The 72,089-nt window shown below is 32.2% G+C and overlaps 2 protein-coding genes across 6 annotated transcripts; both read right to left on the bottom strand.

The window, feature by feature from the left end:
• Positions 1-16,015: 16,015 nt before the first annotated feature.
• On the bottom strand, positions 16,016-29,267 carry LOC124354682 (adhesion G protein-coupled receptor E1-like). 4 transcript variants are annotated; one of them, XM_046805315.1, is made up of 7 exons: positions 29,116-29,267; positions 26,248-26,445; positions 25,566-25,742; positions 23,753-23,938; positions 20,411-20,454; positions 17,120-17,228; positions 16,016-16,406 (listed from the first exon to the last, which is right to left on the bottom strand). In XM_046805315.1, exons 1-7 carry the CDS (start codon positions 29,222-29,224, stop codon positions 16,183-16,185), a joined length of 1,047 nt encoding a protein of 348 aa, XP_046661271.1. In that variant the 5' UTR covers positions 29,225-29,267; the 3' UTR covers positions 16,016-16,182. The 4 variants fall into 4 exon arrangements, with proteins under 4 accessions (XP_046661271.1, XP_046661272.1, XP_046661275.1 ...); XM_046805316.1 differs by having other exon boundaries at positions 29,131-29,250; XM_046805319.1 differs by lacking the exon at positions 29,116-29,267 and adding an exon at positions 27,652-27,914.
• Positions 29,268-46,081: 16,814 nt separating this feature from the next.
• On the bottom strand, positions 46,082-59,912 carry LOC124354679 (protein kinase C-binding protein NELL1-like). 2 transcript variants are annotated; one of them, XM_046805312.1, is made up of 8 exons: positions 59,781-59,912; positions 56,347-56,544; positions 55,667-55,843; positions 53,932-54,117; positions 51,403-51,588; positions 50,719-50,762; positions 47,364-47,472; positions 46,082-46,659 (listed from the first exon to the last, which is right to left on the bottom strand). In XM_046805312.1, the coding sequence occupies exons 1-8, from the start codon at positions 59,887-59,889 to the stop codon at positions 46,406-46,408; spliced, it is 1,263 nt and encodes a 420-aa protein (XP_046661268.1). In that variant the 5' UTR covers positions 59,890-59,912; the 3' UTR covers positions 46,082-46,405. The 2 variants fall into 2 exon arrangements, with proteins under 2 accessions (XP_046661268.1, XP_046661269.1); XM_046805313.1 differs by lacking the exon at positions 51,403-51,588.
• Positions 59,913-72,089: the final 12,177 nt, after the last annotated feature.

The raw sequence follows: 72,089 nt of genomic DNA, 5'->3' as shown, positions 1-72,089 counted from the left end.
CATGTATTAATAATTTATTTTCTTTAGGCATCCACAGTCCAGTATTGGGAAGCGATAGGAATGGGTATAAGGGGGAGGGGATGCCGGCTTTACCTTTCTGTGGACACCAGATATCACTCATTGGATATTGATCATAATATTAATTTATGAAAAATTCTCCCTTACCAGCCTCCAATGAAACCCTACGACTACTCGTTACAAATTAATAATACAACGTTAAACTTTTACAATGTTACAAAAGTTATACTATGACGAAACATGGCAAGATCTTGTTACTTACTAACTAAACCCCTGTAAATGGTCCCAATATTAGAAAACTTCGATTTTCCTGTTCAAGGCCTATGATAAGTGCACCATGGGTCGACCCTTGTAAGTTCACACGGAGACACGTCAATCTCGAAACACTGTCGAAAGTTCCTCATTCAGATTGAGCTCAACACAATATTAGAATTCACTTACGTCCGTAGGATCGTCATACGTCTGGCACATACGTAACGGCTAGTACACACCAAGCTTGGATTTCGGTTATGCGATAATACCAGATCCTCCTGGCACACACTCTCGTTCTGGTTGGTTACTCTCTCTAACGGTCTGCTCATCTGGGACAATCGACTTCCCAAGGTCTCTGAGTTCCGCATCGGTCCGGGTAGATTCGGGGTGTCGTCGGTTACCTCTCAGGCTGGCACGGAGCAGATTGGCAACTCGTACTCGATATCTCAAACAGATAAAAACAACAATTAATAACACAGTAATCGTAGATCCACTCAATATGACCTGCTTAACTATACGATGCTTAAAACGATTGACTCTGAGGTGCTGGAAAGTACTCTCTAAAGAATACTCCTTTACGCTTAGAGTGCCAAATTGGTCATCCAAGGCTTGGAGGACCTTCAAAGTATCATTCACGTCCTGATTCAACAGTTCGGTTTCTTCTTTACTATATATCCCATCTACTTCAGGAAAAGTTATCTTTCCAAAATCGCTCGAGTGCCAGGAGCTGCCGAAGAATCGGGCAGGCATCCTGTACCCGTCTGCAATCAGGTCACATCGATCCCGATTCGGAATTTCACCCACCCCTTTCAGAATGGTTGTACTAACGTTTAGACCAGCATCCCGTCTAAAGCAATTCAATACTACTTTGGCTTCACCCGAGGTAGTATAGATACATCGGGTTGGAGTTCTAATTAGGACTGGGGATTTCAGGCCGGATATCAACTTTCTAGTGCACAACGTAATCTTCTCTTTCAGCAAAAGTTCAATTGGACAATTTGGTTGTTGGTGTACATTAAATAATACTTCCGACAGAGGACACACTGTTAAAGGGCCGAAACTACACTCACTTCGGTAATGGTCAGATGAATAAACGGTATAGGTTTGTCTGTCTTTGCTAACTATTAATTTTTGGTCGTCTACTTCCCACTTCACCCATCTTTTTAGAGAAGGGTCAAAAACAGGATAAGTTAATACATTGAAAACTTCATACACTTGGTTATCATTTTTCAAGGGGAGCCTAATGAGTACTCTAAGCTGTGTTTCCGTAGCATACGATTTGATTATTGCAAATTTATAGAAGCTATGGAGGTTTTCTAACTTAACGTCTAAGAATAATTTTGCAGGTGGTGGTATAACCTGTTTTACAGATTTCAGGACCTCTAGGAACTGATGAGGGGGTAATAGGTTGCTAGTCATCCTATTAGCAGCCAAGTCCTCTACAGCTTGGTGAACTTGATTCATTCTTTGTACAGCAAGGTTAATGGCATCTTTAATTTCTGACAAGGCACAACTTAATTTTAAGTATTGGAAAAGAGTATTAAACAAACTTGAGAAAACGGATTCTGTTCTTTAGTTTTGAGCCATGTTGTCATGCATCACTTGGTGATACGCTTTCAAGATGTAAATCATTTTATTTATTACCCTCGAATGGTTTAAAATTTCTAAGTGCATGTTATCTAAGACAGTTAATTGATCTTTTGTGTCATGATATATTTCATCATTCCTTATATTGGCATCATCTATCTTACTATTCATAACTTCCAAATCGCTATCGATTACAGTTCCAAACAAGAATTTTAGTACATGACCACCGGCATCAAACAGACCGCGCTTCTTTTGGGTACGCGGCAGCAGAGTGACCAAGTCACTCGTTTTGCCAACGTAGTCGGTCACCATCTTTTGTAGTCCATAATATTCGTATCTGAAACTGGTTTCAAGGTCATGCACTATAGTATGTAAGGTGTTGTTTTGCGAGAGAAGATTTTGGAAAAACTCATCATACTGACCTCTTACCTTTACCAAGATTATACTTAGATTTCTGTTTTCCTCTTCCACTCCTGTCAGGTTGTACTGGAGCACCACAGTCCAGTAGCTGTCTGTAAGTAAAACGTCCCCTTCTTTCTCGAATATGACACCCTGGTGGAAGCAGAGGACACCTTCCAGGATCAACAAAACGCCTAAAAGGCCTACAACAGAACATCTATGATTTCATGTGACACTATCAAATTCGATATCCACCATTTCCCAGGCTATGTAGCGAGCACTATTCCCCAACTATTCCAGAGCTCTTCAAAAGTCTAACAAAGTCACCCCATCTCGCGGGTTCTTTCTTACTCCGTTTCGGGCGTCCGATACTTGCAGGCCCGGCTACTGCTACCGGGGCTTGGGTTTCACCGTCACCCTTTACACCTCCGTTTAAGTTCTGCAGACCACTATCATCTACCTCTTCGTCACTGGAACTATTCTCGTTTTGCTTTTCTTTCTGCGCGGTCGAAAGACGCGGACGTTCCTTGTAAGGTTTGATACGGTTCACGTGCACGACGACCTCTCGCTTTCGTATTCGAAGAACAACATTTAGAGGTGATACCACTCTAACTATGGGATATGGTCCTTTCCATAGTTTTGATAATTTCTTTACACGATGACGTCCTATACTGGGTACATGCAATAATACAAACTGCCCTTCACGGAATTCGGTTGATTTAGCTTTCTTATTATACTGACTTTCATTACGGCCTCGGGCTCTGGCTTTAAGCACTGCAGTTTCCTTGTAAGCTTCCTGTAGTTTCTCCCGGAGGGCTTCGATATGATTGTCATATATATCTGTCTCATCCGTAATCTTCAGATCCGCTTCCATAGGAACCTCCATTTTCCGACCAAAGATTAACTCATACGGAGAATACCCAGTACTCTCATGAGATTGGGAGTTATAGGCCATGGTGACATAAGGCAAGTATTCATCCCAATTGGTCTGGTTCCGGTTAACAAAATGACTCAACATTCTCATCACAGTGGAATGGACCCGCTCCAGTCTGCCATTACTCTGAGGATGAAAACCAGTAGTTTGGATTTTTCGAACGTGCAGAAATTTGCATAAGTCTTTAATTAAGCCGGATGTAAAGTTAGCTCCTTGATCGGTAACTAAGGCCTTTGGCACGCCAAACTTGGTTATCACCCTCTGCACTAGTGCTCGAGCAACACTTTCGGTGGTCTGATCTGGCAGTGGAACAAACTCACAGTATCTGGAGAAGTGATCCATAACACTGAGAATATAAACGTTGCGGGATTCGCTAATGGGCAGAGGACCAACTAAATCTGCCGCTATCACTTCGAAGGGCTCCTGGGGTTCGTTGAAGACGTCACCCAGGGGCGCTTTCGCTTTACCGTAATTCGTTCGTTGGCTACAGCTACGACATGTCCTGACGTAATTCATAACGTCTCTTTCCATACCTCTCCACCAGAACTTCTGTTTCACCCGGTCTAGTGTTTTTGCCACTCCGGCGTGTCCGGCTGTGGGCAAATCATGATTGATCCTAATTATCTCCTGGACTAAGGAAGTTGGTACTACAATTTTCTTTTCACCCGAGCTCAAACGGTACAGGACCTTCTCCGGGCTCATCCGGAAGTTCTTGGCTTGTCTCAAACCCTGAACTACGGGATCTTCGCGTTGACGTATTCTAATTAACTCAAGGTCAACGACAGGGAGCACTTCCTGTTTAACCGCTCGCACTGCGCGACTTAGCCCATCCGCGTTAGTGTGTTTTTTTCCGGCTTTATGTTCTACCGTGAAATCAAACTCAGCTAGTCGCAACGACCATCTCATCAGCCTACTGCTAGGGTCCTTAAGCGACATCATCCACTTTAGAGCGGAGTGATCGGTGATTACTTTGAAAGGACGCCCCAACAAGTAGCATCTGAAATATTTTGTACTCCAGACTAGACTAAGTAATTCGCGCTCGGTTGTCGAGTAGTTCTTCTCGGCTGGGAATAATGTTCTAGAACAGTACGCTACGGGGTGTTCCCGGCCATCCATCTCCTGTGAGAGGACTGCTCCTAAGGCAACAGTACTCGCGTCTGTCGCTAATATGAACGGCTTGGTAAAGTCAGGGTATATCAACACAGGAGCAGATATTAGTTTTGTCTTTAAGAGCTCAAAAGCCTCCTGACATTCTGGTGTCCACACAAATTCGCTATCCTGTTTGGTCAACTCGAATAGTGGACGTCCAATGGTGGCAAAACCGTCAATAAAACGCCGATAATAGCCAGCCAAGCCTAGGAAAGAGCGCACGTCCTTCACCGTAGTGGGCACAGGGAAGTCCCTTACAGCCGATACCTTTCCAGGATCTGGTTCAACACCTTTCTTAGTGATTACATGACCAAGATAGCTGACTTCATTGACCACAAAATTACATTTACTAAGTTGTACTGTCAGGTTCACATTTTGTAATTTCGATAGCACTTCACGAAGGGCTTCCAGGTGTGAAGGCAAGTCCCTGGAAAACAAAATTATGTCATCCAAGTAGACAAGGCATTTCTCACCTTTCAAGCCCATTAACACTGAGTCCATTAGTCTTTGGAAAGTAGCCGGAGCGGTGTTTAGTCCAAATGGCATACGCTGATACTCATAATGTCCGCCGGGGACATTGAATGCTGTTTTTGGTCGGTTATCTTCCTCAACTCGAATCTGGTGATACCCAGACCGGAGATCTAACGTCGTGAACATCTGGCACGCGCCAAGTGAGTCCAGTGTTTCTGTGATGTTCGGGAGGGGGTACACGTCAGGGGTGGTCACCGCATTAAGTCCTCTGTAGTCGACACAAAACCTTAATTTAGGGGTACCGTCGGGAGATTTCTTAGGCACAAGTACTACAGGCGATGCCCACTCGCTCTGACTAGGAACAATGATACCTTTGTTTAGTTGATCTTTAACTAATTCGTCAAGTGTGACCTTCTGATGGTATGGTACGCGATACGCTTTTTTGTAAATAGGGGCTGCATTCCCGGTTCGTATGACATGTGTCACTGCCGAAGTACAACCCAGGGGTTGGTCTTCACTGTGAGCAAGAACATTTTTGAATTCCATGAGAGTGGACTTCACAAGGTCTCGCTCGTGACTTGGCAGATGCCTAAGCTTCTCGTCCAAGCACGCCTCTAAGGCGCCCCGCATATTGAGACGCAGTCTGAGCAGCGCAGCGCAGCACAGGGCGGGGCAGTTTTTGTAAAGCACGTGTTCGCTAGAGAGCGCGCATATTGTGGCGCAGGGCAAGGCAGGGCATTGTAGTCCCGCACGTCGACTGTCCGCACTTGTGGTCGAGACACAGAAACTGCTTCACATTGTTAACCTGCGCCGTCTTACGCAACTGTTTTGCAATGGAATGTCAAGAGGAAAAGTTAATTGAAATGGTGCGTGTTTATCCAGTTTTGTATGATACCGATGGAAAATATATGAAGACTAAATACAAGCAAGAAATCTGGGGGAAAATCGCAAAAGAACTCAACATTGCAGATGGTAAGGGACTTGTTATTAGTTAACCCTAACAAAATCTATGTATCTTATTATTTTCAGGTTATCTACACCGAATTTCTGTTTTATATATCACATAAATAACTTTTCTGTACTACAGTGATATTATTAATATTTTGGGATAGGGATAAATACATTTACATAAATATTATTTAGAAATAAATACACGATTCTTGTAAAATGTTGTAAAAATTAGTTATTTTGAGATATAAAATGTCAGGAACAGAAATTATTTTACTACATTAAATTCTTTACCACAAAAATTTAGTTTTATTGTAAACATTTGTATGAAAGAATTATAATTCTGTGTACAAAAAAGGCTTTATATAAAATAAAAACTAAAACAATGGAGGATAGGCCTACTTTGTGTAGGATGTCAATTTTTTAAATGAGCCATATAACATGCCAATGACTTATATTTCTAACAGTATGGAATCTCTGTTGGATCTCTGCGTCACTGAATCTCCCCATGGATCCTACATCGATGAAAGTGAATTTTGATGTAGCGTCAACAGCTGCCATTAGGACGATGGAGAAAGTGTGTTTGTAATTGTAGTATGATGATCCAGATTTGTTTGGTTTCTTTATAACAATGTGCTTCCCATCAATCGCCCCCACAGAGTGAGGAAAATTCCATCTTGAATTAAAATCAGACGCAATCGACAGCCACGTCTCTGATGTAGGTTGTGGCAAATAATCCGGCTGCATAGTTGTCCATATTGCGACGGAGACCTCATTCACAATGTTAGCTACTGTTCTATCTCCCATCCGGTAACTGTAGCCGATGCTTTTGTAGCTGTCACCAGAATCCAGATACCTACAACAAAAAAATATATATGCTACTTTCATGCAATAGATAACTTAATAGTTCCAGTAGATAGTTCTGGTTTAGCCTAGCGGAACAAACGTATGCAACAAAATTGTTTTTGGTAAATGGTCATTTTCCAGTGTGGAATCCCCTTACCTGTTTATCGTTATAAATAAAATAAGTATTAAGTTTTCTCTCTCTTTTTCAGTTGAAGAGGTAAAATCTATGTGGAAGAAATTAAGGAACAACCATAGAGATGCTCTACGCCGGCAAAAGCGTATGATGAAAAGTGGTGCAGCAGCAACAGATATTAAACCATGGAGGTTTCAAGCTCAAATGGAATTTTTGTTGCAATACATGGTTAATGAAAATCGAGAAACAAGTTTTACCAATGATGACCCCAACTCTGAACCACAACTACGAGGACAACCAGAAACACAGCAGGCAGAAGAGAACCAGGACGTCGAAAATAACATTACCGGGATAGTTGATGAAGAGTCTCAGCCAGACACAGCCGACGTTGAAAGAGTTAACTCAGTTGATTTGTCTGTAAAGGAACCTACAGATAATCTATCGCCACCACCATCAAGACCACAAAAGAAATTTAAAAAACATGAAGTTGACACCGTAATAGTAAAAGCTATTGAACAGCGTGAGCAGAGGGCAACAGAGCGGGCTAAAGAAAGAAAAAAACTGGATGAAAAAATAGCTCCTTCAGATGATTTACATCTATTTTTCATGTCGATGTATGAGCTAACAAAAAAAATGCCTCCTTCATCCCAGCATATTGTGAGAAGGAATGTCTTTCTGTCAGTAACCGACGAGGAAGCACGTTTGCTGAACATTCAAAAACCTACCCATTCCCCACAACAGCCCCGGCATCAAGTTCATCAGCCTATGTATGAGGATCGTCAGTTAACGTATGACAACTGGTCACGTTCTCCAAACGTCTTGTCTCCGGAAACTTCTACCTCTTCTTCAGCTCTAGGACATCGTTCAACGTCGACCTCGCCTTACGCTCCTGAAAACCCCAGTTTGCCAACGTCTTCACTGGTCTCTTTTATCAATACCTTTAACGCCTAATTTTTTTAGATTATTACAGTAAGGCAATATGATTTTTCCATTTTTTCATTGTACTTACACGTTTTCATATTGGTATTATACTTATAAATAAAAACTTACCTTAGAAATACTGCTAGTTTTTCTTCACTCCCAATTGGTTTTTGAGCATTACATCCCTCGGAAGAAATAAGAGGTTGGACCAGGCTGTGAACTTCTTGGAATTCCGCTTTGTTGAGACGAAAATAGTTCGTAAACCTTTCACTACACAACTCTTTTGTCAGAACAAATTCACCATGAGAACTTCTTTTTTTCAGGTAGTCACTGTTTCTACGCTTGTTCTTTCTTGTTCTCTGATGAAGTAGTAATAATAAATCTAGGTCGGCATCAGAATCTGAGTCAGAACTCAAATCCAAATATTTTGACAACATGCTCATCATACAAGGTTTTAAACAAGGTAATAAACTAGGTAAACAAGGTAACTGTTATTGTTATGTTAAACTATTATAATAAAACAAAACTATATCAACAAACACACAAGACACTGAACTGCTGTATGATAACTGCTTCCCAATATGCGAGGTAAACTGTGCGACGCAGATTTTTCGCCGCTGCTGCCCTGTGCTGTGCTGCGCTGCCCGGGCCGTGCCACGTGTGGCAATATGCGCCCTGGCTAAGTCGGATTCGTCAGAACGACTCACCATGCCTACTCTTGCCTGTGGCCTTTTGTAGCTATGAAGTGCTATGTCGCACACAACAGTGGCCAATTTCACTTTACCCTGTTGGTTCAGATGCAACCCGTGCTTTGTGTACATGTTATGGCTTAATTTTCCTTTGAGGTCTAGAAATTCAATCCTACCCTGTTGAATTTTATCTCTATTTTTAGCTAAATTTTGAATGATGGATTTAAGAATTCCGTTGGCATCTCCAAGTTCGGATTTGAGGTCTTGATCATAGCGGTCAAATATCGACAGAACAGTTACTCTCGCTTTCCACTTCACCGGAAAATTTTCAAATGCTTGTTTCAGGGTTAACGGGTAAGGCGCACACTTGTCAACATCGTTTGTTCCCCCATCAAGATCACCGTGTCGTTCTCGGTCAATGTATCAATAGTACTACCAAATTTCGAGGTTACTTGTTTTAGTTTTCCATTGGGCATGAAAAAGACTTCTACATCAAAATTTCTAGGTAGTCTTTCGGATAGTATTTCCTGGAGTCCACGACCATGACTGTCTGCTAAAACTAGTAGTTTTTGTCGCACAGGATTTCCTCCCTCCACTGGGTCGAAATCTCTGTCGAGCGTTCCTAACTTCAAGTTCTTGGGTAGAGTTAACTCCTCAGCACTTGCGTTTACGGTCTTGACCCAACAGCGGTTTTCTTTTACCTTTGTCAGGGTTCGAGCAAGATAAACACCGTGCATGATAAAGTCAGGGGGTTCAATCACCACGTCCTTTCCCTCTAAGTCGTCGGAACCGGTGGCACATCGGTTAGTCTTCACTTGGATAATCTTTTCACACCGGGGCGGAATTTTCACATCGCTACAGCAGTACACATAGCGTTGCTGTTTTGGAGGTGCACAGCTAGCTGAGGAACGGTTAGGATCCGGCACGGCCTCCCCTTTCTTTATCCGATTTAACCAAATGTCTCCACCATACAACCGAAGTAGACCATGTTCAACATTTATTTCTCCGTTTCCTTTGCCCAAAAATCGCAACCAAGTACGGCTAGGTATCCCTTAGGGAGGTTCCCAACTACAAAATTTCCTACCACTTCAACGCCCGGTTTCATTTTTAAAGTCAACTCTTGTCGCCCGTAAGTTTTCAATGTCCTACCAGAAATACCTTTCAAAATTACGTCTGGTTTGGTGAGCTCAGCGGATGAGGCTCCTCTTTTTACGAGGGAAACCTGCGCTCCAGTGTCAATTAGGACCTTTCCCTCTGCATCTTCTATCTTACCGATGGCTACAAGTTCATCTACCACATCTCGAATCTCGGGGACAGTCCTGACCTGCTTCTCAGTAGTGCAGTTCTTACGAGTCGTACACATATTTAGGTTCACCTTAGTAGGTAGCTGCGAAACAGCTTCCTTTAATTCCGGGGCTTCATGTCGGTGGATCCACTTACCCCGCTCCCGTTTCCCGAATGAGGTCTTTTAGAGTCTAGTCGAACTCTACAATCTTTCTGTATGTGGCCTGCCTTGTTGCAACGCCAGCACGTTATTCGACTAGAGCGCTCCTCTCTTTTATTCCTGCAGTCCCGAGAGATGTGGCCTTTCATATGGCAATTAAAACATGTAATATCTGAGGTATTGGCTGCCTGGAACACCTTGCGTTCAGGAGTGGGACGGGCATTGCCCCGAGTCGGCCCGCGAGGAGGAGGAGGATATGCTAAGTCTGGTTCGAGTACACCCACGTTAGACGCTACCGCACGCGTGGTGATGGACCTCAAGCGTCCCGCTTCTGCCTTTCTACCCATCACTCTCAGTTGTTCAAGAGAGGTAACATCAAAAAGAGCAAGCCGGTTTTGCAGCTGGGGATGTAAGTTATGCAATATTTGCCTAAGCTTTACTTCTTCCACTACGGGTGTTGACAAGCGACTGTACAACCCCTCCATCGCAGCGATAAATAAGTCAATGGGTTCCGTTTCGGCTTGGACTCGATTGAATATCTCTTGCTGTAGGTATATGTCATGGTCAGGATGTTGGAAGACCAGTTCCATATCCCTACACAGCTGTTCCCAGTTTCTGAGACGGCCTATCGTGGATCGATACCACGTTAGGGCAGGTCCCGTGAACAAATCCACTGCCGAATCAAACAGTTAGGTTGTGGTGACCCCTCGAGCTCTGCGCAGTTCTTCTGCTCTCTGCAGAAACGCCCCTACGCTCTGTGATTGGCCGTCAAATTGTAAGCCCCATTTATACACAGGCACTCCTCTACTATGTGCGGATGACGTTAAGTTAAAATTTTGTTGCGGTGTGATCGCGACGGTTGAATCTATTTGTCGAGCAAGTGCACCGACGGTGATGTGGCTTGTTGCCTCTGGAGGCGATTTCACATCCGCATTTTTGGGCCGCGGGGTCTGCTCGGCTGTTGAATTTTCAGCTTCGACGTTTGCCGCGTCTTTCTTGGCTTCGGCCGCGTCACACAGTTCTTTGGTCTTATCCATTAACACCTCATGACGTTTTGCGATACTTTTGTCACCTAATGCGCCTATTGGTATACGTCCCGCCCTTAAATAGTTATGCCACATCCTGGCTTGAAGACGCTGACCTTCAGTGTCTGTATAGTCCCCCTCATATTCATTCGCGGAGGCAGCCAATGACTTATATTTATCTTCACAGGCCTCCAGTTCCTCATCTACATTTAAGGAAGCTAAGACAGCCTGATCAATAGGCGTACCTGCCTTAACACACTTCGTCAGCCGTTTTCTTAAATCCTCAGCCGTACCGGAAGTTGGCTGTCCGCGGATTTTCAACTCATATTGATTCTCTTCCTTTTTCAAGAGATACGCGTTCATAGTGTATGCCAATACTAAATTCCAAAGGGGAAATGAAAATTCCATACACTAACTCAACTCTTCAAATAATTTTAAAAATTGTCACGTTCAATTAATCAATTAATTTTTTTAGTTACTCGTCATTAAATCAAACCCTCACGCAATATCTCTTCAAATGTCTAACTAATCATCACAGTTATACGCCTAAGTCCACGTAGCGTTTAATATTTTAAATTTAAAATTCGATAAATTTAGTTCCTGATTTATGAATAAACTTTTTAGTCAATAACAAGTTTTAATATTGAATTAGTCACTAAGCTATTCCTCACACCGCCATAGGCACCCTACAGTAATCAGTAAAGTCCAAAAATTTCGACTAAGTCCTTAGCTCAAAATATCGAATTAAATTCCGAAATTATCATAGAATAGCTAGTTATCACTTATTGAATCGGTAACCGTTCAATTCTAATTTTCCTTTGATTCTACTACTTATGTTGTAAGTTCATACTATCGCAATCAATAATAAATAATAAACAATCAATAATTAATTAATTTCTATAGTATGTCAAATGCGCTGGCGTCTTTTGACCTGACATGGAAAATTAGCCACAATGCGACTCTATATTTTTAAGAGTCGATGTCTCAAGTTATTATTATTCTATTTATTTTAATTTGACATTAAATTCAATCAATCAATTATAATTAATTATCAGCCATTTTCAATGACGCCCAGACGGCTTCCAACGCACTTTAACACACTAGGTATGGTTATTCTAATATTAGTGTATACTAATACTAGGTTAGTTTAAAAGCTTCTATTGTATGTTAAACAAGTTAGGGTTATAGTTAAAATACTGTTAACTAAGAATAGGTAGCAGTTAACGTGGACTGTCAGGCTTCACTGCCTTTATGATAGTCTGAGCTGATGCCTAAATCAATGCATCACTATCAAATTTAAATACGTTTTCCAAATATGCTTTAATTTAAATTGATAGTATATTACCAGATTATGTTCAAATTTCAACTAATTGATTAATATTTGTGCCCTTCCTCTAAAAATATACAAAATAAATTTTTAATAGAAGAACTATTAATTAATCTGCTAGCTGATTATTATTGCTAGCTTAGGTTAAGCGTAATAGATTATTTTTACTTACTGGAATCGCTGATGATCCGCAGTCCCATCTCCACAGGGTTTCTCAGCTCCGTAGGACTCGCAGAAACGTGGAAACAATTTAATCACGGACTTTTGAACCGCACCTTCACACCTGACACCACTTGTAACGGACGAGACGGGACTTGGGAATTAGATAATCAGAAAACTAGTTGGCCGCAAAAATCTGATTTTAATTTAATCTTTCACATTAATAATTATTACGATACCATTCACATTCCCTAAACTGTACTTTTAAAATATATTAATCATTCATCAGCGAAACAGTAGGTTAAAAAAATTTAGATTTTAGAGGGAAGGGCAAACACGGAGCGACGCGTTACGTTCGAGTACCGGCGATCAACTCACTCCACGCACATACTTTTTCGCTACAAATTTTTATTAAAATGGCGGACTACACTCCGTACGGTGCTGCTCCCAAACGATTTACTTGGGCGTAACAGAGTCTAGAAACGACACAACTTGGCCAGACACAGGCTGGAGTCAGCAGAATCAGCAAATTCCTCAGCCAGCTGCAGCTAAAGTTGCCACGGGTATCGGGCTACTTCCGCTTAACAACTCAGTTGAGATCAACTAGAATATTCCGAGCAACTATCACTTGGACTGATATCTTACTAAATAAATATATAATAATCACTGTTCCTTATTTCCTTTTAATAATTTAGGTGACGGTAGATATTTTGTAAGTAATAGTACTTACATTTTACTGTTAGGAACAATGAAGAATCGTTGGTTGGTAATACTACAATATAAATACTGTAGTACTTCACTGGTCAATAATAATATTGACCTCGCAGTATCAATTGGTTAGGGGCTTTCTTAATGGACCGTCACAGTTGTGATATGTTAGAAATTGGTGGCGAACATTCTGGAAGATCATGGAACATTGTATTACATTTAATTAATTAATTAAACTACTGGATCCTTTACGACAGAACAACTCGTTAATGTTGATTAATAAAAACAATGATGAGAAAATCTACAATCTTCAATGTAAATCTTTTATAATTTGTTATTAATTTTAACTACTAAACTTTATATTTAAACATAATTTAAACTACTTTAGAAAGAAGAAATGAATTAGCAATATTATCATAAACACATAATTTACTAGCCGCTATTGCAAATTCTCATCCTCTGTGCAAATAATAAGCTATTTAATATTAAAATCTATTTAACAACGGTTCCTAAAACCCCAGCCGAAATATCGTATAGGCATATGTCCAATCTCACTTCTTTACCGTCTGCCTGTCTTTCATACGTGTTTTGTATATAAACAAACTGTTCGTGGATAGAATAAAATATTATGATTACAAACAACTGTGTTGCCACATCCAATAATGAAAAAAAATATACACTTGGATTTAGATTAATATTATACCTGTAATAACAAAAATAATTTTGTTGGTATAGAAAAAAATTTTATAAATGAAAATAAGTGTTCACCATCATTTTATCAAGTTTCAACCCCTCACAAAGCACCCTGTATATTAAGGAGAGTTAAAGGGTCTATAGTAAAAACATTTTTTTCTTACTAAAATATTGTTTCCACTTGTTTTTACACAGTTTGAGACGAAACATATTTAATAAAATTGTTTCTAAGCATTTGTTGTATTACTTTCAAAAAGTATTCTGCACGTCTTTATCACGGTCAGATTAGCGGTGTGTTGTTTAAAATCGCAAGGTATTTCCATGCATGTTGTACTGTACTGCATTAAAAGTAAAAATTAAAAAAAAATCATTGTTGTAGCACACATTTCATGCATGTTGGTTGACATGTATTCTGAAACAGTAGAACCATTGCAACACTCAGAATGTGAATGAGTCTTTAATATTACAGATTGGAGTAGGATTTCTAAAAATGTGTTTGTCGGGAGAAAAACTTAGAAATAGGAGTGTTTGTTACCATTTAGACATTTTATTTTGGTAATTTAGGGTGATTGCCAGTTTAAAAGAATTTGTAAATTATGAATGTGGCATTAACACTATTAAAGTACTAAAAATCTCGATGAAATTCGTCTTCATAAAGTACGTCGAACATCCGTACATTGGTTGACATGTTTTCTGAAAAGTACCCCCATTGCAACACTAAGAATGTGAATGAGTCTTCAATATTACAGTTTGGAGTAGGATTCCTAAAAGCTGTAGAAATAGGAGTGTTGTGATGCCATTTTTACATTTTATTTTGGTAATTTAGGGTGATTGCCAGTTTTGAAAGAATTTGTAAATGTAGAATGTGGCATAAACACTATTGAAGCACTAAAAAAACTCGTGAAATTCGTCTTCATAAAGTTTGTCGAACATCACAAGAAGGAACTAAAGAAGGCAGGATTGCCAGAAGAAGAAAAAGACTAGAAGTAGATGAATTATACGACTCTCAATACGATCCAGGAGGATTTTAAGACAAATATTTCTTTAGAATCATCTAAATGTTTTGCTTTCGGCTGTTTCACTTGTTTAGGTTTAGGTACAATTTTACTGAGGATATAATTGACATATTGCTTTAAAATGTTTTACTGAAGTTATATGTATACATAATGTAAACAATATAATAGAATAATTTAATTATTTATTAAGAAAATATGTTAAAAATAGAAAAAAATGTTGATACATTTTGTCTTTTGAAATGTTTTATATTTTTATAGTTCTGGTAATTTTCAAGAAGATTCTAGTCTGTTTTATGTAAATATATGTAATAAACAGTGATACAATATCAAAGTCGTAAGTAATGTGGTTTCTAAGTTATATTCCTAACGCTACTGATTTTAACATCGCAATGATAGGGGCTTTCAAAATCCCTTAAATTATAACTAGTTTAGATAAATAATTTATAAGTTATGGTAAATTAATAATTTACATACGTAATTTCGATATCGAATAGTAATTATCTCTGCCAGTTTAAATTGATTATAAAGTCATTCACTAATTATTGCAATACTAAAATATAATTTTTGAACTTATATAATTTGAAGATGATTGGTACCCAAATTTGTCTTTCCTTTAGCTTAGAATGTCATACATATGAGAATGTCGAGTGAATGTTTTTTTCATTATCCAGCATTTTTTAAAACCTTCCTTGGCCCAGCCTATGCCACCAGAACTAACATCTCGTCAATATGGTTCGACGATAAGATGTTTCTATAGGTAGTTATGAAAAGTCTAATAATTACTCAACTACACAGTTCAAGTTGGAATACAAAGTTTCTTAAACTTAATATTAAGGTGTTAATTTTTGATATACAGCGACACTGGAAAGTTCATTATTACAATATTTTAAGTGGGTCCAGTGAATTCCAGAAAGCGCAAGAAGAGCACGTGTCTTTTTATAGTTTATGAGTACAAGAAATTGAGGATATGAATGAAAAGAAATACCTTATCTGTATTTTATAAAGCCTGTCTTAACAGTTTAAAATCTAAGTAATGTGAGTAATATTTGTTTTAAACAAGCGTACATTTTGACATTAGATAAATACATTTTTATACTAAATAGGTAACATCAATGCAAAATTTAAGAGATAAGTTTTAATATTATTTTAAATACATCTTGAATACATTTACGCACATAGATTGTATCCTCATGATAGAACATGTAGAAATATATATATATATATATATATATATATATATATATATATATATATATATATATATATTGAGAAAGGTATAGAATAAAATTCCAAACAGTCAGAACAATAACGGTTTAAGAATAACCGTTTATTTATTACACAATGTATAATATATTAAGAAGGCTTATACAAGAATACCCTACTTTGTAAAACATTCTTTGATATAACATTGGATTTTTTGTATCATATGTTAAATAGAATATTTAGTGTGGCTTTCTGATGGTTTAACTTCTAAAATATTCACAGGCATAGTAGCGTTTAAAGTTGCATCCTCTCGTTTGCCATTTGTAATCAAAGGTATCGAGCGCTACGCATCGATAATCATCCGAGACCTCTGGCTCTCCATATTTCCAGTTGGTATACGTAAAACCTTTCCCTGTAGAGTTCCACACATACTCACCTGCTGAGCCCAGGTCAGATCCAGATACCCACACTAACCCTGCTATTCCTGGAAAATATGAATGATATCATAACGTCAATACGCAAATAAACAAGGAGAAATATCTCCATCCTTAGGTGTGTAAGGTTTAAATTAAACATAAAATAAATGTGTCACCTCTCTTGAAAATATATGAAATAAAGAGGATTGTTAAACATTGTTAGAAAAATTTCATTTATTTTGTTGGAATATATATTAGGAACTTTAAAGTAGACTAGTACTTAAAATAACTTTAAAACCTTACATCAAAAACTGTGATTATTTAAAAGTTCAATGAGAAATGTTCAACCTGTAAAGGATGTCCTTAACCATTTATTATATGATTGCGAAATACAGCGTAAAATATTTTTAATATTAACTTTAAATCAATTCCAATTTTATTTATTAGCGTTTTATTAAACATTATATAGGAAACATTTCTATTAACACATTACATACATTAATACAGTTATAACGTTTTACTTAAAATTCTTAAAAGATCTACTAATACGAAATGGTTATTACTTATATTTTTAAGATTTACCATAGACTTTTTATCCTAATATATTATATAATAATGTAAGATTAACAGTACATACCAATAGACAAGTTTGCATTATCCAGATATGTTTAGAGTTTTCGTTGAACTGACTTAAATAATTAATTTACAGTTATTACAGATTGTTCAGTATTCAAACAAAACCAATTTAACGTATTGAACTTTTATTAACATAACCTCTGACCTGATTGTTTGCCTGCATTCTTTATATCTTCCTGTTCTGACGGGCTTGTAATGGAAGCAAAATACATGTCCATACTGCGGCATCGTTCAATAGCAGTAGTCCATGTCACCTATAAACAAATATAGACTAAGATCAATTGTTATCCAACTGATATGTATGTTGTTTGAGTGCTGAGGGTTTGCTTAATGAGTTATAATCTGGCAAAAACATTCTTTACATACCTATCTAGTAGCTCAACCGACCCTCAAAAGACGACTCGGTCTGGGCGCAAACTTTAAGGATGTTAGATATAATCCCAAATAGATGAATGTATTTTATCTTAGTGTTTATTTTTCTATTATCTAAATAATGAAAATGAAATAGAAAACTATCATGAAGTTACGCGATTTGTGTCTTATGTCCACTTAGTGTCTTAAGAGTCGACGGTGACCTGGTTCATAGTTTAGTATTACTGTTTAAGTAGATTTTTTTGGGGCATGTTCACAGAACAACGGAGTATGGTGGGTTGGGTTTGAGGGTAAAGTATTTTATATTTTGTACTGAATATTTGTCACGTATAATGTTAATAATCTTGTTAAAATGTAATATACATCATTCCCCTGGGTACCATAAAGTAAAATCCTAAATCATATATATGCCAGCTATTAAGTGTGTTTAGTCATGAACCTGTAAGAGATCTCGGGATGACTAACCCACCCTGAGGTGACAATGATTACTATCTCAAATATCCTGGCTGCCTCTGAAAATGCAAAAGTTGTGTCAATGAAACTGTGATTCACAACTAACAAAATATTAGCATTCCTTTAAAGTTTTAATACATTGTACTATCGTAATCCAAATATAATTTATTATTTAGTTTTAAATTCATGGATTAAAGAATGACATAATTTACAGGCTGTAAATAACATTACTGAGAATAGTAATACTATATTACTAGATATACTATTTTCACAGATGCCAAAATGTAAATATTTTTCTCCACTGTCAATATGTTAATGAACATAATCTGAGCATTTCATTTAACCAACTGAATTCGAACCAGTGCCAGGAACAAATGTTTATAAAGTCTAAATTCAGGTAATTATAGAACTTATAGATTATTTATTACTTCAAATTCCATGTATCAGAACGAAAAATACGAAAGTTTTAAGAAATATATAAATCTTTTAAAGATCAAACAATGTGAATAATGTCCTGACTCCACAGAAGGATACAAAAATTATGGAGGAGGTAGTACAATTGCAACAAACTGCAATCACATTGATACGGCGAAACTACGATACTTTATTATCTAGAACAGAGAAAATAAGAATAAAAACAATAAAAGAGCATATTGAATGTTTAGAAAAAATAGGCTGTTTCCAAAAGACCTAGAATGTTTTAAAACTTGTAAAATAAGACATTAATTTTACTTTTAATGTTTCAGGTTTTGTGTTTGACCAAGTATGTATTTTTACAGAATTGAAAAAATTATATAAATGATTAATATCATATAACTATTATAAAAATAAATATATAAAACTAGAAATATATTTTTAAAATGCAGTCATAAATTAAACGGATTGTAATGACACGCAAAACATAATTTGTATAAAAGTGTTCCCTTTTCTGTGTAAATAACAAATTTTATATCAACAAGAATCTTACTAGTAAATTTTAGTGAATATTTCCATTAGGCTCATAAGTAACAAAGAATCACTGAAGTTTTGGTAATCCCTAATATTTAGAACCACTAAATTAATTCGGCTAATTCTTTTTTAAATTATTTGTAGAAATCCAAGGAAGTGTTATTTGAGAGAAATATCTCAAAATTTAGCTGGAATATTCTTAAAAAAAAAAAACATTATAGTTATGTTTTATTATAAAAATTTTACGGACACAAAACAGATGTTACTGTTTTATATGAAGTTCAGAGAAATACCTATATTATATATAGAAATATAAATATTGTGCTGTATATCGTTTTATAATTAGCGTAATGTACATAGCAAATACAAAGTTAACACCTCACTTTCACTCTAGATTGCACGAGTGACCATTTTAAAACATCTAATCTAATGTGAAAACTGTGATAGTTTTCACATGCTGTTCTCAAATTGGCGAGCTTCTTTGTCATTGTGATAGGGCATGTTAACAGTGGCTTAAGGGAAAACAGAGTTTCCCAAACTAAGTCTGAAAAATAGTTCAAAATACCAAATCTTACAAACTACAATTTTGAAAAGGTTTATGAACGTTATAAGTATTTTCTTCCTATAACGTTTATTAAATTCCTATCAATATAAGTAGATAGGAAGTAAGTAGAATTTCTCGCTAGACCTAAACAATCTCTTAAATTCTACAAATGTTTGTATACGTATTTTCTTATTGGCACAAGAAGGCAAACTCAACTATTGCAATATAAATAACTTAGATCAGAAGTAGATTAAAAGAGCAGGAAGTAGTCGCTTTCTGACCGTAGTAGATTTCAGACAGCTATTAACTAATATAGTTTTTTAAGCATGGAAATAATTACAACGCAACTGACGCACCATATGTGATATAACACAGTCGGAAGTAGACACCTTTTAACCGAGTAGGCTTCACTATCCTGCATATATATACTTTCTTCGTCGGGACAATCACGTAAACTGTACTTTGCATTAGAAAAAGATCGAAAATGCATGAGAAGGATAAAAGTAAATTCCAAGAATATTTTTATCCTATCCAATTATATATATTTCCAAGACCTACCTATTTTCACTTTTAATCGAGGCAACAAAACAAACTTTTCTGTAGCTTTGGAAATATAATTAATTGAAACCAGAAATGCTTATTTACGTACAAAACTTTATAAAAGATCAAGTTTAATCTCTGACACCCTTAAGCTTAAACACTGAAATGATATATAACAGATCTATGCCTAAGTACGCTTGAAAAATGCAATAGGACTTTAATTGCTATCAAACAATGACTGAATGCGGTTAAATTACCGTTTTGAAATCAGGTTTTAAGGCTTAATCTAACAAGTTAGAAAAAGTCAAAGAGCCTAATATTGTAGTGTTAAATTTTAAAGGATCAGCTAATCTGTTCTTTCTATATATTGTAAAGATGAATAAGTTAAAAATATTTTAATTAGAATTTCAAAGTCTCATCAAAACTTAAAATACAAAATATAACACAATATTTTTTTTTATCGTTAGGAATAGTAATCTAAAACACTATATGACTATATTTTTGGATACAACAATCCGAATACTCGTTATTAGATAGAACTTGACTGGTAGGATTTACAATACAGTCAGGAAAATTTACCTCTTCTTTTCCAATATAGTACTTCTTCTGTAATTCTATGGTACCTGTAACATATGCATAAATACTTATTTTATTATATTACTTTTTATTCACAATTCTTAATCTAGCATATTATGTGAGTTTTAAAGCCTTAACTTTGTATAAATGTTAATTAGAATGGTATTTCTAAATTAAGTACTTACAGTTTTAAATAAAATGTTTCAAATTAGTATCTAAATCTTAATAGTTTTACATGTTTTTCGAATTATATTTTACATATTTCATATATAATTGTATATTTTGTGGAATAAAACAAAGAATAATTTGCTATATTAGATTATATGTTATCACAATTTCCCCATTTATTGGGATGAATTGCTTTAGCATTGGCGAAATCTATCAAACTGAGGGCTGGAAACGCTTAGGCCTACTTCTATTATACTGTGTATCCTCATGATATCTTAATCTAAATTATATTATCTATCTACATGAGAGCAAACTAATCTACATTTGACTGACTTCACGCTTCTACTCAGGATTGACTCTCTTGATTTCTACATGTTATTCTTTTGGATGTTAATGACACACGTACAATATTCCAGGTTAATCATGCCTCGTTTAATAGCTTATAATTGAATTATGAATTTCAATACAACTTTGAAAAATATAAAATACTATATTTTGACTAATGGACTTAATTTGAACTTCAAACTCCAGGAAAGGGTTGCCAACGAATCCGGGCTTGCAGGAGCAAGCAGCATGATAGTTTTTGATAATGCGGATAGTGTTCAAGTCACAGACTGCATTACAAGTTTCAGCACACACGCCATTATTACATGTGTAATTTGAGGGGCAGTCCTCGTCCATTGTACACTCTTTAATTACTGGAAATACAAAAATATACAATTACACAAATAGGTTTATTATACTAATACCTATAGCAGTATCCACATGTTTACTTATTTACCTAAAATTAATATAGTATAACTTTTTGCAAATATACAGTTAGTTTCTGATAATACATCATGTATTGGATACACTAATGCTTAAATAATTCTTGTTTCTTTATAAAATAAAATATGGATGTTATTGTCCAAATTGCTATACGAGATTTATATTTAAAAAAACTTTGCAGGTACTAACAGTTTGATATTGTAATAAGATTTTAAATGTAATAATATTTACATGTTTCCATTATAAACATAAAAATGATATGTCTATAATATTTTGAACGATTAACATTTTTTTTTTTAATATCAATAACTTGATTAGATAAGCGTTTAATAAACGTAATTTAATAACTCAATCAATGTTAAAATGATTCTGAAAATTTTGATTAAACTCTAATTCTTTTTTTTATGAACAACAAAAAAAGTTCACCTTATAAACTATATATGACTACTTTCGTTCATAAAGTATCACAGGGCCCTACTGTTTTACACACTTAGTAAAGAAAGCTACGGATTTCAATTTCAAGGTTACTCCTAAATTGGCCTAGAAAGCTCGTGTTACTGAAATCATGTGAGCTATTCAATATAATACATGAGCCGTTATAGAAAAATTGCGGGAAAATCCAAAGGCAAGTACTATTATTATTTTAATTTATAAAAAGGTACCTTAAAATACGCTTGTGGCAACATTTTGAGACGCCCAAGGAGGACATTGCAACAGTCGGTCCAAAGTAAGAGTAGCCGTCCTACCAGCTTCAAGTCTTATTAACGAGGTTTCTGCTTCTAAAAATTTCCCTTGAGCTTTATTCAGTGTCTCAGTAAAACATGTATGAAGATTGTTTTAAATTTCCCACAGCCACTCAATATGCCTCTATGATAATAAGATGCAAGGCTTAACCTCCAGCCTATGCTACTGCATAGTTTAGGAGGGATGAAGTTCTAAAGCAACATTATTAGAGATCTAGGTATAAAAAACAGATTATGAGGTTAAATGCTACCATCTTTTGATTATAATACTAAACTGAAAAACTGGAACCTCATAACCTCAGTGGGGTAGCTGCCACAATAAATGATTTCCATTATATTTAGCCTTAGATGGCATAGCTTTTTAACTCCAGATTTTAAAATGGAAACTAATAGCAAAATAAGTTACAATGCAAAACATGAAGTGGTTTTATATGATTTTATTGAGAATAAAATAAAGGGTATTATACAAAAATACAAACACGGTCTACCTTTAAATTAATGGATGTATGGTGGTCTAAAGTTGAAACGTTTATTTTCTAAAACTGACTGTATATATTTAAGCTTGCGTTTTTATTCTTTATATTGCAATTTATACAAATTTGATTAATGTAAACAAAATTTGTTTGAAAGGTATTTGGTCTTCCAATCATATGTTATTTTAGTTATTTAAACACAGATATGACAGATACTGCCAAATACAATGTAATTGGGTCATAAAAAGTAAAGCCTCCGTGGTGTAATAGTAGCACAATCACACGGCAAGTGAGAGATCCGGTTTCGAGTCCCGGCGGAGCAAGTACTTTTTGTGATTCACTGTTTATTGAAAAGTTAAATAAGGCTATTGGCCTTATATATATATATATATATATATATATTGTATTACAACAATTTGGCCAAATTTTGTCTGGTAATGAAAGATTGTTTAATGTTTTACTTTAGTAAATAATAAATTAAATATAGTATACATAAAAGATTTAAATATTTCTCAAATAGTATGTAATGGATGTGCAGACAATGAATGTTATGAATGTTTTTCATACAAAAAGGAAAGTCGCATGTATTATGAAATTTTTACAAAATTTTGGTCTAATCAAACTATTTTAAAGCCATACGATTTGGTGAATAAGGATGTAATTATCTTTTCTTAGTTTTTCAATAACTTCTTACGCGAAGAATAAGCGTCTTATTTTACTACAATAAGGCATAATATTATTTTGTAGCGTCTGCCACTTTTATTTTGTTGGTCGGTAGTCGGCCCGGTATCTTAGTCAATCTTTTTTCTGTCCTCGGCCACTGCTAATTTTGTTACTGTGCTTTGGCTAGGTTGTTAACCTTGTTGACAGATCAACTGTTTTATTTACTGGTGATCACCTGTTGCTTTGGGTTGATTAGCAAGATGTTTTTACCTCTCTTCTCATATAACAGTTTTCGGGTGAAGACGTCAATTACCTTCTTGGACTGAGAATTAGTTACCTTCTTAAAAGCTGGCTGCCCCGCTCCCTATGGTTTCGGCGTTCATTGCCTTCCAGAAAAAGGTAAACGTATCTCGTAGTTTGTAATAGATCCCAGTATTTAAAATTCAGTGCAATCATCGCTTAAATTCAATCCTAAACGTTACAATTGAGCAATTATTTATAATAAATATCAAATATATTTACTGGCTTACCTTGACTTACACAGTTCTGAAAAGGGTTGCCGATGAATTCTGGTGTGCAAGCACAAGCTATCGTATGATTCTCGACAGTGCAGATTGTGTTGTTACCGCAGACACTGTCACAAGGGTCCACACACACGTAATTGCTGCAAGTGCGATTTGAGAGACAGTCCGAATGTTCTGTACACTCTTTAATCTCTAGAAATGGCATAAATAATACATTAAAAGATTATGAATTACTAATATATAGTTACAGGTTGTGCAATCAGTTATAGGTCTAAAAAATATGGTTTAAGCTTAATTTGATAGGTCTTTAAGATATTATAACTGAAATACATGCTGTACAAGTTTTTTAATTTTTATCAAAGGCTCTTTATATTTGGTTCTGATTTTAAATAGACCTAAATTGCCCAATTTCAATGCTTTATTTTAAAATGCTTGTATTTTCAAGCGGAGTGTTAAAAATTAGTTAAATTTTCCTGTATTTGAGGCAGTAATTTTGTTGATGTTGAATAAATGTAATATAGAACAAATTTTCCAAACCCAAAATTAACTACCCCTTCTTAAATTGCTGGTCTAACACCTCACTTTAAAGACTGAACAATGATTATTTCAGAGATATCTTTTCAATACTCAAACCTATTTACTGTTTATACATTTTATTTTGTTAGAACTTACTCGTATATAATAAAGAAAAAAGGACTTTTTATTTTCTTATATAGACCTTTTCTATAATTATCAAAATTTTAATAATCAAAAGCTATGAAGAATAAAAATGTACATAAACTGTAAAGAATAAAATTTTTTAAATGTTCTTCCTTAAACATTCTTGTAAACGTCGTAAAGGAAACCATACGTGCAACACTGGTTTTAACTACTTATAGCATTTGGAGTTTCCAAAAAAGTTTAATTTTTATTTATTTGATGTCACTCATTATATCGTTTTTCCATTTATATTTGAGCTTCAACATTATAACATTATCCTGAGCATAACCTATTATAAATATATTCACGAGTTTGATTCACTTGGTTTTCGGTTACTCTAAAACTTTTTTCCGGTTGTATTTGTTTCAGTGCTCTTCATTCAATTAAATACGGCTTATTTTACTGTTGAGGTATTTTTTATATTCATGGAAATAGGGGGAGTTTTAAAACCCTTACAACATCCATTACCTTGAGTGAAGAACACTTCCCAAAAAGTTGATAACGTTCATGCGAAACAACTTAAGGGGTCTCGAATACACAAACATACAATAGATCAGATTTTTCAATTACAATGTTTTGTTTTATTGTATCTATAAATATAACCAAGCCCTTTTTTATTTAAGTATCTTAAATTTATTAAGATTGTATATTATTGCAGTTTTTTCCAGTTTAAAGTACATGATCATTAAAAATGTTTTTCAGAGTACTTACTAGCTCTTTTGTGTAATATGTAAAAGGTAATAAATATTCTTCGTTTGACCACAGCACGACTTCCTAGTTTGTTCTTTGGGAATTCAAAATTGATGGGTCAGTTAAATAATCAGAGATACTGGAAACTGAACTTATGATGTCGCATCATTAGTGCAAACTTTGTTTGTTTCTAACTTTTCAGTATCCTTGAATTTAAAAATGATAACGTATTCCTGATCATTCACCCGCACAATTTAATAATGATACGTACGTATACAAACCTCAGAGTGTGGTTACAACAAAATGAAGACCCACACACGATTCTGCAGGTTATAGTTATGTTATGTGCACAGGTTTTAGATTACAAGATTCTACATAACAATCATTGAAACACTTAACTGACCGGATGCTGATGATGACTTTGACTTACTCTGTATTTGACATCCTAAGAATGGATCCCAAACATGTCCTGGACTGCAAGAGCAGACTGGACGATGTCTGATGCCTTTGCAATGACTGTTTAGTCCACAAGCGTTTTTACAGACATCCCCACAGTGTTTGTTCTTGCATTCCATTTCCTCGGGGCAATCCGAGTTCATTGTACATTCTGTAAAAATTTGTCCACATTTATAACTAGGTAACTACGAAAGGTAAAAGTGCTTGAGATATAAAATATAATACGAGTAAGTAGTGGATAGTTAGTAAAAACAGTTTACTGTTAGCAATTTAAGACTGAAAATGATATTCTGATCTATAGTTATCCATTTAGTATTGGTGTCAGAACGTGATAACATTTCAGACTTAACAGGCAGTTTTTTTTTATAATATTGGTTTGCACAAGGATTCAAATAGTGCAATAGAGCAATCAAAAAATTATATTTCCTAGTAAAAAGTACACAATTTAATATTATTACATTTTTCTTGAGCTGAGATTCTCATTTTGGAGTAATACCTCACTGTAATAAGATTTACAACATATCAAAAATATTTACAGAAGAAACAACATTTATTTTGTATTATTATTCTTATTATTTGTATAAGATTATTTCAAAGAAAATAAAAACAAAATAAAATAAATTAAATAGTTGCATGAAAAGTAATAGAAATTTTACCTAAAAGTATGTGACCTTCATGATAGCAGCCACTGAAAGGGTAGCCTATATAACCTGGTTTACAGGCACACATATAAACGTTGTTGACTGTGTGGCAGACGGTGTTAAAGCCACATACGCCAAGGCAAGGGTCTTCACATTTAAAGTCCAAGCACACTTTGTCCGAGCTACAGTCGTCACTGGTCTCACAGTTAATGTCTGAAACAACACACATTACATTAGTTGGTATACATAATCACTTTAGAGTAGGATCGCTCACTTGTAAGGTGAAATAATATACGTAAACTTTTCCCTCGCACCTCACTCTCATACATTACTTTTCGATTTCATTATTGAAGATTTTTTATTTTGGTATTCCTAAAAAATTATAACCGCACATTTAGTATTGGGTTTAGAAATGCAGGTTTTCTATTATTAGTTTTACCTGGACCATATAGGATAGTTAACCTTGATCTGTACGGAATATAAATTCTTGAAACATTTACTGAGATAACAAAACGTTACAAAAGTAGCAGGAGCCTAATATAGAATCCTAAAATTACTACCTTTACATTTGATTACCAATACAGTGTACATAAAGACATCCTTGAGTAAAAGTGTATTAGCCTTTCTTAAAAAATCTTCATAAGTTGTGTATCTAATATCGAAAACTATTTCTAGCATTGTTGTATATTGCAGTTATCGAAGTTTTCTTCAACGAAATCTGACGCTATTTCAAAACAATCATTTCATATCTTAATATATATTATAAAAATCTTTTATGGATTAGTATCTTAGTCTGTATGTTTATTACATTTCTTGGGCTGTATATAACAGCCATACTAAATAACATCTTGTTTTGAATTTTCCTTACATGTACCAAACTAACCTATCAACTATTGTAATTCCTACGAAATTGCAATTGACCACTAGCTTTATTAATTTAGTCACTGAAACTAAATCCTTTATTAGAATTCTCAGGCATTAGAAACAATTTACATGTGCATTTACTAAATTTCATAAATGGTTCAATAAAAACTTTTTATTTCTCAAGCGTAAATTCATAATATATATTTTTATGATAGAAAACCATAACATTTATTAACACCAGCACTATAGGGCATAGGCAAAAATTCTAAAATGTTAGACAACTACGAATATTTAATTTATTTAGTATTGAAAACCCCAGGGACTAAGTTAGAGGAGTTCCGTACTAAGTACATGGATTTTTTCATTACTATATACGGGTATGTTATTATTCTTCTACCGAAGTTTTCTGTTTTGTAAATAGGATATTAACCATGCCAAACTTTTTCCTTCATTCCTACATCTTTAAGAGTTTTCAAAATTCTCTTACATGAAATAGTGTCGCAACCCTGTTGAAAAATTAAAATAAACAGCCAATACGTAGCATCCTTTGCTTACCTTTGTATTTATATAGTAGTTCGTATGTCTTAGAATATTATTCGTTCCTTTTTCATTCTGAAATTAAAATTGTAGTTCCTTGATTATTAACTAATTTATTTATTAGGCCCTAAATCCTATCTCTTAGTCATAATTTTGAGATGTTGAGTTATCCATTATTTCTTATCTATGTTCCTTATTCACTGTATATTCCTATGCTCATAAGTTGTCATCTCTTATGGCTCATCTCTTAGTCGACAGGTTTTTAGATCGACCTGTAAAGTATAAAAAGTTAATAAATTGGGTGAAAATTGGTCAGTTGTATTGACTATGACGAATACCAAAGAACTCGGTCAACAAAGTAACTCATTAATCTTATCAGTTATTACCCATTCCTATCCATTTGTCTAATAATCAATGAAGATAGATGTTGGGTTATCGGAGGAGGAAGACAAATGTACAGTTCAACCAAATTTTGAAAATCGATTAATTTTTGTGCATTGGGAAACAGCCAACAGTTGTGTCGAGCACATAAAGATGGATCGAGTTGAATTGATAGGGTATAAATGTGTCTATTACATTTGTTGTAACTATTTTATTTATTTTATAGAAATTATGTATATCAAATTTAGTCATTCTTACTTTATAACTTTTCTTCTCATACACGTAATTGCCCGTATGCTGGCTAGTTTTGGGGCTTTTTATATTTTTGTTGTATGTCGTGTAAAGTGTGATTGACAGTATTTAACTGTTTATGCGGATATTTAATTTTCCAGGTAAATAAAATTATCTTGGTAACTATATTATTTCCTTTAACAACATACATTAATATTACATAACATATAAATTATTTTATTATGTTTTAAAGCTATACTCTTAGTTATATTTATATTCAGTGCATAAAATAAAAGATAGAAATATAAACAACTCTCAATCTGGCAGTTCTTATCAATGAATATATGTTAATTTCTAATATAAATGAAATAATCTAACACAACCAATAATCGTTCTTTCCTTTTGTAGATATGGTGTACCACAAACGTAACATTCTTGATGGTGTTTACAGATCATGAGTTATGTTTATTGAACGAATTATAAATAAATCTATATAGTATACATAAATATTACTCATAGAAGCAGTAAAGCATGTATTCGTATAAAATTGTTAACCATTATATGAATACTTATACTTTACTTGATGTATTATCAATGCGTTATACCGTAAAGTATTTATGCCACAACATTATCAAGATTGCAATTATCGGTTTCATGTAAAGTTTAGATTACCTTAAGCTAGTTATTATATATATATATATATATATATATATATATATATATATATATATACCATATTATATATATAAATTTAAAACGTATGTTAACGTCTTATGCAATTTTCCTATAATAATGTTTGGAATTCAATATTGTTAGATAATAAACAGAAAAAATTTACAGATTCTGCACTTGTTCTTGTACTACACTTACCTGAGGTATTGTTACCTGGTGATATTCCTAGAATTGGAGCACACAAAGTAAGCAATATAAAATGTATGGATGTCTTCATAACTTCTAAGTTATTTAACTTTGAGCACATTTGCTGAGCAACTGAGGTATTGAACGTAATGGAGCGTCGGTATCAGAAAGTAACCTCGACTTGTGACCCATGAACTGATAGTAGTTTATGGGAAAACACTACTTGTCATAATAATGTGTGACTTACCAATCACGTTTGCTGTAGTATATATTAAAATCGTAAAAGAAGCAATGTGTAGTCGGAAGACCAGTTTAGGTACTCACAACAAATATTATTACTAATTCTGTTTAAAGTTAACTTATTGAAAAATTACTAGTATAAATGTGGAATTGTTTTACTGATTCAGAGTCGTCCAGAATGAAGAACTGCAAGGAAGTTTATATCTATTAATAACAATCACTTTATCAAATATCGTTGTGTCTGATGTAGATGTTACTGGTCATAAGAATCTTATACAGTTTTTAATCATTAATCTGCTGTTCCAAATCTTGTCTTGCAATAAGAAAAGGAGACGAATTTTGCTTTTTGTGTCATATAATATGTTTTAACATGTTTAAAACACTTAGAACAATTCATACGATATTTAAATTCTATTGAGCTATCACATCAGACAAGTTATCATGTTTAACGGCGTGTTATGAACATTGTTTTCTGAACTTGTATCGAATATCTTTAATATGAAAAATTTTATTATTTCCTATCGTAAACTAAAAATAGAACAAATAATTGTGACATAACTCTTCTGGGCATTATAAAATAAAAGAAGAATACCATTAATTTTCTGTTTTATATTTTCTCTGTCACAAACAGTTAAAGAACGCTAAGGACACTTGTATTCTGTAGATTTTTCTTTGACTAAACAAGTTTATATTGCTAAAGTAAATTATTAAGTATCCAAATATTGTAGTTCTCAACAGTATCGTGAATGTAATATAAAGTCAAATATATTTACCAACAAAAGAATGATCAAAAGTACAAATCATTTTAAATTTTGTTTGTTACTAGTTAGTTATAGTTATAAAGTTATAGTGTAGTATAAGTAGTAGTTATAAGGTGTTACCTCAATGGAGTTAATAAATCTACGCTAGGAAAAAAAGGCAAAGGGAATTTCCAATCAAACTTGTAATTTGAATTATGATCCACGAACTGATATTATTTTCAGGAAACAAAAATTTGTTATAATAATCTGTGACTGCGACGAATTAATTTTAAGAACAAGCGAATTAACGTACGTGATGCTAAGTACATTACAAGTCATAATTATGATTATAAGTAAAAAATATTTTAAAGTAAAGAAATTGCGTTACTCTGAGAATCTCGCAAAATATAGAAGGTTATGTTCAGAGCACCTTTGGCTTTATGAATCGTGACTTGGTCCTCTTCATTTTATGAGATTGCCAGAACGATAATTTTCGTTTAATATAACCCTATATATATATATATATATATATATATATATATATATATATATATATATATATATAAATCTGTATAATTGTCAATAGCCTAATTTAATTTCAGTAAACATTGACAATACAAAATTATTGGCTGGCGGTGCGTGGTTGGAATACGGGATCCTGCAACTTTGAATAGGTGAGCAATAATGAAGATAGAGAATAAATTATAGTGCAAGTAGGATGCCCTTATGTTTTCTTTAAATTTACATATAAAGTTTTTTTAATGTCTTTTAAAAGTTATGGCTCTGTGGTGTAATAGTAGCACATTTATCCGGCAAGTGAGAGATCCGGGTTCGAGTCCCGGCGGAGCAAGTACTTTTTGTGATTCAATGTTTATTGAAATTATATATGTATATATATAGAATTGGGTTATTGGAATTTATACTCATTTTATGAATGTAGATAAAAGTCGTTCGACCGGTATGTAGTTTTCCAATAATATGTTAATTTACTTGTTTACATACATTTGTGATAGAAGCGGCTAAGAAAATATAATTAAATCTTAAAAAGCAAGGGTTTTGTGTAGTGTTAGCAGTGAGCAATACTGCAAGACCAATGTATAAATTAAAGAAAATATTTCAAAATAAAAGTATTTTAAAATATCATTAGAACTACGCCCATGTTTTCAATATGTTTTAAATCGATTCCTGGCACGGATATATTTCTTATCTTCAATTATTTCGTACAACATTCTCCTACTCGTATTACATACTTTGAAGTTTTTAAGAGGCCATGAATAGTAAGCAGATGCTTCATGTTCAGTTTTAATTTGACCTGTTTAATTCAGGATAACTATAATGTTCCTCAAGTAATTTAACTTGTAAGTTATTGGAGATTATTTAAATACAGTGGCAATTTTCTACTGGACCAATACGTCTGAAGTATGAGTTGTATAGCCATATAATAAAAGAAAATCAACCGTAAACAAAAAATCACATTTAATTTGGACAAACAAATGTGTTTAATACCGTGTACTTTCACAGGTGTTGATAATTGTTCTTTATTCTTAACTAACCATTCAGGTTTTTTTCGCATACATGATTCTGATACAGTATTTTAGTTTTATTGCGCACTCATCATTAAAGTTAATTCACTGACATAAAACTTTTTAAAATACTGGATATAACGAATTCTGGTAGCATTAATGATGTGGAATAACGTATGAGTTTAAAATGTATAACTAATACTAATCCTGAGCCTTTTTTAATTAAAGATGTATCTGCAAGTATTACAAGCTAGTGTCTTGGATAATTTTACCGTTTTGATTCTTTTAGACTAATATTGGTTAAATGTAACAGATCAGAGGGATGATCACGGCATTTGTGGTCCTTAATAAGTAGTATAAGTTCTTATATAATACAATATTTCTAAACCTGAAATAAATTATTTATTAAAAATTGATACATTGTAGTATTTTTATCTTATACTCATTTTCTAAGGCTGTATTGTATTTCATTCAAATATTATACGGCACGCTCTTTCACTAACTTTTAGAGCCAATAACAAGCTAGCTGGTCTTATTCGTCATTATTATCAGATTGAAATTAAATACAAATATATTTTGGTAACCTAGTTTTCATCCCGAATCATAAGTTAGTTGTAATGTCCAATTCCAATGGACTTCAGTAATTGGCTACTCATACCTCTTATTCTAAACTGCTCATAGATTGAAAAAAAAACTGTTTATTAACTAGGTACTTTCAAATAGGTTTATTCTCTAGGATATGTTATAATAAAACGGTAGCCTACATAAAAAATTCTGTTGGCTAGTTTAAGTGGAAAGAGAGGGAGGAACATATATACTGACATTTGGCACCCTTGTAGTTGCTCCGGACAAAAAAGACCTTAGAAATAAATTGCACCGCACAATGGAGTTTTAATCTATTTGGAAACAATATGTATATAAACTTGGCTAGCTTTTGTATTTAAAAATAAAAAGATAGTGAACAGGTTAAATAAAATAAAGAGGATTGGAGTTTATTTCAATTACCGCTCATATAGTTATCAAAGTTTCAGTAATATTATATTTTTGTCTATTTGCTTTCGATTTTGAACTAAAAAAAAAATTAAATTACAATGCGGTTCACTTACAGCCTCACCTAATGCTAGTGTTACTTACTCCAAAATATTCGCTTTAAATTATTTATTTATTTCTTTGATACAGTCCACTGCTCTTAATGGCTTCACATAACTTTTTACCTTATGAGCCGGATAGGTTTTAAATCTTTTGAAAACTAATTAAGCAACCTTTTAGTTCTTTTTAGATAATGCTCAGTATTTCTTTATCAGTCTATAGTTCAGTTTAAAATTAAATGTTCACATTTGCTTTTAAACGGAACTGTAGACCGATAAAAAGTTTTAATAACTGATCATAATTAGTATTAAACTTGGTGTGGACATTTTTTATTGCCAAAAAAAATATAACTGAGCATTCTCTGGTTGCACGTGTTGTAGTAACAGAAAGTTTCATGTTTATACCAATATCCTGATTCTACTTGAAATTCCACTGTTAGGCACACTTGTACAAAACTTAGAATGATGTTCAAAACGATGTTTATGCGGCAAGCTGATCGCATATAATCTCGTCTGGATAGTGTTAAGGGTCAATTTGCGGCTTTAGCAGCCACGGTGACCCTCATAGAACACCAGTTATCTAAGCTTAAATTTTGATGACTTATCACTAATAATAAATATACCGAGCTTGAGAAATTTGTTTCTAAAATTTATATTATAGCACTGCATCTCTCCCTGACGGCAACAATGAAGATACAAAACCCCCAAGATGGCCAAGAATTTATAAAACTATAAGAAGCTATTTACAATTGTTTTGTGTCAATTTAAACCTATATTAATAATATATTGTTGCCACCTGTTAACGACTGAGCTGACCAGAGTAACTTGAGCCCATCTCAACCAGTTAAAACCTCTTCACCCTCCGTGAAATTCCTGAAACTGAATCTATCTACTTTCAATTACCGACCAAAAATTGAGTTGCATTTTACATTTTGTTTGAAAATACTATGAATAAAAATGAGAGTATTTTTAACGTGGAAAGGTTCACTTACCTATTGTCTTGCCTGTGTAATGAGCCGCTAGATATGATCAAATCTTTGCCGCTTACCAATGCTAATTATTATGTAGCTTGGCAAACAATTTGAAACATTACCATAATTCATAATTGCTCATCACACTTTATGTTAAAAATATATAAAATTTGCTTAAAACTAACGCCCCTTCAATGGAAAATATGCGCGCTTTATCCAAATCTTACAATGAAAATGCTCAAGCCCCAAAATCTTTAGTCCGTGATATCTCAAAACAGCGTTTGTTTCTCACTTCGCACGTCCTTAGAAAGTTTGACGATGAAACTTGTAGATGTTTGCCTACAGTCTTTTTTCGGAAGCCACTCATTGAAGAAATTAAGTATTCCCCAAACAAAACTTAGCTCTTAAAAATACAATAAGTTAAGTATGTTCTATTCTGCTTAGCCTCAATGGTGTACCTATTGTTCCTCTACAGCGCATAATATTTACCGCTGCCCTGTATTATTGAATATGTCAGTTCAGAGTAGACAAATGTTTATTAAAAATAACAGCCTAACCATTAACTTCTTTGTTAATCACAAGGTGACAGACTACTAGTCCCAACGCAACTATAGTGTTTGTAACAAGCGACACCACAGCATGCTACGTAATACAATGTATACTATGCCTCCGGCCGCTCGCCAAGCTACTTTGATTTCTATTCATGGTAAATTGGTCACTTTGTACGCTTTCTCTCAAACCATTTTATTAGTAATAATAATAATAATAATAATATCACTTTATTGCGGTAACCATTATAAAATACCATACAAAAGTCATAAATAAATATTTAGATAATAAAAACGACATAAATAAATATTTAAATAATAAAAAGCTAGGCCTACAATTCATTCACTCACGCACACAGTCACATGTTTCTCTCATTCACTCTCATCTTCATTCTCACCAGACAATCCTGCCACTGTCACACCAAAACCAGAAGATTGATCGTGTTAGTTTTGAATTTCGTCCCAGCGGATCTCCATAAACTCGTCAACTGAGTAAAACACCCTGGACACAAAAAGATGTCTTAGTCGAGTTTTAAATTTTATTTGGTCATTCAATTGTTTGATCTCTCCAGGGAGCTTATTGATTAGCTTGACACTTTAGTTTTTAGTGTAAGTAGTTTTGGGCGTCCATGACGTGCTTTCTTTGGTCTTCGATGGCTTTACATTTGATCGCATAGTTCAATGAGCATAAATTTACTTTAGGACTACTTTTCATATTAAGAGATTAAAAGTAAATTTCTTGGTGGTCTTTTGACAGTATAGTTTAAATATGTATACTTAAGCGACTTTTATTTTGATTCGGCCACTTGGATTCCGTCATCTACTAGAAATTTCGAGGGCGTAGAGAGCAACGAGGTTATTGAAGCCCTGCTCTCTGTTAAGGTAGCGGTGATTAGAGTAGAATGGTGTATCGAAACCTGGGAAATTGGTCACATTGTACGCTTCCTCTCAACAACACCATTTTTTTAGTTTTTAGTGTAAGTAGTTTTGGGTGTCCACGACGTACTTTCTTCGGTCTTCCGATGGCTTTACACTTGATCGCACAATTCAATGGGGATAAAACTACCTTAGGGCTATTTTTCAGTTTAAGATATCCAAAATCATTTCCTGGTTTATTGACAGTATAGTGTAAAAATATATAGCAAACATTTTATCTAATTTCATTGAAAAGTTTATAAAGTGAAATAACTATAAGTAAAATGTATGCAATAGTAAAAAGATATACTTGTAAAATTTAAACATAAATAGTGATATCATAAAAAATATTTTAAACAAGTAAAGAACTTTAGCAATACACTTTTTATGGAATAAGATCACTTATATTCCTGCTTTGTTAATTCTAAAAATATTATTCAGATGACATGTGTTATAAAGCTCTCGTTTGATTTGTTTTTCTTACATAGTTTGTAACTATGTCTTAGGTTAGTTATTTACTTAAATAAGAGATTAGATTGTAGATCTTGTTAAGTAGTGTTACTTATTTCTTGTATCTCTGAACAATGGCAGATGTCCGGAAAATCTTGTTTTTTTTCACAAGCCTCTATCGTGAATAACAAATTTCACCCATGTTTTCGGAACTTTTTACATCGATTCTAATGTATATATATATATATATATATATATATATATATATATATATATTTGTAATTTGCATAAATTTCATATAAAATCCTTGCACACATATTAATTATTTTGAGCATTTTATAAAACCATGAATAGGATGCAGATACTTCTTGTTCAGTTTTACCTCTAGTAATTTAACGTATAAGTTATTTGAAATAATTTAAATACGAGCTTGTACAGTTGCACAGGTCTAGTAATTTACAACAACCATTCTAGGCCTATTATATAACCTTTATGATATATAACTAAGCAATAAAATGTTAATTTTATATAAAACAGTTAAATTCCATTTGTCCCTACAAACATATGCCTAATGCCTTGTATTTTTTGATACTTTGAGTTCTTTATTTTTTACTAACCACAGGGTTTCTCATCATTACATTTAATTCACTAACATACAGACTGATCAAATACTGGATACAACGATTCGGATATAATTCATGGATGTGGATGTGTGAGTTTTAAAGTTGTGACTAACACTATTCCTTAACTTGTTTATTGAAGATATTTCAAATATTACAAGCTAGGTTCTTGGATTATTTTACAATTTTGATTCTTTGTGACCAATATTGGTTTAATGTCACTGATCAGAGAGATGATCGTCTAATTTGGGGTTGGGACAAAATAAAAACATCACTAAAAGTGAAAGAAGTTCTATACTTAAAATTGTTCATTGTTATTTATTATTTTATTCTCATTGTCAAAAGCTGTTTTGTATTTCATTCAAATTAATTCATTATTTGGCACACTCTTTACCTAAAGTTTATAGCCAGTAACTAATTATTCTTCATATTATCTGATGCAATTTAGATACAAATATATAAATATTATAGTTTTCATCGCGAATCATGCGTTAATTTCAATGTCCAATTCCAAATTACTGAAATGGACTAATCGTAGCTCTCGTTCTAAACTGATCATATATTGGATTGAAGAACATTTTGTAAAAACTATTTTACAACTAGTTACTTTTAAATAGGTAGATTAATTTATATATGTGAATTAATCAAAAAGCGTAAAAGATTAATATGTTAGTTAGTTTAAGTGGAGAGAGAGGGAGAAACAGATTTACTGACAACATTTGGCACCCCTGTCTGTGCTACGGACAAAAGACCATATAAATAAATTGTACCGCACAATGGAGTGGTGCTCTATTTGGAAAAAATATGCACGTAAACTTGCCTCGCTTTTGTATTCAGGAATAAAAAAAGAGAGAAGAGATTGAATAAAATAAAGAGGATTGGGGTTTATTTAATAATTAAGCAGGGTGTTAATATTTGTATTTTAGTATTTCCTTATTCAATATTGAAACAATAAATAAGCTTTTATTATGAATGTAATATAGTTTATGAAATAAAAGAGTAAGACAAATTAAGTACTGTCTGAGGCAACTTTAATGCCGTAGACATGTTTTATTGCACAATAGACTTACCTTCTCTTGGAAGGGCTTATTCACAAATTAAAACCTTGATTTTCGTTACATTTAATGCTAAATAATCTTAGACCTAAATTTATTCTATTACATCCATTCCCTCCAATACAACGCAACAGAGAATACTTACTGGTAAGGTATCAATATTTTCAGAACAATTTATTTGGTATATTATTTATTTTACAACACTACGGAGAGTTTGACCAGGCGGACTTACTTGTTTAGGTTATATTTTAGTAATCGCAAACTTGCCAACTTGATACAGCTAGGAGATGTTGGATATGAATGTTGAGATTAAAACATATCACAATTATCAATAACAACATCAGAACATATTTATAAACATATGGCTATTCAAGTTTACAAAACCGATTGAAGTGAATAAACTAGATCATTACATTTGTATGTGATTATAGCAGATACTTATGATCCTTACGACTCCAAGGGACAACTCCACTCATCGGAATACGTAAAATTGTGCTTGAAAACATCTTTGCGCCTCGTGCCGGATGTAGAATGACTGAATGTGGAATTTTAGAAAGCTTATCACAGGCGCTAGACAGCTCAAAAACACCTACACTTCTCACGGGTCGGTAGGCCTCGCCTACAATAATATTATCAATGAACTGTCATGTGGTTTTAAACATGTTCGTCCATAAACGGACCTGTGAACGTAGGTTATTATACTATTATGCGTGAAATAATGCGCGCGCTTGAACAGGCCTTCACTGTGAGTATAAAATATCATTATACAATATCAATATCACAAATGTGGACCCGTTGCTACTGATAAACATTGGTGCCCATACTTGTTATATGTTTATGGAGTAAACGCTTCTTCCTTATACGATCGACAGGCCGTACTAATAAGAAACAATAACTAAATAAAAGCACTAACAATCGGTTGGGGTTGCCTGCAACTCAAAAGGTACTATTATTACATTACAAGACCGTGTTGAGAAAGTTTTCAATTAAGTTGAAGGCTAAAATATTCTAACTTCTGGAGTGTGTGTATATAATATTAATTTATTAATTACACTTAGTGAACGTGATACGTAATATGGACGTCACTTTTATGATTTAATTTTAACGTTGTTAGGAAATCGCATTCTCAAATAAACACAGCTAAAGAGTAATTTTTACGCAGAGATATGCTGTAACCATCCATAGTAATAATACCAAGATTAACAGTGTGGCGAGAATTACCTCTAATATAAGGGCGCAGACATGAGAAGTTACAGGCGTTGTTTGTTTTTTCCGGTGAATATTCTGCTCTAACTCTAACTGCCATTTTGTAACTCGAAAACCGTATTAATTGAAACAACATGCTTTAAAAGCACAAAACAGTTACTATCAATGTCCTAAGGTGTATTGTTTGTAAATATTATGTGGGTTTATTCACACGTTTACGTCTACTTCTGGCGGTTTTAAATTCACTTCGTATCTAATATATGTAAGTTGTCAAAATTGAATTTACCTGATTGCCTCGACCAAGGAAATAAGTACGTAAATGGGTCTCTGAAACCTTATTTAATCGAAAAGTATCTATTTCTGGATATTTTGGCCTAATTTTAGTCTAATATATTTCAAGTGCAAACATTGAGTTTTAGTAAGAAGCCTACTATAGTCACAATCGCCTAGTTCATGCAACATATGAAAATAATCTTTTGTAATGAGTTTTGCGAGATAAAAATGTTTTTCGGACTTTGTTTGTGAACAAATGGCTCTTTTATACATGCCCCGGTATCAAACTATGATGGGAAAACTATGTCATGATGTAAAAAAAAACAAGCCAGTTTAGAGTATATTACGTGCAAGTTTTGAAAGTTCGTTTTACTCATGTAAGTTTTATAATGTTCTTCGAAAAGTATTTCCAATGCACTAAATGGTTGAAATTAACTTGTCAAATCTGGAGTAAAATTTCAATAACAGCATTTGTTTGCTATCTGCATTATCAAGTCGTATAATATACATAATATTCTCTTAAACTGAAAAAAAAAAAAACATTAAGAAGCTACAACACCCCAACAGTTATTCTCTGCAGTAAATGTCGACCATTCCTTCTATACCCACTTATAACTCCCCACTGTAGATTTGTTTCTTGGGTTGGGCAGATCTAAGTAGCACATCGTACTTTGTTGTACCCAGTACAAGTTATAGTGGCAGATATAGACTAGCCAGAAGTGAACCTTCACGTGGTAAAGCCAGAAAGCATTAGTTTCCAATACTATGAACATAATATAAGCGTACTTCTAGATTGAGAAAATATCCCTTATATGTCAAAAACTCTGATATGTTAGTAACTGTTTCATTTTCTAAATATTTGGGTGTAAGAGGAATTTCAAAATGTAAAAGGTATAAAACTGTAGTTAATATTAATTCCTCCGATATTATAGTCCCCTCAATGATAAATAATGCAAATATTCCAGTTTCCAATTTGCGTTATTAAAACGTTGGTGTTGCGTGTCAGGATGTGGTGATTTAACTGGGGATATATATATATATATATATATATATATATATATATATATATATATATATATATATATATATATATATAGCATGCAGTTGAAAATGCGTCTTTCGCCTACTTTGCAGCCATGCAGCTCTCTGTTTTTGCATCTATCCTCGGTATTCGTTCATCAGAATTATAGATACACCTTCTGCAATAAATGCACTGAATTTCCTTGCTTTTTGATCTCTGTTTGCTGTACCATCCTATCTTCTTGGTCCTGTCTTGACAGGAGTTATGTACAATTTTGTATACCTAATCAGAATCGTATGTCTCTTTATTGAAAAACTACCCATTACATCTAGTCGTTTTCTGTCCTCATACATTGCACTTTGTGTCTGATGCATGGCTTTGTAATTCCTTTTGTGGTCAATGGTACTGCGCTTGTTTGTTCCTAAAAATTGAAGTCAAAGAGCGAATGATTCGTATATATAAACGTTGAATCAGGGGAGTGTCGACTCCCTCCGTTTATTCCTCTACCCTGAATATATTCTATACAGAAATATCGAAATAAACTAATTTCTAAAATTTTTAATAATTTAAAATGGTTTTCATTTGTCCATGCATCCATTTCTTGTACAAGATAAATGGCAGTACTGCCATAACTATTTGCAGCACTGAAGGGCAGATATGTTGTATTTTTATGCAAGTACAACATTCTGGAATAACATTTAAATATATTGCTTTTAGAATAAAACTTTGCATATGTGTCTCTCATAATTATAATCAATATAATGCCAAGTATTGTTCAACTCCTCCCATTAGATTTAGCATGATTGAGTATCAAACATACAAACACCCACAATATACAAATATTCGAATATCCAAACACAATTAAAAAAATTTTATTCACGCAATCTCATTTATAATATTAAAATTATTAAGCATGCAGTGTTTGTTCAGTAAAGTAATACAGTTGGTAAATAAAAATTTACTATCGAACCGTTTCACATATTGCAATGTTTTGAAAAAGCTAAACCATTGATTGCTTTATAGATATTATTTAAACACTAAATATTATATAAAACACAGCGTGATAAACAAAGCTGTAAACTTTTACACACGATGTGTATGATAGTGGTTAGTTTCCTTGCAAGTGGAAGAGCATTTTTCTCGTGGTTCAAGGAGTAGGTGACAAGCGCCATAAGTAAATTTTATTAATCGGTATACTATTCTCAAGCAAATATATGTATATATATTCTTATTGGGGTGGGAGAGCAGAACCTACTATACAAGCAGTAATATTTTAAACCAGAGTTAGATGACAAAGTGTAAACGTAGACGCTTTATGGCCTATATATGATTATGAATTTTACGTATGCATATGTTTTCTTTCTAGGGCAACGAATCAAACAACTGTGGCATCGTAAATGTTTTACATCAGAAGTGAATTTGAAAGTTATTTTTCGGTACAAAAGTCTACAGAATTTCATCGTTGCTTAGTTACTATTTTACGTTACAAGTTTTACCTTCAAAATATTTATGATAAAGGACTGTGCCTTAAAGATCTTTTACCACTGGTTTTATATGAATAATTAAAACTTTTAATGGAAATAATGATTGTGGTTATTAGTTAAAATTTTCTTGAATCGCTTAGCGATACTTACGCTAGGTATTTTCAGTATTTAGGCAAAGCGAGTGTTTTGATTTCTCATTCGATGACAGTAAACTGAAATATTCTGCCCAGACTGCAGCTTCATGACCTTGGCAGAAGATAAGTGTCTCAATATGACTAGTTATTAATATTATTGTACGTGAAGGTTTGATGTATTTATTAGACTGTGTTTTCCACCACCTTTACTATCTATCTGATAGTAACGGTTGTATTCGTCTCAACCATGGTTCGACAGCTCGCCGGTTACAAACTTGCGTGCCTTATTCGTAAGTAAAATTTAAATATTTCTTATTATATATTAACCCTTTAATTTGAAGCATTTATTTTGAATTAATTATAAAGTAATTTGTAAATAATAAAGTAACTTACCTATGATTATGTTTTATTTGCCAGATTAATACAAATTAAGCTGTGGTGATGTCATACTGACGAGACCACGTTGTCGTGTTTATAAGTTTCTTGATAATATGGTTAATCCCGTGTTTTAGACGAGTTCACGAGTAGAATGATTCTTCTTCGAGCATTACTTTGATCTAAATCTTTATTTTTGTAACTACTGCTGCAATGATCAACCAATTAGGTGACACTGCTGTATTAGTTGACGTCAACGTTAATCGAAGTCATTTTAAAGTGTTTTAAGTCCTTAAGTTCTTAGGAAACATTCTAAAGAACTTTTGAACTACCAGACCCAACTCATATTATTGTAGTAAAGTATTGTTTATTTTGACAGGAAAGTGACAAGTAATACTTTTAGTTTAACATTTAAAAGTGGCACTTGTAGATTTTATTTGCCATATTTGAATTTATAAGTACATTTTGCATTACCAAGTATTTATAACTACGACTTTATAGATCTCCAACCCCGTCTGTTTCGTCCATTTAGTAGAATTTTGTTTTGAACACATTCAGCTTTTCTAGTTTCAACATCATCATATAATGCATAGCACTACAAAATTCATTGTACGCTTTCGAATCACCAGCATCGGACATCATATTTAGTAGTGATCAACTCAACATCTTTACTGCACCAGTAACTTCCTACATACAACTGCTTCCAGATGTTTGCAAAAAACTGCCTAGATGCTGCTTTCTTATTCTATAAGGTCAAGAGCAGTACTAAAAAGTGTTCAACATCTAAGACCCACCATAAATATAGTTAGAAAAGATAAAAGAATCCATTCAGGGACATGCATCCCAGTTTATGCCACGAACAGTCGAGATCAAGTACCAAATCACTAGAATATTCATTTATATGTAAATATTTTCTACTAAAGCTTTCATTATCTGCTTAAAAATTTTTCTGGCATGGAAGATAAGAACTATTTATGGTTGAATTATCTGGAAGGAGGTGAACTGCGGTTCATTACAGCGCACATCTAATCAGCTGTCGCATTATCCTTAACAATGGATCTGAGCCCCTAAACTAAGAGAATCACATAACATCATATAATACACCTTAGTTTTTATTATAGTAAAAACTAAGTAAAAAGCTCATTAATCACCTTTGGCTTGCATTATTGTCTTTCGCTTTGATGTCAAGGTTTTGTGACATGTGTTATACGATAGATATTTCCTCTGGTTATTTTTAAATCTAAAGGTCACTATGTCGTATTAAAAATAATCAGTAAATTTTTTGTAACATTTAAACCCTGCATTTTTCTTACTGGATGATGACGTCTTTTCTTAACGATACAGTAACATTTAGACGATTATTCAAGGTTTTCCACCAGTTATATAACTGTATTCGTTACTATGTCTCGAAAGTGGTGCGGATTAACAGAGCTGATCATTCGCACTCCGGTGGAAACTTTACATTTAGAGGTAAGTAGTGTTCTACTATAAGGTTGTGTTATGTTAGAAATTAGTGGCGAACATTCTGGAGGATCATGGAACATTTTACTACATTTAATTAATTAATTAAACTTCTGGCTCTTCCACGAGAAAACAACTTGTTGATCGTGATTATTAAAAACAATTATGAGAAAATCTACAATCTGCAATGTATATATTTTATAATTTTAACTACTTAACTTTATATTTGACAGAATTTAAACTAATTTACAAAGAAGAAATGAATAAGCAATATTATTCTAAACACAGAATTTACTAGCTGCTATTGCAAATTCTCATCCTCTGTGCAAATAATAAGCTATTTAATATTACAATCTATTTAACAACGGTTCCTAAAACCCCAGCCGAAATATCGTATAGGCATATGTCCTAAATCACTTCTTTACCGTCTGCCTGTCTTTTATACGTGTTTTGTATATAAAAAAAAAACTGTTCGTGGATTGAATAAAATATTATGATTACAAACAACTGTGTCGCCACATCCAATAATGAAAAAAATATACACTTGGATTTAGATTAATATTATACCTGTAATAACTAAAATAATTTTGTTGCTATAGAAAAAAATTATATAAATGAAAATAAGTGTTCACCATCATTTTATCAAGTTTCAACCCCTCACAAAGCACCCTGTATATTAAGGAGAGTTAAAGGGTCTATAGTAAAAACATTTTTTTCTTACTAAAATATTGTTTCCACTTGTTTTTACACAGTTTGAGACGAAACATATTTAATAAAATTGTTTCTAAGCATTTGTTGTATTACTTTCAAAAAGTAGTCTGCACGTCTTTATCACGGTCAGATTAGCGGTGTGTTGTTTAAAATCGCAAGGTATGTCCATGCATGTTGTACTGTACTGCATTAAAAGTAAAAATTAAAAAAGATCATTGTTGGTAGCACACATTTCATGCATGTTGGTTGACATGTTTTCTGAAAAGTACCCCCATTGCAACACTCAGAATGTGAATGAGTTTTGAATATTACAGTTTGGAGTAGGATTCCTAAAAGCTGTAGAAATAGGAGTGTTGTGATGCCATTTTTACATTTTATTTTGGTAATTTAGGGTGATTGCCAGTTTTGAAAGAATTTGTAAATGTAGAATGTGGCATAAACACTATTGAAGCACTAAAAAAACTCGTGAAATTCGTCTTCATAAAGTTTGTCGAACATCACAAGAAGGAACTAAAGAAGGCAGGATTGCCAGAAGAAGAAAAAGACTAGAAGTAGATGAATTATACGACTCTCAATACGATCCAGGAGGATTTTAAGACAAATATTTCTTTAGAATCATCTAAATGTTTTGCTTTCGGCTGTTTCACTTGTTTAGGTTTAGGTACAATTTTACTGAGGATATAATTGACATATTGCTTTAAAAGTTTTTACTGAAGTTACATGTATACATAATGTAAAAAATAGAATAGATTAATTTAATTAGGTCTTAAGAAAATATGTTAAAAATAAAAGAAATTTAGTACATTTTGTCTTTTGAAATGTTTTATATTTTTATAGTTCTGGTAGTTTTCAGGAAGATTCTAGTCTGTTTCATGTAAATATATGTAATAAACAGTGATACAATATCAAAGTCGTAAGTAATGTGGTTTCTAAGTTATATTCCTAATGCTACTGATTTTAACATGGCCATGATAGGGGTCTTCAAAATCCCTTAAATTATAAGTAGTTTAGATAAATTTATAAGTTATAGAAAATAATAATTTACTTACCTAATAATTTCGATTTCGAATAGTAATTATCTCTGTAAGTTTAAACTGAATATAAAGTCATTCAATAATTATTGATATACTAAAATATTATTTATTGAACTTATATAATTTTAAGATGATTAGTACCCAAATTTGTCCCTCCTTTAGCTTAGAATGGCATACATATGAGAATGTCGAGTGAATGTTTTTTTCATCATCCAGCATCTTTTAAAACCTTCCTAAACCCAGCCTATGCCACTAGAACTAACATCTCGTCAATATGGTTCGACGATAAGATGTTTCTGTAGGTAGTTATGAAAAGTCTAATAATTACACAATTAAATAGTTGGAATACAAAGTTTCTTAAACTTGATATTAAGGTGTTACTATTTATATACAGCGACACTGGAAAGTTCATTGTTGCAATGTTAAAGTAGGTCCAGAGAATTCAAGAAAACCCAAGAAGAGCACGTGTCTTTGTATAGTTTATGAGTAAAATAAAGTGAGGATATGAATGAAAAGAAATATCCTATCTGTATTTTATAAAGCCTGTCTTAATATTTTAAAAATCTAAGTAATGTTTGTAATATTTTTGAAACGAGAATATATTTTGACATTAGATAAATACATTTTTATACTAAATAGGTAACATCAATGCAAAATTTAAGAGATAAGTTTTAATATTATTTTAAATACATCTTGAATATATTTACGCACATAGATTGTATCCTCATGATAGAACCTGTAGAAAAGTTTTATGAAACTTCACCAAACCTGACGTATAGAGGACAAACACGACAGCTGAAAATTGAACCTTTCAAAACAGTTTAACTTAACATAAAATGAATCTTACAAATGTGGTAACTAATTTCCTTTACCATATTGTCACTCCATTCCGTTCCAACATGGTGGGCGTTCAAGTTTTTAAAAATACCAACTTCTTTAATAATGAACCTATGAAACGGCAAACGTTGTTTTGCATATAAGGCTTCCCAAGCTTATTGATCACTTTGTAGTATCTCGAGAGTTTTCGTCATTCAAGTAAATTCAAGTAAAATCATTAAGTACAGGCAAAATAAGGTTGAAACTTTATATAAAACTGGTCTGATAAATATCACGGGTAATTAAGACTGGCTGGGCTTGGAAAATTATTTATTAAGGACAAACATTGGAATTAAATCATAAAAATTATCCAAATTTCATATTTTGTACAGACAGTGGAACGCAAAAAATGCATGGGTATAAATGAAAAATCTTAAGTATATATATATATATATATATATATATATATATATATATATATATATTGAGAAAGGTATAGAATTCCAAACAGTCAGAACAATAACGGTTTAAGAATAAACCAATTACACAATGTATAATAAATTAAGAAGGCTTATACAAGAATACCCTACTTTGTAAAACATTCTTTGATATAAAATTGGATTTTTTGTATCATATGTTAAATAGAATATTTAATGTGGCTTTCTGATGGACATCTAAAATATTCACAGGCATAGTAGCGTTTAAAGTTGCATCCTCTCGTTTGCCATTTGTAATCAAAGGTATCGAGCGCTACGCATCGATAATCATCCGAGACCTCTGGCTCTCCATATTTCCAGTTGGTATACGTAAAACCTTTCCCTGTAGAGTTCCACACATACTCACCTGCTGAGGCCAGGTCAGATCCAGATACCCACACTAACCCTGCTATTCCTGGAAAATATGAATGATATCACAACGTCAATACGCAAATAAACAAGGAGAAATATCTCCATCCTTAGGTGTGTAAGGTTTAAATTAAACATAAAATAAAAAGTGTTACCTCTCTTGAAAATATATAAAATAAAGAGGATTGTTAAACATTGTTAGAAAAATTACATTTATTTTGTTGGAATATACAGTATATTACGAACTTTTAAGTGGACTAGCACTTAAAATAACTTAAAAACCTCACAAATAAACTTTGATTATTTAAAAGTTTTATGAGACATGTTCTAATTGTGAAGGATGTCCGTAACACATATTTATTATATGATTGCGAAATACAGCCTAAAATATTTCTAATATTAACTTTAAATAAATTTCAACTCTATTTATTTGCGTTTTATTAAAAATTATATAGGAAACATTTCTATTAATAATTTAACAGTTATAACTTTTTACTTAACATTCTCAAAAGATCTACCAATATGAAATGGTTATTACTTATATTTTTAAGATGTTTCATAAAATTTTTATTCTAATATATATAATGTAAGATTAACAGTACATACCAATAGACAAGTTTGCATTATCCATATATGCTTAACTTTATAGTTGTTCTGACTTTATTAATTAATTTAAAGTTTTTACAGATTTTTCAGTAATCAAACAAAACCAATTGAACGTGGTGAACTTTTATTAAAATGACCTCTGACCTGATTCATTGCATGCTCTCTTTATATCGTCCTGTTCTGACGAGCTTGTAATGGAAGCTAAATACATGTCCTTACTGCGGCATCGTTCAATAGCAGTAGTCCATGTCACCTATAAACAAATATAGACTAAGATCAATTGTTATCCGACAGATATGTATGTTGTTTGAGTGCTGAGGGTTTGCTTAATAAGTTATAATCTGGCAATAACATTCTTTCGATACCTATCTAGTAGCTCAACCGACCCTCAAAAGATGACTCGGTCTGGGCGCAATCTTTAAGGAGGTTAGATATATTTCCAAATTGATGAACGTATTTTGTCTTAGCGTTTATTTTTATATTATCTAAATAATGAAAATGAAATAGAAAACTATCATGAAGTTACGTGATTTGTGTCTTATGTCCACTTAGTGTCTTAAGAGTCGACGGTGACCTGGTTCATAATTATAGTATAACTGATTAAGTAGATTTTTTTGGGGCATGTTCACAGAACAACGGAGTTTGGTGGGTTGGGTTTGAAAGTAAAGTATTTTATATTTTGTACTGAATATTTGTCACGTATAATGTTAATAATCTTGTTAAAATGTAATATACATCATTCCCCTGGGTACCATAAAGTAAAATCCTAAATCATACATATGCCAGCTATTAAGTGTGTTTAGTCATGAACCTGTAAGAGATATCGGGATGACTAACCCACCGTGAGGCGACAATGATTACTACCTCAAATATCCTGTCTGCCTCTGAAAATGCAAAAGTTGTGTCAATGAAACTGTGATTCACAAAAAAAATATTAGCATTCCTTTAAAAGTTTTAATATTTTGTACTATCGTAATCTAAATATAATTTAATATTTATTTTTAAATTCATGGATTAAAGAATGACATAATTTACAAGCTGTAAATAACATTACTGAGAATAGTATATTACTAGATATACTATTTTCACAGATGCCAAAATGTAAATATTTTTCTCCACTGTCAATATGTTAATGAACATAATCTGAGCATTTCATTTAACCAACTGAATTCGAACCAGTGCCACGAACCAATGTTTATAAAGTCTAAATTCAGGTAAATATAGATTATCTATTACTTCAAATTCCATGTATCAGAACGAAAAATACGAAAATTTTAAGAAATATATAAATCTTTTAAAGATCAAACAATGTGAATAATGTCCTGACTCCACACAAGTATACAAAAATTATGGAGGAGGTAGTATAAGTGTAACAAACTGAAATTACATTGATACGGCCAAACTGCGATATTTTATTATGGAGAACAGAGAAAATAAGAGTAAAAACAATAAAAGAGCATATTGAATTTTTAGAAAAAATAGGCTGTTTCCAAAAGGCATAGAATGTTTTAAAACTGGTAAAATAAGACATTAATTTTACTTGTAATGTTTCAGGTTTTGTGTTTGACCAAGTATGTATTTTTACAGAATTGAAAAAATTATATAAATGATTAATATCAAATAACTATTATAAAAATAAATATATAAAACTATAAATATATTTTTCAAATGTAGTCATAAATTAAACGGATTGTAATGATACGCAAAACATAATTTCTATAAAAGTGTTTCCTTTTCTGTGTAAATAACAAATTTTATATCAACAAGAATCTTACTAGTAAATTTTAGTACATATTTCCATTAGTCTCATAAGTAACAAAGAATCACTGAAGTTTTGGTAATCCCTAATATTGAGAACCACTAAATTAATTCGGCTAATTCTTTTTAAAATTATTTGTAGAAATCCAAGGAAGTGTTATTTGAGAGAAATATCTCAAAAGCTAGCTGGAATATTCTTTAATATAGAAAAAAAAACATTATAGTTATGTTTTATTATACAAATTTTACGGACACAAAACAGATGTTACTGTTTTATACGAAGGTTAGAGAAATACTTATGTTATATATAGAAATATAAATATTGTACTGTATATCGTTTTATAATTAGCGTAATGTAGATAGCAAATACAAAGTTAACACCTCATTTTCACTCTAGATTTCATGAGTGACCATTTTAAAACATCTAATCTAATGTGAAAACTGTGATAGTTTTCACATGCTGTTCTCAAATTGGCGAGCTTCTTTGACATTGTGATAGGGCATGTTAACAGTGGCTTAAGAGAAAACAGAGTTTCCCAAACTAAGTCTGAAAAATAGTTCAAAATACTAAATCTTACAAACTACAATTTTGAAAAGGTTTATGAACTTTATAAGTATTTTCTTCCTATAACGTTCATTAATATCCTATCTTATATAAGTAGATAGGAAGTAAGTAGAATTTCTCGCTAGACCTAAAAAATCTTTTAAATTCTACAAATGTTTGTATACGTATTTTCTTATTGCCACAAGAAGGCAAACTCAACTATTGCAATATAAATAACTTAGATCAGAAGTAGATTAAAAGAGCGGGAAGTAGTCGCTTTCTGACCGTAGTAGATTTCAGACAGCTATTAAATAATATAGTTTTTTAAGCATGGCAATAATTTCAACGCAACTGCCGCACCATGTGTGATTTTACACAGTCAAAAGTAGACACCTTTTAACCGAGTAGGCTTCACTATGCTGCATATATATATATATATATATATATATATATATATATATATATATATATATATATATATATATATATATATATATACTTTCTTCGTCGGGACAATCACGTAAACTGTAACTTGCATTAGAAAAAGATCGAAAATGCATGAGAAGGATAGAAGTAAATTCCAAGAATATTTTATCATATCCAATTATATATATTTCAAAGACCTACCTATTTTCACTTCTAATCGAGGCAACAAAACAAACTTTTCTGTAATTTTGGAAATATAATTAATTGAAACCAGAAGTGCTCATTTACGTACAAAACTTTCTATGAGATTAATGTTAAGCTCTGCACCCTTAAATTCAAACACTGAAATGATATATACCAGATCCATGCCTAAGTACGCTTGAAAAATGCAATAGGACTTTAATTACTATCAAATAATGACTGAATGCGATTAAATTACCGTTTTGAAATCAGGTGTCAGGGCTTAATCTAACAAGTTAGAAAAAGTCAATGAGCCTAATATTGAAGTGTTAGATTTGTTAGGATCAGCTAATCTGTTCTTACAATATATTGTAAAGACGAATAAGTTAAAAATATTTTAGTTAAAATTTCAAAGTCTTACAAAAACTTAAAACACAAAATATAACTCACAATAATATTTGTGTCGTTTATGAATCGTTTATAATCTAAAACACTATATACATATATTATGTTTTGGATAGAACAAGCAAAATACTCGTTAATAGATAGAACTCGACAGGTAGGATTTACAATACATTCACGTAAGTTTACCTCAACTTTTCCAATATAGTACTTCTTCTGTAATTCTATGGTACCTGTAACATATACATAAATACTTATTTTATTATATAATTTTTTATTCATAATTCTTCATCTAGCATATTATGTGAGTTTTAAAGCCTTAATTTTGTGTAAATGTTAATTAGAATGATATTTTTAAATTAAGTACTTCTTACAGTATTAGCTAAAATGTTACAAATTAGTATCTAAATCTTAACAGTTGTACAAGTTTTTCGAATTACAATATTTTACAAATATAATTAATATATTTTATGGAATAAAACAAAGAATAATTTGCTTTATTAGATTATATGTTATCACAATTTCCCCATTTATTGGGATGAATTTCTTTAGCATTGGCGAAATCTATCAAACGGAGGGCTGGAAACGCTTAGGCCTACTTCTATTATACTGTGTATCCTTATAATATCCTAATCCACACTACATCATCCATCTACATGAGAGCAAACTAATCTACATTTTGACTGACTTCACATTTCTACACAGGACTGACTCATGATTTCTACACGTTATTCCTTTGGACGTTAATGAACGTTAATGACACACGTACAATAGTCTAGTTTATTCATACCTCGTTTAATAGCTTATCATTGAATTATGAATTTCAATACGATTTTGAAATATAAAATACTATATTTTTACTAATGTACTTACGTTGAACTTCACACTCCAGGAAAGGGTTGCCAACGAATCCGGGCTTGCAGGAGCAAGCAGCATGATTGTTTTTGATAATACAGATAGTGTTCAAGCCACAGACTGCATTACAAGTTTCAGCACACACGCCATTATTACATGTGTGATTTGAGGGGCAGTCCTCGTCCATTGTACACTCTTTAATTACTGGAAATACAAAAATATAGAATTACACAAATAGGTTTATATATAATATAAGTAGTATCCACATTTTTACTTATTTACCTGAAATTAATAGAGTATAACTTTTTGCAAATATACAGTTAGTTTCTGATAACACGTCATGTATAGGATACATTAATTCTTAAATAATTCTTGTTTCTTTATAAAATAAAATATGGATGTTATTGTCCAAATTGCTATACGAGCTTTATATTAAAAAACTTTGCAAGCACTAATAGTTTGATATTGTAATAAGACTTTAAATGTAATAATATTTACATGTTTCCATTATAAACATAAAAATTGTATCTCTATAATATTTTGAACGATTAACATTTTTTATAATGTCAATAACTTGATTAGATAAGAATTTAATCAATGTAATTTAATAACTCAATCAACGTCAAAATGATTCTGAAAATGTTTATTAATCTCTAATTCTTTTGTCTATGAACAACAAAAAAAGTTCACCTTATAAACTATATATGACTACTTTCGTTTATAAGTATCACAGGGCCCTATTGTTTTACACTACTAAGATAGCTACGGATTTTAATTTCAAGGTTACTTCTAAATTTGTCTAGAAAGCTCGTGTTACTGAAATCATGTGAGCTATTCAATATAATACATGAGCTGTTATAGAAAAATTGCGGAAAAACCCAAAGGCAATTACTATTATTATTTTAATTTATAAAAAGGTCCATTATACTATGCTTGTGGCAACATTTTGAGACACCCATTGCAACAGTCGGTCCTCCAGCCTTTGCTACTGCATGGTTTAGGAGGGATGAAGTTCTAAAGCAACATTATTAGAGATCTAGGTATAAAAAGCAGATTATGTGGTTAAATGCTACCATCTTTTGATTATAATACTAAACTGAAAAACTGGAACCTCATAACCTCAGTGGGGGATCTGCCACAATAAATGATTTCCACGATATTTAGCCTTAGATGGCATAGCTTTTTAACTCCTTGCGCAGAGTTAAAAAAGAAAACTAATAGCAAAATAAGTTACAATGCAAAACATAAGGTGTTTTATATGATTTTATAGAGAATAAAATAAAGGGTATCATACAAAAATACAAATACGGTCTACCTTTAAATTAATGGATATATGGTGGTCCAAAGTTGAAACGTTTATTTTCTAAAACTGACTGTATATATTTAACAAGCTTGTGTTTTTATTCTTTATATTGCAATTTATACAAATTTGATTAATGTAAACACCATTTGTTTGAAAGTTATTTGGTCTTCCAATGATATGTTAGTTTAGTTATTTAGACGCAGATATGACAGACACTGCCAAATACAATGTAATTGGGTCGTAAAAAGTAAGGCCTCCGTGGTGTAATAGTAGCACAATCACCCGGGAAGTGAGAGATCCGGTTTCGAATCCCGGCGGAGCAAGTACTTTTTGTGATTCACTGTTTATTGAAGAATTAAATAAGGCTATTGGCATTTATGCAATATATATATATATATATATATATATATATATATATATATATATATATATATATTGTATAACAACAATTTAGCCAAATTGTTTCTGGTAATAAAAAATTGTTTGATGTTTTACTTTAGTAAATAAATAAATAAACTTACAATAACATAGTATACATAAAAGATTTAAATATTTCTCAAATAGTATGTAATGGATGTGCAGACAATGAATGTTATGAATGTTTTCATACAAAAAGAAAAGTGGTATGTATTATGAAATCTTTACAAAATGTTAGTATAATCAAACTATTTTAAGGCCATACGATTTGGTGAATAAGGATGTAATTATCTTTTATTAGTTTTTCAATAACTTCTTACGCAAAGAATAAGCGTCTTATTTTACTGCAATAAGGCATAATATTATTTTGTAGCGTCTGCCACTTTTATTTTGTTGGTCGGTAGTCGGCCCGGTATCTTAGCCAATCTTTTTTCTGTCCTCGGCCACTGCTAATTTTGTTACTGTGCTTTGGCTAGGTTGTTAACCTTGTTGACAGATCAACTGTTTTATTTACTGGTGATCACCTGTTGCTTTGGGTGGATTAGCAAGAAGTTTTTAGCTCTCTTCTCCCTTAACAGTCTTCGGGTGAAGACGTCAATTACCTTCTTTGGACTGAGAATTAGTTGCCTTCTTCAAAGCTGGCTGCCCCGCTCCCTATAGTTTCCGGCGTTCATTGCCTTCCAGAAAAAGGTTAACGTATCTCGTAGTTTGTAATAGAGCCCAGTATGCGTTTTTAAAATTCAGTGCAATCATCGCTTAAATTCAATCATAAACGTTAAAATGTAACAATTATTTATAATATATATATAATATATTTACTGACTTACCTTGACTTACACAGTTCTGAAAAGGGTTGCCGATGAATCCTGGTGTGCAAGCACAAGCTATCGTATGATTCTCGACAGTGCAGATTGTGTTGTTACCGCAGACACTGTCACAAGGGTCGACACACTTCAAATTGCTGCAAGTGCGATTTGAGAGACAGTCCGAATGTTCTGTACACTCTTTAATCTCTAGAAATGGCATAAATATTACATTAAAAGATTATGAATTACTAATATATAGTTACAGGTTGTGCAATCGGTTATAGGTCTGAAAAATATGGTTTAAGCTTAATTTTATAGGTCTTTAAGATATTTTTATATGATATATATTTTTTATCAAAGGCTGTTTATATTTGGTTCTGATTCGTAATAGACTTAAATTGCCTAATTTAAATGCTTGTATTTTCAAGTGGAGTCTTAAAAAATTAGTTAAATTTTCCTGTATTTCAGGCAGTAATTTTGTTGATATTGTATAAAATGTAATATAGAACAAATTTTCCAAACCCAAAATTAACTACCTCTTCTTAGATTGCTGGACTAATAAACACCTCACTCTGAATACTGAGCAATGATTTATTTTGTTACAACTCACTCGTATGTAATAAATAAAAAAGGACTTTTTATTTTCTTATATAGACCTTTCCTATAATTATCGAAATTTAAATAATCACAAGCTATGAAGAATAAAAATATACATAAACTGTAAAGAATAAAAATCTTTACGTGTTCTTCTTAAACATTCTTGTAAACCTCGTAGAAGAAAACATACGTGTCACACTGTTTTTAACTACTTATAGTATTTGGAGTTTCCAAAAGAAGTTTAATTTCTATTTATTTGATGTCACTCATTATTTCGTTTTTCGATTTTTATTTGAGCTTCAACATTATAACATTATTCTGAGCATAACCTATTAGAAATATATTCACTGTTTTGATTCACTTGGTTTTCGGTTACTCTCAAACTTTTTTCCGGTTGTATTTGTTTCAGTGCTCTTCATTCAATTAAATACGGCTTATTTTACTGTTGAGGTATTTTTTATATTCATGGAAATAGGGGGAGTTTTAAAACCCTTACAACATCCATTACCTTGAGTGAAGAACACTTCCCAAAAAGTTGATAACGTTCATGCGAAACAACTTAAGGGGTCTCGAATACACAAACATACAATAGATAAGATTTTTCAATTACAATGTTTTGTTTTATTGTATCTATAAATATAACCAAGCCCTTTTTTATTTAAGTATCTTAAATTTATTAAGATTGTATATTATTGCAGTTTTTTCAGTTTAAAGTACATGATCATTAAAAATGTTTTTCAGAGTACTTACTAGCTCTTTTGTGTAATATGTAAAAGGTAATAAATATTCTTCGTTTGACCACAGCACGACTACCTAGTTTGTTCTTTGGGAATTCAAAATTGATGGGTCAGTTAAATAATCAGAGACACTGGAAACTGAACTTATGATGTCGCATCATTAGTGCAAACTTTGTTTGTTTCTAACTTTTCAGTATCCTTGAATTTAAAAATGATAACGTATTCCTGATCATTCACCCGCACAATTTAATAATGATACGTACGTATACAAACCTCAGAGTGTGGTTACAACAAAATGAAGACCCACACACGATTCTGCAGGTTATAGTTATGTTATGTGCACAGGTTTTAGATTACAAGATTCTACATAACAATCATTGAAACACTTAACTGACCGGATGCTGATGATGACTTTGACTTACTCTGTATTTGACATCCTAAGAATGGATCCCAAACATGTCCTGGACTGCAAGAGCAGACTGGACGATGTCTGATGCCTTTGCAATGACTGTTTAGTCCACAAGCGTTTTTACAGACATCCCCACAGTGTTTGTTCTTGCATTCCATTTCCTCGGGGCAATCCGAGTTCATTGTACATTCTGTAAAAATTTGTCCACATTTATAACTAGGTAACTACGAAAGGTAAAAGTGCTTGAGATATAAAATATAATACGAGTAAGTAGTGGATAGTTAGTAAAACAGTTTACTGTTAGCAATTTAAGACTGAAAATGATATTCTGATCTATAGTTATCCATTTAGTATTGGTGTCAGAACGTGATAACATTTCAGACTTAACAGGCAGTTTTTTTTATAATATTGGTTTGCACAAGGATTCAAATAGTGCAACAGAGCAATCAAAAAATTATATTTCCTAGTAAAAAGTACACAATTTAATATTATTACATTTTTCTTGAGCTGAGATTCTCATTTTGGAGTAATACCTCACTGTAATAAGATTTACAACATATCAACAATATTTACAGAAGAAACAACATTTATTTTGTATTATTATTCTTATTATTTGTATAAGATTATTTCAAAGAAAATAAAAACAAAATAAAATAAATTAAATAGTTGCATGAAAAGTAATAGAAATTTTACCTAAAAGTATGTGACCTTCATGATAGCAGCCACTGAAAGGGTAGCCTATATAACCTGGTTTACAGGCACACATATAAACGTTGTTGACTGTGTGGCAGACGGTGTTAAAGCCACATACGCCAAGGCAAGGGTCTTCACATTTAAAGTCCAAGCACACTTTGTCCGAGCTACAGTCGTCACTGGTCTCACAGTTAATGTCTGAAACAACACACATTACATTAGTTGGTATACATAATCACTTTAGAGTAGGATCGCTCACTTGTAAGGTGAAATAATATACGTTAACTTTTCCCTCGCACCTCACTCTCATACATTACTTTTCGATTTCATTATTGAAGATTTTTTATTTTGGTATTCCTAAAAATTTATAACCGCACATTTAGTATTGGGTTTAGAAATGCAGGTTTTCTATTATTAGTTTTACCTGGACCATATAGGATAGTTAACCTTGATCTGTACGGAATATAAATTCTTGAAACATTTACTGAGATAACAAAACGTTACAAAAGTAGCAGGAGCCTAATATAGAATCCTAAAATTACTACCTCCAAATTTGATTACCAATACAGTGTACATAAAGATATCCTTGAGTAAAAAGTGTATTAGCCTTTCTTAAAAAATCTTCATAAGTTGTGTATCTAATATCGAAAACTATTTCTAGCATTGTTGTATATTGCAGTTATCGAAGTCTTCTTCAACGAAATCTGACGCTATTTCAAAACAATCATTTCATATCTTAATATAGATTATAAAAATATTTTATGGATAAACATACAGACTAAGATACTAATCTTAGTCTGTTTCTTTATTACATTTCTTGGGCTGTATATAACAGCCATACTAAATAACATCTTGTTTTGAATTTTCCTTACATGTACCAAACTAACCTATCAACTATTGTAATTCCTACGAAATTGAAATTGACCACTAGCTTTATTAATTTAGTCACTGAAACTAAATCCTTTATTAGAATCCTCAGGCATTAGAAACAATTTACATGTGCATTTACTAAATTTCATAAATGGTTCAATAAAAACTTTTTATTTCTCAAGCGTAAATTCATGATATATATTTTTCTGATAGAAAACCATAACATTTATTAACACCAGCACCATAGGGCATAGGCAAAAATTCTAAAATGTTAGACAACTACGAATATTTAATTTGTTTAGTATTGAAAACCCCTGGGACTAAGTTAGATGAGTTCCATACTAAGTACATGGATTTTGACATTACTATATACGGGTATGTTATTATTCTTCTACCGAAGTTTTCTGTTTTGTAAATAGAATATTAACCATGCCAAACTTTTTCCTTCATTCCTACATCTTTAAGAGTTTCCAAAATTCTCTTATATGAAATAGTGTCGCAACCCTGTTGAAAAATTAAAATAAACAGCCAATACGTAGCATCCTTTGCTTACCTTTGTATTTATATAGTAGTTCGTATGACTTAGAATATTATTCGTTTTTTTTCCTTCTGAAATTAAAATTGTAGTTCCTTGATTATTAACTAATTTATTTCTTAGGCCCTAAATTGTCTATCTCTTAGTCACATTTTTGAGATGTTGAGTTATCTATTATTTATGATCTATGTTCCTTATTCACCGTATATTCCTATGCTCATAAGTTGTCAACTTAAATTTTTTTATAGATTTTTAAATATATCTTGCATATTTTAAACGCATTATTTATATTCTGTGGAGGAACGTTATTCTGTCTAAACATTATTAGCTTATCTAGATAGCTTAAAATCTATAAGTTATATATATATATATATAAAGGTAAAATTTTTTAACTTACTTTCAATATATAAAATGAACTTAATTGAATTTCGAATTTAACTTTATGTATTCAAGAAATAATACAATAATTTCCCACTAAGTACAATACTTGTTAGCTAGGATATGTACAACTATATGCAACTACAGTTAAGACACATACTAACATTTAACTAACTTTCAAATTCTAAACGTAGTATTTTAAATTTTATTGTGCTAAATATTGGTATATCATACACATACAACATTAAATTATTATTTTGGATTGATTTTAAAACATTGTCTATTGTTACTATAACTCAATATACTCGTAAGACATAATTTCCATAATACTGACAAATATTTAGAAAATTCGAATAATTGTTTTTTATATCAACCTGTAAAGTATAAAAAGTTAATAAATTGGGTGAAAATTGGTCAGTTGTATTGACTATGACGAATACCAAAGAACTCGGTCAACTAAGTAACTCATTAATCTTATCAGTTATTACTCATTCCTATCCATTTGTCTAATAATCAATAAAGATAGATGTGGGTTATCGGAGGAGGAAGACAAATGTACAGTTCAACCAAATTTTGAAAGACGATTAATTTTCGAGCATTGGGAAACAGGCAAAAATTGTGTCGAGCACATAAAGATAGATCGAGTTGAATTGATAGGGTATAAATGTGTCTATTACATATTTGTTGTAACTATTCTAGTTTATTTCAAATTTAGTCATTCTTAATTTATAACCTTTCCTCTCATACACGTATTTGCCCATATGCTGGATAGTTATAGTTTTGTGGCTTTGTTATATTTTTCTTATATGTCGTGTAAAGTGTGATTGACAGTATTTAACTGTTCATGCGGAAAATTGGTTATTTAATTTTCCAGCTAAATAACATTATCTTGATAACTATAGTATTTCCTTTATTAATACTACATAACATATAAATTATGTTATTATGTTTTAAAGCTATAATATTAGTTATATTTATATTCATTGCATAGAATAAAAGATAGAAATACAAACAACTCTCAATCTGGCAGTTCTTATCAACGAATATATGTTAATTTCTAATATAAACTAAAATAATCTAACACAAACAATAATTGTTATTTCCTTTTGTAGATATGGTGTACCACATATATAACATTCTTGATGGTGTTTACAGATCATGAGTTATGTTTTTTATGTAAAATATTTGAATTTATTGAACGAATTATAAATAAATCTATATAGTAATATATATATATATATATATATATATATATATATATATATATATAAATATTACTCATAAAAACCAGTAAAGTATGTATTCGTATAAAATTATTAAGTATTATATGATTACTTATACTTTACTGGATGTATTATCAATGCGTTATACAATACCGATACGATTAATGCTTATTTATGCCACAACATTACCAAGATTGCAATTATCGGTTTCATGTAAAGTTCAGATCACCTTAAGCTAGTTATTATATATATATATATATATATATATATATATATATATTATATATATATATTTAAATAAATTTAAAATGTATGTTAACGTCTTATGCAAATTTCCTATAATAATGTTTGGAATTCAACATTGTTAGATAATAAACAGAAAAAAATGAACAGATTCTGCACTTGTTCTAATATTATACTACACTTACCTGAGGTGTTGTTACCTACGGATATTCCTAGAATTGGAGCACACAAAGTAAGCAATATAAAATGTATGGATGTCTTCATTACTTCTAAGTTATTTAACTTTGAGCACATTTGTTGAGCAACTGAAGTATTGAACGTAATGGAGCGTCGGTATCAGAAAGTAACCTCGACTTGTGACCCATGAACTGATAGTATTTTCTGGGAAAATACTACTTGCCATAATAATGTGTGACTTACCAATTACGTTTGCTGTAGTATATATTAAAATCGTAAAAGAAGCAATGTGTAGTCGGAAGACCAGTTTAGGTACTTACAACAAATATTATTACTAATTCTGTTTAAAGTTAACTTATTGAAATATTACCTGTATAAATGTGGAACTCGTTTTACTGATTCAGAGTCGTCCAGAATGAAGAACTGCAAGGAAGTTTATATCTATTAATAACAATCACTTTATCAAATATCGTTGTGTCTGATTTAGATGTTAACTATAATAAGAATCTTATACAGTTTTTAATCATTAATCTGCTGTTCCAAATCTAGTCTTGCAATAAGAAAGTGAGAATAATTTTGCTTTTTGTGTAATATAATATGTTTTAACATGCTTAAAACACTTAGAACAATTCATACGATGTTTAAATTCTGTAGATATATCACATCAGACAAGTTATCATATATCACGGCGTATTATGAACATTGTATTCTGAACTTATATAGATTATCTTTAATATGAAAAATTTTATTATTTTCTATCGTAAACTAAAAATACAACAAAATAATTGTGAAATATACAGATTATATTTTCAACCATTTTCCTAATATTATCTGATTTTATTGCATATAAGCATTTTTCTTCATATTTATCGTCTAACTCTTTTTGGCATTATAAAATAAAGGAAGAATACCATTAATTTTCTGTTTTATATTTTCTCTGTCACAAACAGTTAAAGAACGCTAAGGAAACTTGTATTCTGTAGAGTGTTCTTTGCCTGAAACAAATTTATGTTGTTAAATAAAATTATTAAGTATCAAAATATTGTAGTTCTCAACAGTATCGTGAATGTAATATAAAGTCATATATATTTACCAACAAAAGAATGATCAAAAGTACAAATCAATTTAAATTTTGTTTGTTACTAGTTAGTTATAGTTATAAACTTATAGTTCAGTATAAGTAGCAGTTATAAGGTGTTATCTCAATGGAGTTAATAAATCTACGATAGGAAAAAAGCCAAAGGGAATTTCCAATCAAACTCGTAATTTGAATTATGATCCACGAACTGATATTATTTTCAGGAAACAACAATTTGTTATAATAATCTGTGACTGCGACGAATTAATTTTTAGAACAAGCGAATTAACGTACGTGATGCTAAGTACATTACAAGTCATAATTATGATTATAAGTAAAAAATATTTTAAAGTAAAGAAATTACGTTACTCTGAGAATCTCGCAAAATATAGAAGGTAATGTTCAGAGCACCTTTGGCTTTATGAATCGTGACTTGGTCCTCTTCATTTTATGAGATTGCCAGAACGATAATTTTCGTTTAATATAACCCCCCCCCCTCTCTCTCTCTCTCTCTCTCTCTCTCTCTATATATATATATATATATATATATATATATATATATATATATATATATATAAATCTGTATAATTGGAAACAGCCTAATTTAATTTCAATAAACATTGACAATACAATATATTTCTTATCTTCAATTATTTCGTACATTCTCCTACTCGTATTACATACTTTGAAGTTTTTAAGAGGCCATGAATAGTAAGCAGATGCTTTATGTTCAGTTTTACTTTGACCTGTTTAATTAAGGATAACTATAATTGAAAAGAATGAATTTTAGTTATGAGAACCGTTAGATAATATTTTAGAGGCTCGATTAAGAAGGACCACTTCACACTAGGCAGTGAAGACGCCGAACACACTGATTTTAACAAGAGTTCACTAGGTTACACATAATGAGTTTATGAACAGTGCATATTCAAATAAAGTGTAGAAAATAAACAGTTACCTTTGTTTTCATGAGAGGTACCTAACCGTAGTCTGCTGTTGTTGAGGGCCAGGTTGTCATCAGTAAGTGTGGAAATAGGCTGCTGTCTTGTCGGCATGTGAAGACGGAAGATGTCCTTCACGGATTCACTCACGCACAATACGACCGCAAACGAATAGTTCATAACACTGTGGTAAGTCCTGTAGAGCACGGTAGACGCGGGTGTCCGGGAGCAGAGACGTTCTGGTAGAGATTGCCAATCCGGAGCACTGACTTTAATGTTAATGTAAATGTACAACAAATAGAGATAAACTAATATTTTAAGTGAGAGAGTAACACATGGGGGAGAGAGTAAGTATGGTCAGCAGTGGCTAGAGAGTACATAAGTGCCCCAGGCGGGACCGAGAGTAGGCTATAATGAGCAAGCGTGCCGTCGCTTGCAAGGTGGTCAATTGATAAGTCAACCGTTGTGATTGGTTGGTGAGTGTACAGTAAACAGCTGATTCGGGAAACAATGGTTCATTGGTCTGTCACTGTACATGAATATTTTAATCCAGTAAGGAATGGTATTGTAGGCACTAGGCCGCAGAAAGAGATATAGAATTAATGTAGTATATACAGTTTGGTAAATAAAGGCAAATATAGAGTATAAATTGCCCAAAAAATATATACATAATTATTGTTCAATAAAAGTAGCCTTTTCATATTAGGCAATAAAAAAAAACAAGTTATTTACGCAATAATACTTAACAATAATGTTCCTCAATAACTTATAGTACTTTCAAATAGGTTTATTGTCTAGTATATGTGATAAAAATGGTAACCTGCATAAAACATTAAGTCTGTTGGCTAGTTTAAATGGACGGAAAGGGAGATACAGATTTACTGATATCATTTGGCACCCTTGTATGTGCTCCGGACAAAAAATACCTTAGAAATAAATTGCACCGCACAATGGAGTTTTAATCTATTTGGAAACAATATGTATATAAACTTGGCTAGCTTTTGTATTCAAAAATAAAAAAATAGTGAACAGGTTAAATAAAATAAAGAAGAATGGAGTTTATTTCAATTACCGCTTATTTACCGCTCACATAGTTATAAAAGTTCCAGTAATATTATATTTTTGTCTATTTGCTTTCGATTTTGAACTAAAAAAAATACAATGCGGTTCACTTTCAGTCTCACCTAATGCTAGTGCTACTTACTCCAAAATATTCGCTTTAAATTATTTATTTATTTCTTTGATACAGTCCACTGCTATTAATGGCTTCACATAAATTTTTACCTTACGAGCCGGATAGGTTTTAAATCTTTTGAAAACTAATTCAGCAAACTTTTAGTGCTTTTTAGAGAATGCTCAGTATTTCTTTATCAGTCTATAGTTCAATTTAAAAGTAAATGTTCACATTTACTTTTAAACGGAGCTATAGAGTGAGAAAAAGTTTTTTTAATAACTGATCATAATTAGTATTAAACTTGGTGTGGACATTCTCTATTGCCAAAAAAAAAATAACTGAGCATTCTCTAGTTGCAAGTGTTGTAGTAACAGAAAGTTTCATGTTTATACCAATATCCTGATTCTACTTGAAATTCCACTTTTAGGCACACTTGTACAACACTTAGAATGATGTTCAAAACGATGTTTATGCGGCAAGCTGATCGCATATAATCTCGTCTGGATAGTGTTAAGGGTCAAGTTGCGGCTTTAGCAGCCACGGTAACTCTCACAGAACACCAGTTATCTAAGCTTAAATTTTGATGACTTATCGCTAATAATCAATATACCGAGCTTGAGAAATTTGTTTCTAAAATTTATATTATAGCACTGCATCTCTCCCTAACGGCGACAATGAAGATACAAAACCCCCAAGATGGCCAAGAAGTTATAAAACTATAAGAAGCTATTTAAAATTGTTTTGTGTCAATTTAAACCTATATTAATAATATATTGTTGCCACCTGTTAACGACTGAGCTGACCAAAGTAACTTGAGCCCATCTCAACCAGTTAAAACCTCTACACCCTCCGTGAAATTCCTGAAACTGAATCTATCTACTTTCAATTACCGACCGAAAAATTGAGTTGCACTTTACATTTTGTTTGAAAATACTATGAATAAAAATGAGAGTATTTCTAACGTGGAAAGGTTCACTTACCTATTGTCTTGCCTGTGTAATGAGCCGCTAGATATGATCAATCTTTACCGCTTACCAATGCTAATTATTTTATAGCTTGGCAAACAATTTGAAACATTACCATAATTCATAATTGCTCATCACATTTTATGTTAAAAATGTATTATATTTGCTTGAAACTAACGCCCCTTCAATGGAAAATATGCGCGCTTTATCCAAATCTTACAATGAAAATGCTCAAGCCCCGAAATCTTTAGTCTGTGATATCTCAAAAGAGCGTTTGTTTCTCACTTCGCACGTCCTAAGAAAGTTTGACGATGAAACTTGTAGATGTTTGCCTACAGTCTTTTTTCAGAAGCTACTCATTGAAGAAATTAAGTATTCCCCAAACAAAACTTAGCTCTTAAAGATACAATAAGTTAGGTATGTTCTATTCTGCTTAGCCTCAAGGGTGTACCTATTGTTCCTCTACAGCGCATACTATTTACCGCTGCCCAGTATTATTGAATATTTCAGTTCAGAGTAGACAAATGCTTATTAAAAATAACAGCCTAAGCATTAACTCCTTTATTGATCACAAGGTGACAGACAACTAGTCCCAACGCAACTATAGTGTTTGTAACAAGCGACACCACAGCATGCTACGTAATACAATGTATACTATGCCTCCTGCCGCTCTCCAAGCTACTGTGATTTCTATTCATGGTAAATTGGTCACTTTGTACGCTTTCTCTCAAACCATTTTATTAGTAATAATAATAATAATAATATCACTTTATTGCGGTAACTATTATAAAATTCCATACAAAAGTCATAAATAAATATTTAGATAACACAAACTTTATAAATAAATATTTAAATAATAAAAAGTAGGCCTACAATTCATTCACTCACGCACACAGTCACATGTTTCTCTCATTCACTCTCATCTTCATTCTCACCAGACAATCCTGCCACATAGTTTAAATATGTATACTTAAGCGACTTTTATTTTGATTCAGCCACTTGGATGCCGTCATCTACTACAAATTTCGAGGGCGTAGAGAGCAACGAGGTTATTGAAGCCCCGCGCTCTGTTAAGGTAGCGGTGATTAGAGTAGAATGGTGTATCGAAACCTGGGAAATTGGTCACATTGTACGCTTCCTCTCAACAACACCATTTTTTTAGTTTTTAGTGTAAGTAGTTTTGGGTGTCCACAACGTACTTTCTTTGGTCTTCCGATGGCTTTACACTTGATCGCACAATACATTCAATGGGGATAAAACTACCTTAGGGCTATTTTTCAGTTTAAGATATCCAAAATCATTTCCTGGTCTTTTGATAGTATAGTGTAAAATATATAGCAAACATTTTATCTAATTTAATTGAACAGTGTATAAAGTGAAATAACTAAGTAAAATGTATGCAATAGTAAAAAGATATACTTGTAAAATTTTAACATGAATAGTGATATCATAAAAAAATAGTTTAAACACGTAAAGAACTTTAGGAATACGCTTTTTATGGAATAAGATCACTTATATTCCTGCTTTGTTAATTCTAAAAATATTATTCAGTTGACATTGTTATAAAGCTCTGGTTTGATTTGTTTTTCTTACATAGTTTGTAACTATGTCTTAGGTTAGTTATTTACTTGAATAAGAGATTAGATTGTAGATCTTGTTAAATAGTGTTACTATTTCTTGTATCTCTGAACAATGGCAGATGTCCGGAAAATCTTGTTTCTTTCACAAGCCTCCATCGTGAATAACAAATTTCACCCATGTTTTCGGAAGTTTTTACATCGATTCTAATGTATATATATATATTTGTAATTTTCATAAATTTCATATAAAATCCTTGCACACATATTAATTATTTTGAGCATTTTATAAAACCATGAATAGGATGCAGATACTCCTTGTTCAGTTTTACCTCTAGTAATTTAACTTATAAGTTATTTGAAATGATTTAAATACGAGCTTGTACAGATGCACAGGTCTAGTAATTTACCACAACCATTTTAGGCCTATTATATAACCTTTATGATATATAACTAAGCAATAAAATGTTAATTTTATATAAACAGTTAAATTCCATTTGTCCCCACAAACATGTGCCTAATGCCTTGTATTTTTTGATACCTTGAGTTCTTAATTTTTTACTACCCACAGGGTTTCTCATCATTACATTTAATTCACTAACCTACAGACTGATCAAATACTGGATACAATGATTAAGATAATATAATTCATGGATGTGGATGTATGAGTTTTAAAGTTGTGACTAACACTATTCCTTAACTTGTTTATTGAAGATATTTCAAATATTACAAGCTAGGTTCTTGGATTATTTTACAATTTTGATTCTTTGTGACCAATATTGGTTTAATGTCACTGATCAGAGAGATGATCGTATAATTTGGGGTTGGGACAAAATAAAATCATCACTAAAAGTGAAAGAAGTTCTATACTTAAACTTGCTCATTGTTATTTATTATTTTATTCTCATTGTCAAAAGCTAATTAATTTAGTATTTGGCACGCTCTTTACCTAAAGTTTATAGCCAGTAACTAATTATAATTCATATTATCTTATGCAATTTAGATACAAATATATGAATAACATAGTTTTCATCACAAATCATTTGATGAAATGGACTAATCGTAGCTCTCGTTTTAAACTGATCAATATTGGATTTAAGAACATTTTTTAAAAAACTATTTTACAACTAGGTACTTTGAAATAGGTAGATTGATATGATTATATATGTGAATTAATCAAAAAGCGTAAAAGATTAATATGTTAGTTAGTTTAAGTGGAGAGAGGGGGAGAAACAGATTTACTGATAACATTTGGCACCCCTGTCTGTGCTCCGGAGAAAAGACCATATAAATAAATTGCACCGCACAATGGAGTGGTGCTCTATTTGGAAAAATATGCACGTAAACTTGCCTCGCTTTTTTATTCAGGAATAAAAAGAGAGAAAAGAGATTGAATAAAATAAAGAGGATTAGGGTTTATTTAATAATAAAGCAGGGTGTTAATATTTGTATTTTATTATTTCCTTATTCAATATTGAAACAACAAATAAGCTTTTATTATGCATATAATATAGTTTACGAAATAAAAGAGTAAGACAAATTAAGTACTGTCTGAGGCAACTTTAATTCCGTAGACATGTTTTGTTGCACAATAGACTTACCTCTTCTTGAAAGGGCTTATTAAAAAATGAAAACCTTGATTTTCGTAACATTTAATGCTAAATAATCTTAGACCTACATTTATTCTAGTACATTCATTCCTTACCATACAACGCAACAGAGGATACTTACTGGTAAGGTATCAATATTTTCAGAACAAGTTATTTGGTATATTATTTATTTTACAACACTACGGAGTGTTTGACCAGGCGGACTTAAGTGTTTGGATTATATTTTAGTAATCGCAAGCTTGCCAACTTGATACAGTTGGAAGATATTTATATGAATGTGGAGATTAAAACATATCACAATTATCAATAACAACATCAGAACATAGTTATAAACATTTGGCTATTGCTAAAGTTTAGGAGACCGATTGAACTGAATCAACCAGATCATTACGTTTGTATGTGATTATAGCAGATACTTATGATCCTTACGACTCCAAGGGACAACTCCAATCATCGGAGTACGTAAAATTGTGCTTGACCACATTTTTGCGCCTCGTGCCAGATGCAGGATGACTTTATGTGGAATTTTAGAATTCTCATCACAGGCGCTAGGAATACTTAAGAAAATCACCTACACTTCTCACCGGTCGGTAGGCCTCGCCTACAATAATATTATCAATGAACTGTCATAATAAATTTAATATTTACATGCGGTTTTTAAACATGTTAGTCCATAAACGGACCTGTGAACGTAGGTTATCATATCACGCGTGAAATAATGCAGACGCTTGAATAGGCCTTCACTGTGAGTATAAAATATCATTGGACAATATCAATATCACAAATGTGGACCCGGTGCTACTGCTAAAGACTGATGCACATGCTTGTTATCTTCATTTATGAAGTAAACGCCACTTCCTTACATGATCGACAGGACATACAAATAAGAAACAATAACAAAATAAAAACACTGACAATCGGTTGGAGTCGCCTGCAACTCAAAAGGTACTATTATTACACTACAAAACTGTGTTGAGAAAGTTTTCAAATAAGTTGAAGGCTAAAATATTCTAACTTCTGGAGCATGTGTATATAACCTTAATTTATTAATTACACTTAGTGAACGTGATAAATAACATGGACTTCATGCTTTAGTAAATACAAAGTTGCAAAAGTAATATTTTCGAGAATAATACAAACAGAGAAAGGATGGAATATGGTAATAGTGACAAATATTAACTATTCACATTAAAATATAATACATACATTAATTGGTCTCGGAAGTAGTAAAAAGACACGAGTACCGGTAATTAAAGTCATCGTATAAAAATATGTATAAAAGTTTAGACTTCATGAAGATGTAAATATATATCCTTTCAAATCGTTTGTAAAAAAGTTTTGCTGAGCACTCTATATACACTGTGTGTTTTTGTACGAGCCCTGGTGTTCTCTTCACTATGTTCTAAAAAGCTGGGTGGAATTGGCAACAACGAATGTAGATGATATTATAGTAATAATGGCGGGTTCAAATATTAGTTAAATCAATCAAAATAACGGGTCACCAACGTCCTCCGAGGTATAATAACTCACTAGGGTTTTAAAGATATATATATATATGCTGTTGTGGTTAATTTATTTTACTTACATGATGTCCCTTGCAACGGACTAATTAATAAAAATATAAGGAGAATTAGGCAAAAGGTTTTGGAGCTCTACTTTTATAGTCTCGGGTCCCCGATGGTCGATTGGGAATCTGCAGTATTCCCGCAGTATTCATGTGCAATATATCACTGTCAACAAAAATTCCGCGATAGACGGTTTTAATTTATAACGTAACAACTCAATATTTAATTTCACTATAACAAGTTAAACGGAATTAAAAATGTACAAACAACCTTTCAACAAACAGATTTATTGGTCAAAATAAATCAAATTTTACTTGAACGGTCTCAATATACATGTTAATTAGGAGTGATCATAGTGATCATGTTACTTAGGAGAGATCCAGACTGCAGTGATCTTTGCATAATATATCTAGGTTGTGTAAAAAAACTGGACAAGTTATGTTTTGGATTGCGAACTTTCAGTACATTTATGAACGGAGGTATGGGTAGGTGACTGTTGACCTGTGGCACAGGTGATCCTCTTTCTTGATGGCATATGGAATCGAAGTCTGGGGTGGTGCCTCTCTTGCAGAACAAGCATATTTGGTCTAAAATAAAGTTTTCATATCATATTCGGGGCCCAAATCACTATGTATGCAGTGATATATTTACTAAACTTGACATTCTGACATAAAAACCCTTTTACATTTTTAAAATTACTATGTATGTGAGAAGCGACTATATCACATTACATGAGGAGGAAGCACTCATGCCCTAACAAGGCTTGGTATTCTGCTTCGCACAAGCGATTTGAATTGCTTGTACATGCAGGAAACGCAAACGGATTTCATACTCTTCCTCAAAATTTAAAAGACGTCTGTGAGTAGATAGTTAAAAAAACAGGAAAATTACTTAACAGTGAAGGAATTGTAGATTGTAAATCAATTCCCCTCTGACAGTGAGTTTAAATTATGAATTTAAATGGATCTTTTCTTGTCTAATTTCTTTTTCTTAGGTGATGTTATAAACTATGAGCATGATTGTTATTATGTATTTAATAAGAATTTAAAATGAATATCCAATTTTAAACTACATTTTGAATGAAGAAATACAAGCTCAAATAAATTAGATTTTTGGTAGATATTCTTAAAGTAGTAATTTATTTCGGTTAAATCAAATAGAAAACTTAAAATAATCTACAATAGCCTTGTAATATATTAATAGGTTATTCATTATGATTATATATGTTATATCTGTGTGTGTATATAATATGTATTCTGAGTGAGTGTGAAATGTGCTATCATGATATGCGAAGCTATTATACGTTTATAAACTTTTCTCACATCGTATTAAATTGATTTTTGCGTTCATAATTTGTGTTTTAAATTCTTATATTAATAGCACTGCCATTTTAAAAAGTGTAATTAATATCTTTCTACTGTGTTTTATGCTGCATATTAGTAGGACAAGTATGCCCATGAAAACTTATCAACGTAGGGGTTTAAAAGTGATTGCCTACTAGATGAAATTTATTTTTTATTTTCAACTTCCCGTTGCCCAAGTACGATGAAAGTTGATTTCTCAATGGCCTAAAACTTAAATTAAAAGATTTGATTGGATGTCTGATGTAAGCTTGCAATTCCAAGACATATAGTAATAGAAATAAATTCTACGAAAGAAATTTGCTTCTAAGGAACTTTATTTTTTAATTAAATTTTCTGCTGGCCATTAAAGGTAAAATTTACCACACATGTGAGTTATGGCCTAAAAAGACTGTTCGCACCATAAATAACCAATTCCAGAAGTAGATTATAGTGGCTGAAAGTATTAGAATTCGGACCAAAGAATGATTTCCTTTATATGCATTGTAATCTTTTTTTATTAGAGTAATAATGTAAATGCTACTACGGCACCAAAAAGTAACCGATACTACGACTATTGGACTCGAAGTAAATTGAAACAACTGGAAATTTAATTGAAGTCCCTCTTTTACCAAATTAGACTTACAACCAATGTATTATATAGGTCTAATTTGCACCGAAAGCAGATGCACATTACACAAAAGAGCACATTTTGGACAAAAGTTGATTTTTTAGTTTAAATTTCTATAACCGAGGCCAAAACGCAAAAGCAAATATGGTACCGGAAATCCTTATACATAAGTAAATAATTTTTAATGTAATCATATGATTTATGGAATGAAGAGCATAAGTCATGTTAGATCTAAATGTGTGTGTGTGTTTATGTGCTATTATATGTGAGTTTAAGAAATGTCTGCAAAATTATTATATTACAACATACTTCCACTAAGAGTATTACGACCGAATTCATATTCCCCAACTTTGTCACTAAATATTGCAAGGTGTACTGGTGACAAGCTGCAAAAAATTAATCTATTTCGTTGGTACTCATAAAAACTATTGCTCTCTGCGAGATAAATTATTTAAACTAAAATTCAGTTACAATATCCTTAAAAATATTGATAGGTTATTAATTATTATTATATATTATTTGTGTGTGTGTATATATGGGTTCGTGAAAGCACAAGATCCCAAAGAGTCCCTCGAACAAACTGATACATGAATATTAACAAACGTTATATTACTTAATGATTCTTAAATAGTACGTATGTAATACTAGTATAATAAACTGTTTTAGTATTAATTTTATAGCTAGATTTGAGATGGTACCTACCTGAATAATGTATTAGAAACTCTGATTGGGACAAAAGTCGAATATAAAACATGTTCTATTTGTAAAGTAATAAAAAGAGGTTATTGTTATCAGTTTTGATTGATTAAAGAAATATTTATTGGGAAAGAAATTAATACTTTGTAAGAACAGTAATATTAAAAACTAATAAAAATGAGAGAAAAATACAGGAGTATTTTATAATTTAACTCATATCTATATCCAACGTATTATCATGCTCTTCTAATCATGTGTAAAGATAACTTATTTTACAAATTTAACTAATAGCTTCTTTTGGCTAGAACTTGGAAAGCCATTGCATTCATCACATATAAATAGGAGCTACAGCATTCAAAATAAGAAATATTTTAGCTTGTTATATTAAAAGCGAGTTTTAAAAAACAACCCGTTATCAGGGTTTTGTCTCTTAAGAAAAAAAAACTGTATCTCTAGTCATGGAACTGCAGGATGTGTAATAATTAAGGTACAATGAAACGGTTTAGAATAAAAATAAGATGGCCGCCAGAACCTCTAATTATTAATATAATTTGTAATTGGTTTGATTTTACTATTTTAAGTAATTCCTCTGACTCAATTCTTGACTGACCAATACACATCTGAACTCTTCAAGCACTATACCCACTTTATCCATGTTCCTTAATTTAAAGTTCTGAGTCAGTTTTTCTTTTGACCTTCTCATTTTTATCAAACAAAACTGACACAAAAAGAGTAATATT

Source organism: Homalodisca vitripennis, chromosome 2 (genome assembly GCF_021130785.1).
Source record: "Homalodisca vitripennis isolate AUS2020 chromosome 2, UT_GWSS_2.1, whole genome shotgun sequence".
Taxonomy (NCBI): Eukaryota; Metazoa; Arthropoda; class Insecta; order Hemiptera; family Cicadellidae; genus Homalodisca; species Homalodisca vitripennis.
The sequence above is the reverse complement of the archived record's forward strand: the minus strand, read 5'-3'. Positions and strand labels throughout refer to the sequence as shown.

Bases quoted from the DNA above. Each gene is read 5' to 3' on its own strand.
- LOC124354679 (XM_046805312.1), bottom strand. From the start codon at position 59,889: ATGTGCTCAAAGTTAAATAACTTAGAAGTAATGAAGACATCCATACAT. The intron at 51,589-53,931 runs GTAAGTCAGTAA...TTGTATTTCCAG, and splicing joins TCAGAACTGTGTAAGTCAAG to TAATTAAAGAGTGTACAATG. The intron at 47,473-50,718 runs GTAAACTTACGT...ATTTGTTTATAG, and splicing joins ACTATATTGGAAAAGTTGAG to GTGACATGGACTACTGCTAT.
- LOC124354682 (XM_046805315.1), bottom strand. From the start codon at position 29,224: ATGTGCTCAAAGTTAAATAACTTAGAAGTTATGAAGACATCCATACAT. The intron at 26,446-29,115 runs GTAAGTGTAGTA...GTGTTGTTTCAG, and splicing joins ACCAGGTAACAATACCTCAG to ACATTAACTGTGAGACCAGT. The intron at 23,939-25,565 runs GTAAGTCAAAGT...TGCCATTTCTAG, and splicing joins CTTAGGATGTCAAATACAGA to AGATTAAAGAGTGTACAGAA.